Here is a 72,089-nt window from a genome sequence, read left to right on the forward strand (position 1 = left end):
GCCTTCAGAAGATGCCTTTATTAAGCACATTTCCATCCGTCACTTTTCAACCAGATTTTCATGTTTTTTTAATTTTTCACATTGAAGGCATGGTTACGTTTTTAAAAGCATTTTGCCTTAATCAGTAAATCCAAAAGTAAGAACATCCTGTCCCAGAGTAATGCAAGGAAAAGTCTCGCTGTAACTTCTATTCACATCAATTACTAATCCACATTGTAGTGTCCTTAAAGCTTTCCAGAAACTCTGGACTTTCAAAAGTGCTGAAGAGTTAGGATGAGAAATGGTAATAGCGATCATTTATTTTCCATACCAGCTTTATCCTGCCCAGAGTAGTGACTGCAGCTTATCCCTGCTTTCATCAGGCAAGAGGTGGGATAAGCCCTGAGCACATCCCCAATTCATCTAAGTCACAGAAGAGATCATATTTCTACACTGTTGCTTTGAAATCATTGTCTGCACACTAAATTTAAATAGATTTACCATTTCAACACTGTCGGCTCACATGTGTAACATCAAGATTGTGCTCCCTAACCTGCAGGTGGACCTCCACTGATGCAATCAATGCCTTTCTTCAGTCTCGTCTCTCCATGTTTGTGTAAATTCATCATCAATGCCATAATCTTGTGCTTGTGTTTCGTGTAGCATTCGATTCCGCTACAGAGATTGCGAGGAGTGATCTAAATATTTTTGTACATTTGAGATTGAAAACGTAAACAGGCCAGATGTATTTGCAGATTCTTACAGACATGCTGTTGGGTGTCTAGCGGCATGAGCATGTTTGCGTGTGCTGTTAAGTACCAAACTGACAGTAACCAAATCCCTGAATGTGCCTTGGAAACCAGCAGATCAATGACAGCTGCTTGTCAGGAGCAGTGACCCTGGCTCTTTAGCTGTGCATCCACCATGAAGACATAAGGTCAATGACAAGGAGTGGGGCTGGGGGTTTTGTCGATTGCTGCAATGGCCTCAGAAGTGAAGATAAAAGCATCTGTTTTAAGTTAGAGGGGAGAAAGGTCTTCCCAGTATCTTAAAGACCCTCTTATGAAAACACTGATGTAATCCAAAGATCCCAAAGTATTATTGTCTGATTTTAACATTGGAAACATGCTTTGTAGCTTTGTCCCAAAACACAGTGACCCACAAATGTATGCGTAACACAAGAATGTTTTAACATTTTTGCCCAATTATCATTCCATTCTTCAATATGTAGCATTGGGATTTGATGTACCTAAATGAAAGAAAAGTAGAGCATAATAATGAAGTGACAAGGGAGGGATGTTTGGCTAAAATCTGTGTTCAAATGATAATCAGATTGGTGAGGCACAGATTGAGGTCATGGCTTGAGGAAGTTTTTCTTCAGCAGGCAGTTGTTGGGAAGATGGATGGATGGAGCTAAATACAGAGGAATCCTGGAACAGAACATGTTTTGCCTCGCTCACGTGACACAATTTTAAAAATGTTGGCCAATTTTCAAAACCTCAGAGACCACAAACATAAAGAAACTTTAGGTATAGCAGGTTAGGTCCTACAACGTGTGGCGTCGAGCCACACGGCAGCAGCAACACTCCACACACAAACCGATTTCTCTCCCCAATATTCAGATCTCACAAAACCTGAGAGACCAAACGTGAGTTCAGAGCAAACAAACATGGCCGACTGGGAAGAAGCAATGGTGTTTGTGGAAAAAAACAAAACAAAAATGTTTCCACTGTCCACTGTACTTTTTGGTCCCTCTAGGCAGTTGTTTTGTCTTCGGCACATTTTGGATGATCTCTTTGTGTTTTCGTCACCTCACTTTCTGAATGGCGACACATCACAGTCAACAGGTTGTGTTCTTGTTTGTCCTAAGGGGACACTACACACGCTACAACATTCAACATGCTGAATGTTGCCAATTTTAGATCAAAGCGATCCCAACAACCTTCCGAATAGACCAGATCAGTCTTGAACACACCACACACTGCAGGAATCGCTTAAGATAAGAACCATCCCGATAACGAGGGTGTCCTTATAATTGTCAGAAGGGGGATATCGGGATGAAAATTAGCATAAAAATCTTGCAGTGCGAAGCAGACATTAGAGGCTGCAAAAGACTTGAGATTGATGTGAAGGTTCTCGCTATTCACTCCAACTGAGGTTGAGGTGTTTTGCAAAGACGAACGCACTTTCAGCCTTTAGATTCTCAAAGCCTATGGAGAAATCCCCCAAAGGATATTTAGTGCTGACTAAGAATAGACCGAAATGTCCATGGTTTTGAACACTTGCAAAGCTCTATAGTCACAGCAGTGCTGTAAATGAAACTTTATGAAAGCAATCACAGAAATGATTCTATTTGGCTATCCAGTTGATGTCTGAGCAGAGGTCAAATCATCCTCTTGATTGGTGTTGACTGCTTTTTGTTTCTGTGTAGACTCTGTGTTTAATGGACTTTGCATATTTGCAGACATATAGTAATGTCTGAATGCCCTCTCTGTCTCTCCAGCATTTAAAACATGTAAATGATTCTCTTGAGCAAAATATCTGGAGTCATGTTGGGAATTCTTCCGGCAGGAAGTCTTGCAGTATGTGCACCAAGGGCACCGTAGTGATCACATATGTGCTGTCTGAGCTTCAAAGTGCTGTCAACACCCCGGCTGGTAAGATACACCGAATATGGTGAAGGTCACTGTAATATGTCTTTGAGAGTGGAGGGTTGATGGTGGAGGCCATGGAGCTGATTGGTTAGCTTTCGACAAACTTGGTTACTCTGGTTTAATGGAAACCAGCCCCTCCGACCCTGCAGGGTCCTCACAAAGCATTCTTCGGTAATGAAATTATGGTGACTCTCGGTACGTTCGCCTTGTGAAATGTTGAGATCATACATTTTCACGGTTTCGAAAAGAGTGAAATAGCAAAATGCAACTCTGACCAAGCATGGCTGTTATTGTCTTGTTCTGCAATGGCTCATGTCAGAAGGCATTCTGAGGAACAAGGCTGTGAAAACACTATGTGTGGTACCTCCATCCCATATGGGCGATCTGTTTTAGGAAGCCCGCTCCTAACGAGGCACCGTTAGGAGCGGTTTATGTTAAATAAATATCGCATTCTGCTTTCCAAAAGACAGCAGATATATTTAGACATTTCAAAAGTCAATACAATTTTTGAATGCAGAGATCCTATTTCTAATTTGTACTCCCAAATCCCTTTTCTCTGAATTCTACCTTCCCTTCTTTCTCTTCCTGCATCCATGTGTTTTGTTAAATGATCCCTGCGTCGTTATGAGTTATAGAAAACAGTCGCAGCGGCTTCCCAGTAATGTGACTGTTTATCCCTTCCGTTCACCACAGCAGGTCCATGTTATAGGGATGAAAGACAATCAGGACAATGGACTTGGCTGCACTCTGGCAGGTCCATTTTGCTTGAATAAGCATAGAGAGGAACATCACTATTCCAAAACCCAATGGGATCTATGGTTTTGTTGTAAGTAGGAGACATGGAACATTTTAGTCTTTTTACATATATAAAATGTTTTATTTATTTGGATGGATAAATGACGATAGATTGCTCAGTGCAGCCAGTCACAGTTAAGCATTGTAGTAAAATTAAAATATATGTTAGTTGGAAGACAAACAGGCTAAAAGTATCTGTATAATTTGTGTTTTATGCACACTTCAAAACGTATTTTCCTTTACCGTTTTAGATTTTTTCAGGCTACAACATCAAAACTTCAATGTATTGCATTGCAATTTCTTTGCTATTCCACAGCAAGTAGTGTAAAATCATGTAAGGAGACTGGTAAGTATATATCTTTTATTTTATTTTTTCCAAAAAAGAAATCTGAAAAGACCCTTTTCAGACCCTTTAATCTTATATCACCAAATAGATATAATAAAATGGATTTTGAAACTGCCTTCAGACATGCTCATCGCCTGGAACAAGTGGAGCATTGCTTGGAAAAAGTAGCCAAGAAGTTCATTGCAACTCTGGAGGAGCAACAAATTGACGGATAAAACTGCCAGATGAGCTGTAGCTCTATGAGATCATTCAGTCCAACTTGGAGAGTTTGTCAAAGATCTCTGAGAGCTCCTGGGTTTGATCAGGAGGTTTTAAAATAACGTTTGATATTGTGGGCCTTACGATTGTGTAGGATAATACATGCATACAGTAGGTGATGATGTTGCTGGAATTACAGCTGTTTTGTTTATTTTACTGATTATTTTCATCTCAACTCTTAACATTTTGAAACTTTCTTTTCTTAACTTCAGGAGCCACTGGATATTTAAATTTAGCTGCAGTCTGGTGGGACGGATCCAATGGCGTAATTTCTGTTTCAGTTGTGCACTGTCCCCTTTTCAATAAAGTCAAAGCCAAATTATGTTTTCTGAGTGAGGTAAAGCTTTGCTGTGGAGACCGGTAAGGTGGTCAGGGTTGATGAGGCGATGGACGGAGTTAAACAAAAGCTAATGATGAAGAAAATCTGTGCCAAAGAATTCAGGTGGAGGTAAAAGTTCATCTTCCAGCAGAGCAGTGACCTTGAAATGCACCAAGGTTACCAAAGTGAAGGTACCTAAACAGATACATAGCCAACTAGACACACAGTGTTTTGGATCAAATGTGTTAGAATGGCTCAGTCAAAGTCCTAACTAAACAAAGTTAAGAATTGTTGATGTTCACAGATGCTCTCCATCTTATCTGTCTGAGCCACAACTATTTAGGGAAGACAAATTTCAATCCCTTGATCTGGAAAGACATAATCAAAGCGATTTTGATAAGACAAAACATGATTCTATAAATTATTGACTCAGGGGGCCTGAATACAAACACATGCTACACTTTTCAGATTGTTTTTTTTTGTGAAAACATTTTCCTCTGCTTCAAAATTATGCACTACTTTGTGTTTATCTTTCACATAAAACCATAAAAATTACACCGATGTTGACATCTGCTATAAAGTGACAACATATGACAAAGTTCAGGTGGTTTAAAGGCTGTCCGTTTTACAAGAGTAGAAGTAAATTTAGAATTTCTTTGAAGCTGAGTCTGTTGAAAAATCTGTTTTGCAGCTTTTGTAGCACAGATCATCAAGCTTTAAAATGTAAAGGTTTTATATACATTGCATTGTTATGGGCCAGTGCATCTAAAATGGCATTGTTTGTTGACGCGCCCGTTGCGTTTCAAGGATCTGACGGAGTTCTGTCCAACCACAAAACAGAAACTGTGGTAGAGGAGTCCTTGTGTACAACAAGAGCCTTTGTAGTCGAACAAAATGTCTTAGTGGCAGCTGCTCTGCACTATCAGTGGCTCTTTTCTTTGACTTTTAAAAATGTTTAGAATAAAGCTTAAATAATAAACCGATGGGGTTCATACAGTAGTAATAACAAAATCAGCTCGTCACATTCATCGACTTGGAATTATGGCCCGCATGATAATCATAACACTGCGTCTGCCAAAAATCTCTCCAAATTCAGCCGTTTAAGTAAGCAACGGTCTGTTTTGTTTGAGTATTCACTAACTGCAAGGAAACCCTAGAATCATGTGGAGCTATCCCATCCTTCATGCCGGTGGCTCGGTCGAGGGCACACTTTCTAACAGCAGCACAATGCAGACACCTCCAGGGGGGTCTGGTTTTGTAAATCCATACAAGTTATGTTTTTGTAAGCCTTTTACAAGGCCATACCCACTAACCAAAGTTTTAATATGTTTCAGGCAAAGCTATAGGGATACAGAGTGCTTGCAAAATTGCATTACATTCAGAGAGAGAGCGAGAGACAGGAAAAAAACATGAACAGTGTTGAAATTGTAGAAGTAAAAGGTTTTATTTTTTTTAGTGGTTTATGTGTTTGCTGCTGCGTCCAGATCCCCCACATCCACTCTTTTTATATTGCAGTGATACGCAGCGGAGGCAGATCATCTGTCCCTCTGTTTATGCTGGTAAGGCAACTCCAAACTTCCACAGAAAAATCATTAGGTGATGAGTGTAGCAGCCAATATTACCTCTCATGCGTTGTGTTTTCTAGATTTCGAAGCCCTTCATTGCAAAATGTTCTCGGAAATGTAAAATAAACACAGCTGCTGAGGGATGAATCGCCAATCCCAAAGACGCTCTCACAAAGAGTGCCTGTAGTTTTCAAACTGTTCTGATATTTCTGGGACATCATAAACCAGATTTCTCTGGAGTGATGCTTGTGACGGTTTCTCCAGAAAACGTAACCTCTGCCGGGTCCATTTCCTGATCCTTCTTCGACCAGGTGAGTTCAACAGACTCTGAGAAACCTGATGCTTTCCAGCCTCTCTACTGCATGACTGCTGATGCTGAGGGGTTTGTGCTCAGGTCGTGACCTTTCCCCCCCTCCCCCCCAAGTTGAACACCGGTTTGTTGTCTCAGCAGCAGGCCTCTAGCTGCTTCACTTCCTCCTTGTACACACCAAATACCCTCACAAAACACCAAAGTTTCCCTTCTTCACATCCCATCACATCAAAGACGTATCATGGCCCGTACTAGCCTAGCTTGGCCCAAATTGGTTCTTGAATTTCACCAAGGCGATAGAATTGGGTTACAAGTCAACAGTGATGAGCTGTTAAGGTAAATTATGTATTGAAGCTCATCCATCTCCTTTATCTTACTAATTTGAGTAAACAAGCGAGGCAAAAACAGGTAAAGCATATCATCTCCTGTCAAAGTTTATTCAGTTTCCTTTGGGAGTAACAATAACCTGCAATCTGTGCTGTTTTTGTAATTGTATACCTGAAAGACCCCACATGAAAACAAAGCTGTGAGAAAGCCTGCAAGCCGGTGGCAATGGGATCAGACAAAATTTGTTAAAGTGTAGCCTATGCAGGTACTTTGTGTTATTTCTGATTACTTATTCAGACTTTTTTTTTATTAAAAGAGAACAAGAGAATACATTTTGTTATTGCTTTGGGTTAAGGAACACTTCCTCTGCATGTCAAAGGTAGAAACATCTCTGCTGTAGAACGAGCGACAGCTGTCAGCTGTGAAGCAAATTCATTTATCTTTTACAATGCTTCTCAAGTCCTCATAAAGAAAAAGCGAGTCCGAAGTAATACAGTGGACCCAAGGGCCAACCGTCACACCAGCTAGCATCCACAGTCTTTCTTATCTCCACCCTCGATGTTCTGAAAAACCGATAAATACTGAACTGAAAATGACTCGGGGTCCACTGGACTTCTTCATTGAGCGAGCAGACGACTCTGCGTCCATCACTGTGTGTTGGGTTGACAAAGAAATCATCATCAGATAGACTTTCTGATGACCTCAGTCATTCTATTAAATTGAATATACAGTACAGTGCCTTGCTAAAGCCTGTGTATGTAATTTTCTTGTTTTGTTCATTTGGAACTGCAAACATCAGTGTATTTTTTTTTTTTAGCTTTATGTGACAGACCAGTAGAAATCAAGAACTTGATGGAAAATATGTTTGAAAAATAATCTTACATGTCTTTCCAAATATCCTCATTTGGATTTTGGACTTTATTCCAACAGGTGAATATACTATGGACAGCCTTCCATTGCTTTTGATATGAATATCTGCTTCGCTAATGAGAAGTTGAAGAACATTAAGAGATACTTTTACAATGAGAACTTTTTCCAAGAACCAGGACAGTTTTATTGAAGAAGTTAGTACTTCTCTGTGTTTTCATAGCTTAAACCGGGTTGAAAAACAAATTACCTGGAAGAGTGCTCAGCATTTCAAAATAGTTAATTTTGTTTCAGTGCAATAATTCAGTCCTCCTTGTTTAAACTCATCTACTGTCACAGTTTAAATTATTGATGTCATCTTTCCCGAAAGAGTGTGTGCATTTAAGGTTTAAGTCCTGAGGCACAAATTAAAACAACCACAACTTTACGGACAAGATTTAATTTTAAAAATTGAAACGATTGAAATATGTATCTGCGACAGACTGGCGACCTGTCCAGGGTGTACCCCGCCTCTCGCCTGCAACGTAGCTGGAGATAGGCACCAGCAACCCTCCCGACCCCATTAGGGACAAAGGGAGAACAGAAAATGGATGGATGGATGGATGAAATATGTATTTAGTGTGTTCTCATTACACCCTTAGAAAAGGTAATTCAGACTTTTTGCATGTGACTTTTTAAATAAAGGTGACATAGAGGAGCCTCTGTGTCACCGATTTTTTGCAGATCAAACTTTGTTCAACACTGCTGCAGTAGCCCAGGAAAAAAAAAAAATCTTGGGTCTGATAGTTGAAATGCACCTTCAGTGAAAAAGGGCCATAGAACTGAAAACACATTTTCTGGAAAATTGCTGCTAGAAACATGTTAGTCAATTTAAAGCCATCCCAAGTTCAATCTGATTTATTCATAATAAAAAAAAAAGTTCAAAATCTGTATTATTTTTTTGGGGGGGATTTGTCACATTCACATAAAGACAATTTAATCTGTGTCTTAAGCCGATCAGTGAGATCAGTCCTGCTCAGGGTTTTCTTAGGATGGGTCTGATTTATGCTAAATTAAGGCTTTCCATCAATCACCACATAAATTATAACTGCATACCTGAGTCATGAGCTAATTCAGTTATCAGGATATTTATAAAAGTTAATTTGACTTAATATGAGTCGATTTTACTGCTGGATATCTACACATGCGTCTCCACTATAAAAGGAAACCATCAGCAGATGATGAATCATGTCAGTGAATTACCTAATGTGTCTTTGATATCTTGTCCAATCGCAGATGGTCTATAAAATTAGCCTCCAGCACTCCCATTTATTCCGACAGATCCTACCCTTACGCAAACACACACCACCATATGTAACACAGCACATACATTTATTTAATGAGTGTGTACACCGAGTCCAGCAAGAAATCATGTGGAGAAAAAGAAAACTGTCAGCTTGCCCCCACATGCACAGAGGAACTGACCTTGATATATCAGTGTTGTAATTAAAGCTACATTTCATGGCTTTCCCCATAATATTTACACTCCAGTTGTTGGAGTTCAAGAGATTTCCCCCCCCAGTGTGTGTGATGCAGCAGGGGAGGTGGTGGTGGTGGTGGTGGGGGGAATTCAAATAAACACCCACTCAGAGGTAACAGGTCTAAGATGTGGCAGGCAGACAGCCATCCATCTTGCAGCCAAAGTCTCTGTCACCTGCGCCGTGAGCGAGCGGGAGGAGCAAGCCGGGCCTGGCGTGACAGCGGCGGAGCACGAAGCAGGAAAAAAACGACCGGGGCCCATACATCCCTCGAAAAGATCAAACATGGAAATAATTAGGCCAGCTGTAAATAAAGCCGGGATGAAACAATAAACAACGGAGCAGCACTGGGACAGATGCAGCAGCCGAACATTGGGCCTCGCTGTTTGATGTCTGATTTGAACAACCTGCTGTCAACAGTACATGCAGGACAAGAGGCCGTGCTCGCAGGAGGCAGGAGGCAGGAGGCAGGCAGGCAGGCAGGAGTTGTGCTGCGGCTACTTAAGTTTAAAGTGAAAGCTTTAAAAACAGCCCGCGGGGGACGGGGAGGATGTGGGAAACTGGATAAGCTGGCTAAAAGAAACATGCTGGAGATAAATAGATTTTATTGTGTCATAGGTTCATTTTTTTCTTGTTTTTCAGACACATGTTAGTATGTCCTCACCATCACAGAGGAGTATAACTGGAAACAGGAAAAAGAGGCCATTCTTATTTGCTAATAGTGGATGCAGGCATAAAGCAAATAAAAAAGGGAAACAAAGATGCTGGAAAAAAGTTTCAGATTTTTTTTATGTGATTGTTATAATCCAGTTATGTCTCAGATAATTTTCTTGGTGTCGTCATTTAGTATAAATCCAGTTTAGTTTGCGGAGGGACCAAAGTGTGTCTCTATCTTCAACAGACACCATCTTTGGATTGGGAGAGACACAAAGTCAGATGAATTTTTGGACAGGAAATTGGAGGCGGTGCCTCGCCATTGATCTTCCTGAATGAAACACTAGAAAAGACACACGTAACAAAGCATTTATTGACGGAGAAACTTACTAATAAAAAATTGAGGCAGTCTGACAGTGACTGTAATAGCAGTCATTAAAACGGCAATGACGTTCCTGCTTCTTCCTGAATCTCATTTTACTTTTATATATTAACTTTTTGATGATGATCCAATTTATTAAGTTGCATCTGTACAAACCGCAGCCAAAATATGGAACTGGTTCTCTTTGTTATGATGTTCAGTGTTTTCTTCCAATTTTCAGGATAATTTTAAGCTAGCCTTACCTCATTACTGTCAGTGATTGTGAAATTGTTTTTGCTGACCTGGACCCAGCCGTGTTCAAGTAGCTGCCTGGGTTTCTGTTCCCAATATATTGGCCAGGAGATCCTCCCTGCCTGCAGGCATCAGCGTCTACAGTGACTCTTTGATGATTCTTGGATATTATGGCATTTAATTTCTCTTTAGGATTATTAAACTATTTTTAAATTGAATTGAACCTCGGACCTTGTTGCCGCAGGGCAACGGTGGTACCAACTTCGCCACCTTGCAGCCATGTTCATACAAAACATGTTCATATAAAATTCATACTTTATTTTGTATCTAATCACATCCTTTTCTGGGGATAATCAAGTGGTTTGCATCAGGAAAGGCATCTGCCAAGTCTGTGTACACGCAGGTGTGGAGTAGGGGAGGCTGCTGCGCTGTGTCGACCCCATGAAGGGAGGTGTCGAAAGTACAGCAACATTCATGTCTTAACCAGACATGAATTTCTATGTGATATTTGCAAAAAGTCAGTGGATTACATTAAGATTAGCTAACAGGTGCTCTACCACCTGCATCTGAAATATTTCTTTGTTGTTTTTTTTCTCCCCTAATGTATATTATTTTTATTTTCGGTGTGAGTAAATAAATGATTTCAAAATGCCAATTTTTCCTTCAATGACTCTTGATGATGTGTCAGTAACCATGGGAGCCCAGATGCTCAAACCTACAGACAACAGCTCTCATTTTTTTATAGAACGGTGTAAAAGAAGATTGGCTCGACAGCATTGCTACAAAAGTCACCGAAATACTTTTTATGGTGTTTCCGAAGGTGATGATTAGCAAATGATTGAAACATGCTCTCCATCTGCTCTCATCTGCACTGACCATGGATTGCCGTCATGATAGCAACCACATGTTTCAAAACCTTATACTGTAAATACAGACACACACACGCAGAACACATGCAGAGATGATTTAATGTTGAAAGCGTCTTTCATTTTTTTTTCTGCAACATTTTTTTGTACATTGTTCTAATATGTGTCATCTCTCAAACTTCAGATGAATACTAGTAAAATAAAAATGAGAGCACTTTAATTTTAGAAAAATGGCATGCACGCCTATTATCATTTAGGATCGGAATGATTTAAGCGGAGAAAAATACATTTTTGAAATGAGAATCTGAAATATTCCCTTCAGAATTAAAATCTTATTCATTTTCTGTACCGTTTGTGTCCCTCGGGAGAGCAGGATGGACTTCAAATCAAACACAGGCTTCCTGGACAGGAACAGTCTTTGCTCTGGAAAACAGAGCCTTCAATAAAAACGGCACAATATTGGATATCATCTACCATTTATCAATGCAATTTTACACCGACACAGTTGTTACTGGCTACTACAGTTGCAGACTTCTGAATGGAGAGACTGAGTAGGTCCCAGCAGAAATGGATCATGGCAGAAAATGGAAGAGATGCAAAAGGGATGATGCTCTTTCGAATAAAATTAGCTTTAGAGAAAATAAAACCTTATAAGGATGGTCAGTGTCTGGAATTGAACTTTATCTGCGTGTAACATTTTAGTGGAAACTTGGTGAGTTTATCTAACTCCATCAATGTGACTAATGGCCAACAAGAAGGGTAAGAAAAAGGTGCTAAAAACTGACTTAAAAAAAAATTGCTGGAAACTGAAAAGGACAAATTTAAGCAAAACTCTGTTTTGAGATGAAAAGTTTGGAGTTTTCCTGGTTAATAAAGTGGGAAACTAAATGACTGAAGTTTTGCACTTTCTTAGTAATGCAAACGGGGAGCAGGAACTAAATGCTATTTTCTATTTCAATGTTTGTGTGTCTTGTTCTGTGCTTTTACTCTCAAACCCATGTTACACAATTCTCTTTTTAAGGAACTGAAAAGTTGTGTTTTATATGTAGTTTCAAGCAATTTTTAGGTGAAATTTGGTAATGCATCAGTTTCTGGCCCTCAAATTTACTGATCTGTGTATGCAACAATATTTCTTTGGCTTTAATTGGTAATATAGCCCCACATTTTGTAATGCAAGAGACTAGAAATTGAACGTAAACCCCAAACAGGACATGTAGGGATGGGTGGGAGGGTGGAGTATTGACATTCCTTCATCAGTGACTGATGAGTTCATTTGTGATGAGGTGGAGAAAAAGAAACAAACTGAGACGCCAATCAAGGATTTAGCAACCTGCTACATGTACGTCTGTGCTTCAGGAAGTATCAATAATTCCCATCAATCATCCCCTTCCTGTCTCGGTCAGCAGATGGCATGTAGGAGAGCTGTGAGATTTATTAATTACTCACACACACACACACACACACACATGCTCGCTCACTCACTACATCATTACTGTCAACAGCTGCTAGGCAGGCCTTGCTCGTACCGAAATAACATCATTATCACAAGTATTCCTTAACAGTGTGGGCCTATTCAGTCCCACTGGCCCTTTGCTCTACATGGATCCAAAAGGAGCTCCACATGGAGCTCTCTCAGCCAATGAGGGGCCACCGAGGGGCCCCCGGCTCATCACACTACTGAAGTGACCTCTGAACCAGCTTGATGTGTCAGAAAGGAGTCCGGGTGAAGGCCTGACGGGGGAAAGTCAGGAAGAAAAGAAGAGTGGGTATGTTTAAAAGTTTTAGAAAATAACGTCTTGAATTCTGCCCCACACCTGTGGTCCATCTGAAGACGTAGAAAGTGGAAAGAAATCCCAAATCTTGGGAAAAAAACTGTTTTGTCGTGTTTATTTATGCAGGAAGACACCAACAACTGCAGCGACACTGTGTTTTTAACAGCTGCATGAATAAAGGGCCTTTGTGTTCCTGTAAGCATGAAGGTGATTCGGCTCATTTGGAGGTGAATCTGTGACCTGATCGTTCATCACCGACGCCAAAGTCTAGAAGTCAGTTAGCGGTGAGATCTGCTCTCAGCTCACAAATCATAACATATGACAGGGCTTTCAAACACACACCCGCCTACACTCAGTTTATGCCTGCCTCTTAGTTTCTTGGTGTATGGCTCTAATGGACCTCATTGTGCAATGAATTTAATAACCTTTAGGAATTGTTTTTCAAACTTTTTATCAATTTCAAGATAAAATTCCACAAATGGGCCTTAAAGTCTGGTCATCCACATGGAAGCAAGTGCAGTTTAAGCAAAGAATTGTAAAATTGTTGGTTTTATTGTTAATCATAACAGTTCAGAAAGAATTATGTCAAAGCTAAATTACAGTAAAAACTATTATGTTATCCACAGTTTTTAAAAACATTTTTAAACTGCCTTTTTTTAATTATTATTCTCAAACATAAGGCATTCTTTGCCATGTTTGCAGTGATACTCAGCTTTGTAGCCACATTTGCACAATTTGCGCAAAGGCTTATTGACATCCACTGACTTTTCATGTCTGTCTGCATCATAGGGGAACAACAACTTTGCATTTTGGATTTGGATTTTTTGACTAAAGAAGGATTGAATTTTCTTTAGACAGACCATCTTATGAGTTTTAAAATAGCAGCAGCTATTCTGGTTCCTGACCAAGAGAATTTCATCTAGAGTAGCTGTTTTGATTGTTGAACATGATTGTTTAGGTGAGCTACTGCAAGGCAAAGATGATCCTGAGGATTTTCATCATTGCAGAGGGAATTTGTGTGCCATTTTGAAAAAAAACTAAATAAAAAAAAAACCTCACAAAGCTTGGGCTTGTTTTGATTGTAATGCAACTAAGTAAAAAAAAATAAAATAACTTAAATAAGTAATGAAAAAATGTAATTTATAAAAAATATTTCAATTATTTTTGACAGCTTTGACAAGTGCAGTAAAATTAGATTGTAATAATAGTTTTGGCATTTCTTTAACACATTTGAATAAAAACATGATACTATCCAAAACTGATGAACTGGCACAATAATCATGACTTGAAACATTTTAACTTTCTAAAAAAGAAAATATCAAAAGTTGATGTTTTACCAAAAAACATGTAAAAATTATTTATAGGTGAGCCATATAAATGGCTTATATTCAGAAAAAAAAATGTTTATATGAAAGAAGACTTACAAACCATAAGAATACTCAGCTTACCTTCCAATATTTCGCTCACACATCACCTCCTCTCCACATGCACACACTCCCGAAAAGTGTGTGCAATGCTGTACTGGAGCCACATTTAGGTCAGCAGAGGAGCTGCAGAATCTGGCAGGTCAGAAAGATTAGCCCCTCTCCTTAATGGTGAGGTGTGAGGCTGGTAAAGGTGAAGACAATTTGAGGAAAACACTAAAAGTCAGAGTCGACAGTTTGTGATGAACCAGTTTATGGGTGAACTGCACTAATGAAGCAAAAAAAATACCCTGAGCTTGAAATAGGTAATGGGAAGATTGGATGCAAAGTAAAGAAAATTAAATAAAAATGAAACTCTAGTGTCTGTGGTCGGTAAATGCTCAGGCTATGTTTTTTTTCCCCCTCCTGCTTGATGTAGACCACAGTCTACATCAGCTGGTACTGGAGCAGAGTCAGGGAAGGTCAAGAGTCCTGGCCTGATAGGCCTGACCTGGCCGCCACTTGTTACCGGAGAGAGATAAACAGTTATTTGTGAGCTCATGTTTTTGTGAAGAAGGTGATATACAGACAACACAGATGGCCAAAGTTAAAGCGGCACGCTTTTACGTAGGTAAAAATATTGAAAATGTTCACGAAAGGGTTTAATAATGAGGCAAAAGAAAGAAGAAATAACTAAAAATATTTGAGTTAAATCAGCTTGGTCAGACAATATGCTGACAAATGATCTCCACATGTTATTGTGCAGCATGTTTCCCACTGACAAACGGAGTTTTGGATTAAAGCAATCAGTTCTGCTTCGTCGTGACATGCAAGGCCAGAGTTGGCGTTATTAGCGTATGCAAATGCAACTATTCATTGTTTTCTTCTATCCCATCAGACCATCTCATTTCTTTCAGAGGAGAATTTGCAGAGATGCAACAAATAAAAACTGCGCAGAAGGAACAACGGGATGTTCCCTGTTTTACAGATCCAAGGTAGAATCGAGTAGATTGGACCTCCATCGGTCACACTGGTGGTGCAGATGTTACGACGTTGAGAAATATTTCAATACGTGAAAGAATTATACCTCAACATACTGATGTTTTGCTGCATAAAAAAGGTTCATTTATTGGAGGAATAGGTGAGGGGTTGCTGCAGAGCCCCTTATGTTGACTGTAGGATATAAAAACGTCCAAAAAAATGTTAAAGCTGCACCTAGCAGCATTATTACACAAACAGAAATGTTAACAAAATGTTGTTAGTTGGTGCACATTTACAGGGGAAGATCAAATTAAAAGCAGTGCAGCTGCAATCAATTTCTAAGTGTTGTTTAGGTTTGCTTAGTGCTGGCACAGCAGTTAAATGTAAGCCATCACTTTAAAAGTGACACATTTTTCTATGAAACAACTAAATGATGCACGTTTCAGATGCCAAGTTATGTTAATTTAGTGTAAATCATTTTATGTCGTCATCTCTTATACCTTTCTTTATTCTGAATCTGTTGTAAATCACATGCAAGTGCTGTCAATTAAAAGCAGATGTTCTCATAAGTTCAATATGAAGACTGGTACCCAAAAGAAAGTTAAGGACCAACAAATCTGTTCATGACAAAACGTTTGCTCTCACTTCAGAAACCAGATCCTGAAATTTTGTCTTTGAAATGTTTCTTTCATAGTCCTAATTTTCACCAGCCGAGGTGCTGTGATCACTTAAGCTTAAAATTGAGTGATTATTGTATGTTTTTCTTCATGGATACTCAGTGTGTAAATGCGAATTAGATGGTACAGTCCAAGTCCAGCCCTCAAGCGCCATTATCCAGCAACATTTAGGTGCCTATCTGCTCCAACACACCTGAGCCGTTCAATTGATTCAGGTGGGTTGGAGAAGTAGAGGACTGGATTTCTCTGCTAGTTGGAAACTGAAACGTGAGGGCAAATGCAAAATACATTCTTGTGAAGGTAATTCTAATTGTCCTTTTCTTGTCATCTTAAACCAGATTCTCCATCCTCCTCAGTCCTCTGACATCAAGAGCATATTTCTTTTTCCACAGAACTGAATATGTCCCCCTTTTTGCTTGCTTGCAAACTGGAATTAAAATCCAAACAGATCTAAAGTTTCTCAAAAACCCAGACCAGCCAGTCTAAGTATACTGTCTATACTGTAAGGATGCTGTGAAAGGTTGAATGTTAGCAATGCTAAAGTTTGTGTCTGATTTGTGGCTGGAAACTAAAAGTCTGTTTCATTTTTCCTCTGTTGTCATCGGGTTCTTTGGTTCTTACTGGGACTCTTGGAAATTTCCTGTGGAGGGATGGAGATCGGGAATGAGGGGCAAGTTTGAGAAGTTTCTGATGAAGCAAAGATCAACCTCCTTATACAACTCAAATTTTCTTACTTTTCTCTCAGAACCGGAAGTCTATTTCACAGGTCTGTCTCTGCCTAGCATTTTTAGATTAAGTGCAAAACGATTTTCAAAACTAGCTTCTTTGTTGAACAAGTTAAATTATATGTTTTGGTGAAAGTGAAACCTGACCTCGTTTTGATTTGCTGTGAGACACACTAAGGGTCAAAAGTCATAGGTTTAGTCAAAGAAGTCACCACAACACAAAAACTACAGATCAGGAGTTTCATCAGACATATTTTGATGTTTGTATCTCTTTAATTGTAATCCTTAGCTTGCATTCCCATCTCTCTTTCTTCAAATGTCGCCCTTCTGTTATCTCTACCTACCTGACTTGTCTGCTTTCAGCTTAAGACGATGTTATGTTGCTGCACTGTTTGTTTTGCTTTGTCTCTTCTCCTCCTCCTCCTCCTCTTCCTCTTCTCCTCCTGAGACCATGTTTCTGGGTGTTGGGAATCCAAAGGAGCCATAAAAAGGGAAACACAAACCTCTCAGCCATAACAGCAATGCATCCCCTGTGAAATCCTAGACGGCCATTAAGCTAATGGGGCACTCTGGCGGGTGTTAGCAAGCGCGCAAGCTCTGAGGCCAGAACCAGCTACGATGCAGTGAGCTGGGCTTCACAAAGGACTAAATAGACTTAATTGGGCAATGCTCACATAAATAGAGTTAAACACAACTGGTATTAAGTTAAAAAAAATATCGCTCTGTACTTAGTTTTACATACAACATATACTTAAATAACTAGATTTATTTTTCGTTTATTTAGCATGTCTACCTAGAAGCCTTGATGTAAGTAAAGGTTAATAAAGTTAATCATGCAATTAGGAAACCATTGCCTGAAATGCCATGACTATGAAATAATTCTTGGATAGTAATAAAAAGTACTTGTTCTGCTGGCAGATTATTTCACTTCTAAAAACATTTTTCATCTGTTCTAGAACTAGTATCAATATAAAGGAGTTGTTGACTTGAATCAAGCTCCAAATCTTGCTCAAAAGTTACTTTTGACTTACTTCAAAAAACAAAACAAAACAAAAATACAAACCTAACAAATTTGCATGAGAGAAGAAGCATTTGGTAAGATTTTGTGCTTTTGCAGCGTAATAGCCCTGGATCACTGTTAATGTGCTCGTCTTCACATATCAATAATTAATTTCTTCACAGAAACACAAAGAGGCAGCCCAAATGCCAACCAGTTGGCACACATACCACAGTTTTAGAACCGTGCGCTTAGACGAGACACAGTCGGCAGACTTGGCGCGTAGAAAACTGCTGATCCCTCCTGCACAGACTTGGACATCATACTGCTTGTTGGAGTCCGTCTAGGTTGCCAAGTGCAAAGCACACAGATCCATCGCTCCCTCCTCGTGAGAACGGACTGCTGAACTTAAGCTTTTACAGTCAAAAACCATTTACTTTGTTTACTCATGGTTAGCAGGGCCGCCACGTACACACAGACCTCAGGTGGTAAGAGATCGCTCCCTTCTCCCCCCACATCCCCTCACTCTGTCTCAGTTTGTTTTCAGGGGGAAGATGCTGACCTAAATTACAGGGGAAGTGGTTTTTTATTGGCCTTTCTGGCTCTGCACTCAGAACAATGTAAAGTTTTTCACAGGGGAGCTCACAGTAGACTTCCCCCTGCAGCTTAGCTTATCTAATTATCACTTTTCCAGAAGTAACATTAATAGTGGTGTAATTTGGCAACGTGAAAGGGAATTGTTAGTAGTTGGGGTTACACACACACACGAAAAAGGAAGCGGGGAAAGCAGAAACAGAAAACCTTTGGAGGGAGAATGTTTGCAGATGACAAAAAAAAAGAGAAAAGACAAATCTAGTTAGTAAGGAATGTCACTCTTGCCCCTCACTTCTGCTCTCCATAACTCCGATCGACAAAGCGCCACGCTGAGCGACAGAAGCACCAAAGTCCCCACCGAAGAAAAGGGGAAATCAGTTTCATTTCACCTCTCTGTGTGTTCCCATTCTCCTCCTCCTCCGATGTAAGCCCACTGTTCCACTTTCTCCCCAACAATGGGAAAGTGGATGATTGTGGACCCTGCCCGTTCTCAGGCTCAGGGGTGTAAATTCCAGCAAAGCCCCAGGGCTCCGGAAAGAAGGGGGAACCGAACTTTGTCTGCACCCTCCTCATTGGAACCTTCATTGGAGGGGTTTGGAGATAATGAAGCCTGGACAGCAGGGATTCACTGAGGTGGAGAGACAATAATTGTGTGGGGGTGCGTGTGTGTGTGTGTGTCTTCAGGGGATTTCTTCACAGACGTGGCAGAGGGCATTCCAGGGCCTGTTCTCCTCGTCACCTCTAGTGACCAAACGTCTAATTACACAGCAGGTTACATCAACACACATTCACACAGAAACATGCACCCACTTTTAGTCTTATTTTCGCTTTATTGGTTTCCCATTAAGAAGTGAAAATGGGATCAAAAGGTCAGCTTGAGGATGACTTTGCTTCAAATAACTGTACCTTAACAACTATAAGACGGAGAGAACTAAACACTAAATCACCTTATTGTCTCTTTTTAATGTACTAGCCATCCCTGTATGCTGCAATGAAACGTTGCACTATAATGAATTATTTTTGCTTTGTCAGAATCAGTCAAACTGAAAAACTGAAAGAATGTTATTATTTCACTTGCATGTTTTCCTTTCTTTTTTTCTACTTACTTAAATATTTTGGGGTAAATCATATCTTAGAAAGAAAGCATGTTGACACCAGTCACTCTAGCCTGGATGCACTCCATAAAAGCAAATTAACAGCCAGCATTGTGCTCACACTCTTGTCTCAAGGGTGGGCTTTTCTTCACTGAGTGGTGGCAGAGCAGAACCAGCAGTTTTTATAGTGGTAATTACTACTAAGCTGTTTACTGGCCCAGTCAACCGTTTCATGACACTCATAGATACAAGCATGCAAACCCAAACCCTAATGCAGCAGGCGCGATCACACACACTAACTGATTCTTCCCTATCAAACGTGCACGCTTGTGTTAGTCACGGCATTGCTCGTCGTTGTGACTCTGCTGGTTAAAACCACACAGCAGCAAAAACAGCACAAATGATCTGTTTCATGCTTTTTCACCTGCCTGGAGGCTTTTTTGGTTGTTTTTTTTTTACAACCAGGTAAAAGCCAACATATCTTGCCATTACAGTAGCTATTTGTAAAGTATCTCAACGGAAAACCTAATAGAAATACTAGATCGCATTTTTACGAGTCAGATCACCATATCATTTACGAACATGAGCAAACTTTGCCTAGACTGAATGAAAATGACCTGCAGGATCATCTCAACATTCAAAATAGGGGAGAAATGTGTGAATGCTTCATTATTCTTTAATATTATATTAGACATTATAAAATACATGCGACATATGCCATTTTAAAATAAGCGATAGGATTGCATTATATCCAAATGCAATATTCTTATATACTAAAACACTGGAAAAGGTGTTTTGTTTAATGTTTGGTATTTAATGATTAATGATAAAATGCTTTCTCTGGTCTTTGGTAGCATTTCAAATTCACTTCAGTATGTATTTTGTCTTGATGATCTATGCATAGATCAAACAATATCAAAAGAGAGTATGTGTGTAATGTATTATTCCACAATTAAGAAAGGCTCAAAATAACTTGTATTGAGTTGGTATCCTTTGTATCTGAATATTTAAGGATACTACAAGTATTTAGTTTTTTTACACAATAACTTCGGATATGAAAAAAAACTGCCAATGACAAATAAAAATAGAAATACATGTATTTTACAATAAACAGCATGTTGTGTTAACATTTTTCTCTGTTGTTTCTCTTTAATTAGAGACAGAGAAAATTTTTAAACAATTTTTCCTGAGATGCCTGCTCTGAATAATACAGTATTTTATTGTGACTTATAGCATCCAGTGGGAAAAAAAATCAAAGTTGGCTAAACTAATGAATTTTGGTTGTTCAACTCTTGTGACACAATTCTGGCCAAAATCTTGAGAGAATGAAAAAAGTTACAGCTATTCAGATTCCACCCTTCTGGATCAAAATGAGGTTCCAAGTCAAGTTGCAAAATGCGCAAGGAAGAGACAGCAACAGCATACCAAACAGAGTGATGAATTTATTGGAAACCAAATTTAAACAGGCTCTTCATGAGCTGATCCAAAGTTCAAGATAATTAGCCAAAGGAAAAACAAAAGAAACCAGGACTCAGGCGTAAATTGTCCCACCATTTCAACAACAATCAGCTTAGCCATGCTTGATGCCAGGTTTTCCAGTAACCTTGAGGGAAAGTTGCTCCTTGTGGTGAGGAAACCAGTGTTAATTTTGGAAGAAATCAGAACGGTGTCGTAAACTTCTGTGTTTTCTTGTTGAAAAACTTCATCAATTCAGTATGGCCTCCCGTTAGTAAAGAGATGTCTACCGTAACATGTCACGATCAGCCTCAGTAAAACTCCTCCTCCTTTCAGTTGACCATGTTTGGTTCTTCCTGAAAAAGCTCAACTGTTCAGGTTTGTCCTGTTGAAGGATGCGGCCTTTGAAGAAGTTTTATGTTCTTTAAGTTCTTCTCTAGCATATGCCGTCTTATGGCTATTGGATTTCAGTAGGTGTCAGTAAGGAACGTGATTTGTGTCGAGGATCTGCTTGTGTTTTCATAGACGGCCCATTGGACGCTTTGGTAATATTGCAGGTAATATTGAGCTATTTGGTTTTTACTGTGTCCAACCCCAACAGCAATGGATCATAGTAATAGTCATAGTAAAGAATCCTGCAAAGTTCAAAGACGGAAAGCCTTTTTTGAATTACCATCAGTGCATCATGACTCCATGAAAGTCTGACAGAAAACGGCACAAAATCTAGATTTATGAGACTATTTAAGGCTATTAGTCTGAAACGTTTGTTCAGCTGATAACTTGATTTTTAACAGCTGAATCGATCACAAATATTCCCTCTGCTTCTTTACTTTGATGAGTAAAATCAACCCAAATGAGCATCTCTGGTTCATCTCTTCTATTTTTTTTCTCCTAAACAAAATCAATATGACTATAAAACTTTGTTCTCCACTGGAAAAACAACGCTCTTGTTTTTCTGCTCTTAAAGTGTCAGTTCTGCAGAGCGACGAGGAACAGAGCCCCCGTTTGACGTCATGGAGGCCAAGAGGGAGAATTCCCCTGCCTTCCCACTCAGGTGTTTGTTTTCTCTTCAAACGCTGACGGAGGAAACAGGTACCAGGTGTCATCTGAACGTTTTCCCGTGGAGTCCGTAGACCGGACTGGCTCGGCGTTCGCTCCTCCTCCCTCGGCGCTGACAAACGTACACTTTTTAATTTGGGTCTGTCACACGGACCAGATGAAACAGAGACGCAGACATACAGTTTGGGTAGACAAAACAGACTCAGAGTGCGCGTCGTTTCTGCAGCAGATGAAGACGAGATGAAAATCCGTTTGGCTGATGTGCGTTTTCTGACCACGAAGAGGCAAAAAGGATTATACAGAGGTTCTCACACCAGAGTAGGAGACATAAAGATCTGATCTACTGAATGAATAAGTTCAATCTGCCTTTTTATTAGCTAAGTTAAGAGAAAGCAGTGGTTGTGAGGTTGAGGTGAACTTTTCAACACTTCTTATTCCAGAAGCTGCTGGTTTTAGAGTCTCTGCAATTTGGCCTGAGAAGGAAAAAAAGAAACAAAAAGGGGGGGAGAGACGATCGGACAGGACATTATCTAAGTGCAGGTAATAAATGTAGCATAAAGAGATGGAGAGAGTAGGAATTTTAAGGGGAGGCAGCAGCTTGCAGAAACTCTTTGAAAGGTGAAGCCACAAGCCCCTCTCTCTGTGACCATGCAAGCCACTGATGACAAGACCAAGATGGCATCTGCTGATAGAGGCTGCTCTTCAGCACCTTTATTTCATGGGCCAAAGATGGGAAGGAGGGCCTTCACGTGTGTCTGTGGGTCGGTGTGCGTGAGTGTGTGAGTTGTGTAGCTGGGGTAGTTGGGGTAGTTGCACATTATGCGAATGTGTGCAAGTAGTTTTATGTGACAGTGTGTCTGGTTACTTCTTCGTTCTTTGACAGCACACTTTCCCCAAACATGTCCGGAAAATGATCAAAGTCGCAATTTTTTAAAATGTTAGTATTAAGAATTAGCAATTATTAGAAGACTAATTGCGGTGCTGCAGCAATCAGAATTATGTGGACCTATTCCAATGTCATTTTAGCTGATTCTGGTTTCTCTTTAGGAGCTGAAATTCAATGTTTAGTGCTGTCAGAGGTAATTAGCTGTTTATTGAAACAATAAAATCACTGAAGAACAGGTCTTACTCATTTAAAACAAAGGCAAAATAATAATAGAAAGATTTTAACTGCCCTTATGATCTATTAGACGATAATGCTGCATTTCCTTCCTTCTTCTATATTTCCTTGAAAATGTAAAGCTTTTCAGAGATTCTGAAAATAATGCCAACATTTCCAAATCTAGCACGTTACATGACATAAAGAGGTAAAAAGTCTCTCTTCAGCCTTCCTGTTATCTGCAGAAAGCCTCACTCTCTCGCAGCTCGAATCGTGAACCATGTTTCAAAATGTCTTGTGAAGTACGGTCTCTAAGTCTCTCCTCCTGCTGACCCCAGTTAAACATTTCACCGATACTGAAAATAGTCTCTTTGACATTGAGTTTAATTTCTTCAGTAACAGGTTCTACTTCTAGAAAGTGCTGTCAACGTTTTTCTGATCGGAAAAATATTGGATTTTTAAGTTTTCCACCAGCCAGTAACCGGACATAGATAATCAGCCTTTAAGTAATCTGACCTAATCCCAATGCACATCTCTCCAATACTGTCACTTTCCGTATCTTTTCAGGTTTGGTTCCAGAGAAATAGGTTAATAACAATATTTTGTTTTCCAACATAATTTCTTATATTCCCTGTTTTTGTTAGTCTTCAGTCAATCATTGTTTAATTTTGCAATATTTGTACACTCTTTTTGCGGTTATTAGTCTTACATAATGCCTCTCTTGCTCTTGAGTTAATTCGGCTGGCAGACATTTCCGTATCTAATTGTGTGAAGCCTTATTTTTACCCAATTGCCTCATCTTTCCTGAATTTAACAATCTGGCTCATTGTGATCTTTCCTTGAGCTGATCTTATCACTCGCTGTGCTTTAATGGACTTGTGTCGTCTAAAAGCCTGCGTGCTTGCACAGTTGCCATCAATCTGCCAACAAACTTCAACTAGTCACCTCCGGACCAGACACATTTCACACAGCCTGCCTCAGTCTTTTGAAAAAAACTCATCAATTTGAGCATATTCAGTAATTTTAGATCAAATGGCCATCAGTGGCTCAAAGCTGCTAATTTATATATGCATATTTTATTTTATGGGCATTTAATATTAGTTGGATGCTAATGGCTGATTAGTTTGTAAGAATTTTTTTTTTTTAAGTGACAAAGCCAATCACTTTAAGTGGATCGACTCCAACTTCCATAGTTTGTCTTTTTCATTGACATAATAAAAAATGACACTGTTGTATCAGACTGAACGCAAAGAATAAACAGTAAGTAATTGATTGTTCTCAGTGAAAACACTACCACTTGATAACTTCTCGTTTTGCTAAGCTAAAAGGGTATTTCACAACTTTAATGAGTCTGTACTGAATTTGATCTCATCCAGTTCGAGAACTCAAACACTTGGACTGATCGAGCCTGAACTAGATGATTTCACACTCAATTTATTCTTTAAAACAAATTAAATACAATATGAATCAGAGCTAAATTATTGTTCATGGATGGTGTATGCTTTAGGATGCCGTTCATGATTTTTGAAATGTGGGAACATACTTTTCTAAAACCGATTCTAAAATGTCTGGTTGTCTGGTGAAACCGGCATCTGGTTTCATCCCATCTTGTGATCCGACTGTATCTTTACACCCCACACCTCATGTCTTCAATGGTCAGAAAACAAGTTGAATTCCTGTACGATGTGTGTTACCATGAAAGCTTGCTAGATTAATTCAGAAAACAGCCCCATTAATGTCTCCTCATATCGCTGCAAACAGTAATCTTTTCTTGAGCGTGTAATGGCAAAAGCACTCCCTTGGAAACAGGGGATGTGAATAACTCTTTTTCTCTGAAAATACAAGTTTTCCACCATAAACACTGTCATTGCGGACAAAAAAAACCCACAAAAAAAAAACCTCCGTGTTCTGTTTTACTGAAACGTTCTCATATTGTTTCAACTCATATTTTGCCAGCACATTCTGCAAAGTCCTAGTTGTCATGCCGTGCTGCACCGAGGCTGCTGTCAACACGTGGTTGACCAAACATGACTAATGCTTCTTAAAAAGACAAACATTAGTTCTGTTTGTCTTTCTGACCCAAACACATCTCTCACAGTCCTACTGCAAGTGTAATTATTGCCAGTGTGTTTTTCCAAGTGCAGGTAACAACTGGGCCAGAGCTGGGTCACAGTAGTGACTGCTGTTTCAGGGCGTAGACCCAGAAGTTGTGTAACAATTATTACGGTTTGAAGCAGAAGAGTAAGTCAGATTGTGTTAATTGTTTAGCACCCAGCGATAGTCCAGTCATCAGATAATCTCAAATCCATACTTACACAATCTTCCAGTTGAGCAGATTTGGTTCACAGAGACAAGAGGTCCAGCAGGGAAACCCAGACATCACATCCAAATCACAGTGTGTGGTCTTTCTCCCTGGAGTTAGCATGTTCTCCCAGTGCATTTGTGGGTCTCTCCAGGTACTCTGACTTCCTCCCAAAGCTAAGAGACATAACTGTTAGGTTAAATGGTTACTTTGAAATTGCCCTTAGGTGTGACTGTCAGCAATCATGATAGTTTGTTCTGTGTCTCGGTGTTGCTCCGTGATGGACTGTCCAGGGTTTACCCCGCCTCTCGCCCAATGACCTCCGGAGTCTGCAAGGCCAAGCGGGTACTGACAATGGTTGGAGGTGGACGATGGAAAGCACTTTTTACTCTTTAAAATCCAATATAAATGCTATTTCTGGTGCAGAATAAAAGCAGCAACCTCCCCCCCCACACACACACACACTAATTACACTGTTTTCCCTCTCTCCCGTCTGCTTAGCCTCTCGCTTTCGCTTTCTCCTTTTTCAGTGTCCCTCAAAAATAATTTTTTAAACAAGTGGTTCTCTTGCACAGCCAACATCAACATCTTCCAAAGCTCGAAGATAAACATGGACCTTGGTCTATGACAGAGCTGATTTTATCCCCAGAGAGCATCAGCCAATTCCCGTTGCTCCACTCAAACACAGACCTGCTGTTTGTGTTTGAGAAAACCAAAGCACTGCCGTCAGATCAATGTTCCTATTTCCTGTTAGCGATACGACTGGGCAGCAGACTTTAAATATCGCCTCCAATGTTTTGCCTCAAGCAGTCTATAATCGGAGTAATCTTCAAGTCTGGTTTCTTGGCATGATGTGTTTTTCTGCAGCCAATAGGTATAAAGAAAGGAAGTGTTTCCTGGAAAAAGACGGCGCTATCATGAAAAGAAAAGGATTTGAGTTTGGTAAACATCAGCGCTATCACAGAGTGTCCTTCAGCGGCCTTGACTTTTTCAAAGTGGAGAAAATCTTTATGTTGGAAAGGAGCGTAACAAAGCGCACGCAAAGCAGGTGTTCCGTGTCATCCTCAGCGCGGAAAACAGCTACAGTCATAGAGATATATGGATCATAAAAGAAAAGCATGGTTTGAAAAGAAAAATGTGGGGGTGGGAGTCTTATTGTGATATAATGTCCAGGGGAAGGCTTGCCAACTGGAACAGCATCACAGCTAGAACAATCCCATCTGTGTCCTGGATATTAAGTGATAACCTTCCTGCTTTCTGCAGGCTTTCTGACCTCATTAAGTTTTTCCAAGTCCATGTTTCAAGAATATTTCATACAAGAGTCTGGACTCACCAAACCATTAAACCTTTTAATAGCCGATTGATTGAGCACCTACTAAGCAGACACCAGTGCTTGTTTCAAGGAACATTGTGCGTTTGACTATGTACGACTGTGCGTCTCAGAAAGGTTGATCTAAGCATTTTCTTCCCCCTGTGTTTGTGTCAAGGTGCCTCTGTGTTTTCCATACACTTTACCGGTCTGCAGCAGACTTGTCACTGCTCAGTGCCAGTGCGCAGATGTTAGCCACTGTCTTTTCAGCAAGAATTCATCTGGAATCTGTAAAGATAAACAGAGAGGACAGCTCATAGAGAACAACTAGTCTGTGATGTCAGACAGCAGAAAAGCGATACGTCTGTGCTGTGTTTTTCAGAGTTCCTGCGATCAAATGACATTTTTCTGTCCTATTCCAGGTATTAGGGCTGGATACAAGTTTAATCTCTAAAAGAACAAACAAAAGAAGTGGAATTATCTGAGAAAACGGTTTAGAGCCAGAAATAATTACCTTTGGATGGGTCACTTTAATCAAACGCTTTCTACGTTTGCCTAGAAAGTCCGGTTTGTTTGGGGAGATGTGAATGTGCAATCAAACTCTAATGTGGACCAGAAAATTGGACTCTGGTCAGGCTAAAGATCTAGATTTCAGTTCAGTTGAAGTGAACTCTGGTGCGGTTCGAATGCATACCTGGACACAAGCCAGAGACCGCTCCAAAAGCAAGCGGGAAGTGGACGACAGAACAGGGCATTCTGGGTAAATTGAATCAAAACAAATCCACAATGTGGCGCTAGAGAGAGAAATGGCATGGCAGATTGCTGCTGGTACAAAATCTAGTTCTGCCAGGGGGTTCTTCCTGTGAAAAGGAGCTTTTCATTTCGCTCTTGCTCGGATCGTTTGGAACGTACGACTGACTGTTTTTGTGATGTGGCTTTAGGTGACATGTTGTGAGTCAAAATGAACTGAATTGGATGAGAAACGAAGGATGCGTTGATCAAGACTCTTCACAAACATTTCTGGCTAAAAAGGCAAAAGACTAGTTTGGATATCTCTTACCCATGAGGCAGACAGAAGTAAGAAGAGCTAAAAGATTTAAAAGTTGACTAAAAGTTCATTTGCATCACAAACCCAATCTGAAGCTGACGAGTCACAACCACAGCAGCCTACTATACTGCCTCTTTGATCAAATCAAAAATAAAGCAAGAACGTTTAAGTGTGAATGAAGGATTATGTCGTTTGACAATTTCTGCTTTCTCTTACCTATGAGCTTAGCTGAGAATGATTAACAAGAAGCAGCAGATCCCAACAGTGGTGGTTCTGTGAGGTGAATCGTTCCGTAGACTGACATAAAAACCACATGGGCTGTCAGTAATACTTTAAGGATGGCCTTGGTCTTTTTGGAACAATCACTCTTGCCACTTTATCTGCAGTCTATCACTACTGCTTAATCTTTGCTGCGCACATTGCCACAGGAAAGTCCTCAGTATTAAAAAAGAAAAAAGAAAGAAAAAAGGAAAAACTATTACATCCTTCAGGAATCCCAAACAAAAAGATCAAAACTTCCTCCACCTGGCAGTTGGAATTGCTGATGGTCCTAATGACTCTCAGGGACAGCTTGTGTTTCCTAATGAAACCCGGCTGAATCACTCGGCTGACAGTCATGCACGGCAGCATGATGGCAGATTCCTTTCCAAAAGTCACATCTGCCACAAAATGAAAAACAACCTTTTGGCATTCGGCATGCCAAAAGGTTCGGTTCCCACACTAAATTTAAAGGTTTGTGTACAACGAGCTATTTTTATGTGCAGACGTTGGAATTGATATTACTGTAAAAACCTTTTCTGAAAATGCTCAAGACCAGGAATGTGGAAGAGACTGAACTGGTAAAATGTAACCCCATGCTCTCAACTTGGACAAAAAGCCAACTTTATTTATTTTGGATTTTCTGTAAGCCTCAATGTGTCAAAATTATACCTACAGGCTCAGGAAAATAGGTATTTCCCCACTTATATTTAGCTGAATGTTCTGTAGCTCAAAAACATGCTTTTTGTAACCATCACTAAGCTTCTGATTCTGCCTGGCTATTCCTCTTGGCAGAATTCATGGAGTTTAAGTATTTATACTTGTTAGTTTCAAGAAACGACTGTTGGGTTTTATAGGTTTAACTGATTAATCAGTTGCAAAAAGTACATTTAATGTGCAATAAAAGGGCTTGGGTGTTCAATAATGTACAAAAGTAGTACAGATAGAGGGTTGAAACTGGGACATCATTGCAGTGCATATGAAAATCAGTCTTACAATGATTAAAAGCAGGCTAATTTTAAGAGCTTGGGAATGCTTCACCCAACACTCAAATGAAAACCTTATTGAAGTTGTTGTATAATCATCCCACCCTGAAAGAAAAAAAAAAACAAACAGTGAAAATGCTTTGCTAAAGGCCCGAAGTTATCGTAACAGTCTTCCTGATTGTGAAGACGTCAATTTCTGAGCGGTACAGCAGAACATTTATGCGACCATAAGCGTCAGGTAAAAAGCAGTTGTTAGCCCAAAGAATCATCTAACCGTGGATTTGGTTAAAGCAAACAAATGTCCCACAGCAGACGTCAACAGTAATGTTTTTGATGACATGCCACATAGTACATTGCAAAGAAAAATACATTTGTGCAAAGACTGAAATGAAAAGAGAATGATTGAAAGAGAGACAATTTTGATAGTTGGAGGAAAAAAACAAAGATTGTCGCATTACAATATGATTTGGCATATCCTGGCCTGGTATTCATATTGTATTTCAAAAGGGCAGAGTTGTTTTGAAGCAAAGTCAATGGAAAGGCTTGAGCTAAATTTTGAATTTGGAATAGAGCAGCCCTTCGACTTTGATTCAGCCCATGCCCTGGCTCTTTTATCTGTACTTTCCACTTGATTGGGACTGAGAAAAGGAATGCAAAATGCTTCCGTTTGCCAACATACACACATCAGGAAAAAGAAATATAAACTGAAAATCTGACCAGATGCCACAAAAAGAGCAAGAACTGCTATGGGAAGTATGTAACCATTTAAATCATCAGTAAGCTGGAAATATGCACACAATAAGCATGTCAAGTGTACGACATGGGGGAGAGGAGGAGAGTTAAATGAAAAAGAACAGACTCTCCAAGGACAACTACATTCTAGTCATTAGATACACAGGAATGAAATCTAGTATTTCAGTATAAGGTACACACTTTCCCTCTTTATCTAAGCGAATGAAGTCTTCAGACAATTGAAAACAGCATTGAAGGATCTTTCTTCAGATCCATTTTGTGTAGCCAAGCAGCAAAAACACAACTTTTTATTGCAATAGAAGATTGTTTCATAGCACCAAGCAGCAAGAAAACATAATTGTATGGAACAGAAAATAAGTAAATTTTTTTATTTACATCAATGAAAAAGATGTGTATGATACAGAATATATTGATAAATCTGTTTGCTGAAAGGAGTAATTGATATAACAGCACCTGATACCACATTTCTTGACCACCGTCAGTCTCCAATCAATCTGATGCTTTGTTTAAACTTAAGTAGCATTCTGACAAAGCAGCTGGTGAATTTAGCGAACTCCTCACTTTGTTGTATGGATGCAAATATGTGAAATAAAAGACTTCCTGCGCCTAAGAGGCAGAAGATGTACCTCTAATCAGTTTAACATATGTAGCAAATTTACAGAGAATCTCCCAAATATAATTCCCCAGGTAATGTGTTTTTATATAAACTTTAAAAGCTGTTGAATAAGTCAAATAGAAAGCGGAAATTTTAATTAAATGTTTGCTAAAGTTTGAGTTAATGTTTTGTTAACAGGAAGTTGCTCTCATTGTTCAGATGTTCATTGTCTGCTCTAAGATTAACATTAGGAACTAAGGCTTGGTATTCATAGGCATGGCACTAAAAGGATAATAGTCACACAACCCCTATAGTGACTACCAGGCCAGAGTTAAGTATGTTATCTCCATTCTTCCTTCTCAACCCCCTTCTCCCCTTAACTTTCTCATTGCTCCTCACAGTGTGAAGTGCATTGTTTGCCCGAGCACACGCAGTGCCAGGAACCTGCCACCTCCCCTGTAAAATCCCCATGTCCAATTTCAATTATCCAGCTCCAACCACCATTCCCCTTATCTAATTAAATCTGCACTGTGGGTCCTAGGCAGTACAAACTGCATTGTGGGGTCCTTAAACAAGCAAAACAAACAGAGGACCGAGCATGTGGAGATCTGAAACAGACCCTCCATGTGGCTCTTAGATGTATAGAGAGACCTTACAATGTTGAGAGGTAGAGGGGGGAGGGAGGGTACGGTAAGAGCTGTAAAGATCAGAAATTTGGATGTGTAATGGATATACAGTAGATTGACTTTAAAAATTAAATACAGGTTTGGAGCAATAATTGGGAGGAGATGTTAAGTGATGTACCTTTGTAGGTTTTATCAAAGTTAATGATGTCTTGTAGACTGGCATCGTCTCCGGGATGAACTCCACCTCTCACAGACCGCTTGGCCATTACTTTTGTACCAAATGTCCAATCTACAGATTTTGGACGTTTGGTTGTGTTACTTGTTGCATTCGTAAAATTCCTACCAACGTTCCTTACTGTCTTCTGGTAAAGTAGTCATTGTACATCTGGAGTTTTGTCCCTGCTGCTCTGACCCCATGACTGTCTTTACTGTTTCCTGCTGTGTCTCATTAGTCAGTTAGCGTGTAGATATGCTCCTACTTTCTCCCTTCGTGTTTGTCCATCTGCTCATCCCTCCTGCTGTGTCCTGCCCTGGGTACATCTGCTTCTGAATCATACTTCTGAATTTCTGTTGTGGTTCTGATGAATCTTTTGTACTACTCCTAGCTTAGCATCGTCCTCCTGTCTCTGGCGTTATGTGTTCTTCAACGACTCGCTTGTGACAAATGTATGGTAAATATGAAATATTTAACATGCATACTAAATACATAAAAGAGTCGATTAAAGAATTGGAAAGCTTTAAATATCTGAGTGCAGTTTTGTTTGTAAATTTATCAGGAGTCTACACAGTCCTGCTCTATTAAAATGCCACAAAATGCATTTACAACAGTACCTTTGTCTCACAAAGTCCCCAAATCAGGGGAAACTCTTATGTTGAGCTCAGATATTAAAGTACCATAAGCATGACACCATGACATTCTTTAATGTCTTTTTTATAAGAAAGGAAGAACTTAGCCCTTTATTTTCCCCTCTTAGCAAAAACGGTTGGTTACATTCTTTTGAATACTGCCGCAACTCAGCTCTTCAAGTCATGATAAAAAAAAAGGAGACAGATTTTAAAGCTGCTTTGTATGTTTTTATTAGATTGTCTTTAGATTTCACTAAAAAGAGAACAATGGCAAGTGTGTTCAAACCCAAAACAAGCCAAAACATAACGAAGGCACTACCAAACTGAGGAGCAGCCAGGTTTAAGTGAACCGGGAAAATTGACCCAGGTGCTCGGAGTCAGCAGCTAACTCCAGCCCACACCCACTGCAAAGACAGGAGTCATCATAGGCAATGACGAAGACAAGAGTGACTAAAGTGAGTCTTACGTCTGTCCTGCTACATCGGCTGTAAAACTAACAGCATTTAATAAAAAGTATAGTATACCAAGAGGTGTGATGATCTAGGCTTTATTTTTTGCAGGATCTGCACAACTTGTCAAAATTGACAGAACAAATTCTGTTCTTTAGCACAAAACCATTTGTTGTTCCGCAAAGAACAGCGCATCACAACTCCCTCATAGCAAATTTAAAAAAAAAAAAATTTAAAACTCGCTGCCATTCATCAAAATCCATTGTTAATGTTGCCACCAAAAGTAGGGCAACCAGTTATTAAATTGAAGTGGAGTTAAATTTTTTCTTCATGCCATATTGGTTTTGATTGTTTTTTTTTTCCCTCCAAGTACATAAAGTCATTATTTCCAAACCACTGTTTGTGTTTTCCCAGGTTATCTTTACATGACAGTAACATTTATTAGACAATTTGAAAGACTGAGGTGTGACAAAAAGCAAGACATGAGGAAAATACTTTTTCATAGAAATAAAGGGAAGAGTTGCAAAAAGTAACAATATATATCCTTTAAGATTTATTTTTAGCCTTTAACATCAGTTTAATTTAAATTGGAAAACTTTAAATAGCTTAAATACTCTTAAATAAATATCAGGTGTGAATAGACACAGTATCGTCACATTGAATATTACTTCTTTGCACCTTTAAATTATTTTTATGTAATGACAGAGGATGGTTTTTGATGTTTAACAGTTGTTCCTGATCACCATTAGACTTCCATACATCAACCAGTCCATCAGAATATTCAGTGTTCAGTTTGTTTGCTGCAAGATAGCTAAAGAAATAATGCTATTAGCAGAGAAACTGCAAATACTAATCTGAAGAGGAGGAATAAAATGGATATGAACAGGAGTAATAATTAAATTATCTGAAGTGAAAACGGATGTTGCATTTTAGTCAGATTCCTTTAGTGTCTTGCACAGCCAGTTCTCAGCCTCGTCGCAGCTGATACTTCCTTAATCCACCTGTTTTATTTCATGCCTTAAGGTGCTCAAGTCTCACTCTGTTTAGTCTGTGTCGCAGTCCGTTCTTTTTCCAAATAATAATTAAAAAACACAGATAATAAATGAAACCTCACAGCTAAATAAAAACAAACATGAATTCCTCTAAAATCGACCTTTCCAAGCTCCCTCAAACAGCAAATGTAATCCTTGACTTAGTTTAAAAAGGCCTCAGCATTGGTTTGCGTTGTTTTACAATTACTGCCCTCTACTGGTGAAGCACAGAATATTTATCCTTCAATGAACTTGAGTCTTATTGAAGACTTTATCTCAGTCACTGATAAAAATGGCTGGCTAACCAATAACTAACTTATCTTATTCATGTGGGATTCCACTGTCAAATCCCACATGAACCTTTTTTAGGAAACGCAAAGCAATCAATCTAAGCATACACAAAAACATTTAAACAGAAAGGGGGGTTTCTGCATCAATTCCCCGCTGCCCAATTAGAGCTGACAGTAGCGCTATCAAAGGCTGACTCCCCAGGTCACATGACCTCTGTTGTCAGATACAGTTTCTTCTGGAGGCTAACATGAACCTGAAAGCACTCAGAGGGGTGCATGTGTGTGTTTGCACATGAACGGCGTGCACCAGAGAGAATCATTTGTTTTCTTCATGACGTGAGAGTGTATGCTGGTGTATTTTTTTTTTACCCCTACTTGACATAACTCCAGATCCCTAAAGTTAGACAAGTATTGAATTCAACATAAAAAAAATTAAATTACTTCAGATTTGAGACTGTTACTCATTTGTATTTGTTGGATTAATGTGACTCGCCCAAGATTGCATGCTGTAAGATTGTTATTGTTCTTTGTCATTTCTTGATGATTGCTGAATTGTTGATTCGCTGCATTCTTGTTTTCTAACATTCAGCTATTATTAATTGATCATTGATCATAATTCAAACATTATGTTGCCACATGTGTGAAATGATAGCATTCAAGCATTCAGAGGTTGTTTTTACTTTCGGATTCGACATCCTTCTGTCTGAGTTGAGGAAACTATTTGTCTTAGTACTTCCTCACTTGATTTAAGTTTATTTTTGTAACTATCTCTTTAGTACATCGAAAGTGTGTTTACTGAATCTATTTTAAAATGTGCAATAAATGACACATCTGAGGTCTTGTGTGTATTTTTTTAAGTTTTTTTAAAACTCCAATGGTTTGCACAAAATGTGGAGATGATTATGCCTACAGCTTCCCTGACCTGCAACTGTGTCCAAGTTGCATTAGTGACAAGCTATTCATATTTCATTAGCATGCTGGTCAGTTATTCAATACACAATACCTGGTCAAGACAGAGGTGAACTTCCTCTGTTTGAAAGCTTCTTTAGAGAGCATGCAGAAGATAATGGGCCTCAGTATTCTGTGTGGCTGAATGCCAAATACTTTGTTTTCCACAACTGGAGGAGCAGAGGGAGAAAAGTCAAGGTAGTTACTCAAACGTGTGTCAGGATATAATGCATTACCCTCAGTTAAGTGGCATAAATTGTTTATTAGCAGGTATTAAGTAATAGTAAAAGCCACATAAGGGAAGATGGGGTTTCCTGGAGACTCATGAATAAGGTAACATCTCTCAGGAGTAACAAGACCATGTACATTCATTTATATGCAAGCATGCATATGCTTTTAATGTCCCAAGAATTGTGGGAATAGCTTGGAATCCCTTGTCAGTGGGTAATGTTTTGAAACCGCATTGCTGCATTTTGCGACCTCTGTTTACACACAAGTTAATGTTTTATGCAGCACATGTATTTAAATTCAGAAACGTGATTTAGTTTAGTTTTTACATGTTTTTAAAAACTTACAGCATGATGGACCAAACCAGTAGTCACATCTGCAGGAGAAAAAAAAAGAAGCCAAAACCAAAGAGGTTGATGTGAATGCATCAGAAGTCTCTGAACCGTGGGGTGAAGTCATCCAAGCCACATTTGCAACAGATAAAAGAAGTTGAGGGAAAAAAACCCTGTGATAGTTATGAGCAGGTGTACAGGCTTAAGGGTAACACTAGTGCTATCATGCATAAGCACCAGTTTGTACAGCTTTGAAACAGCTCAGACTCCATTTAAGTCTGTTGTTGTGAATGAGTGGGGCCAGAACAACACGTATGTGTTTTTTTTAGTCAGAAACCCTCAGTGAAACATTTACTGAAATCCAGAAACACCAAAACTGCCCAACAACTCTCCAGTTGCTGCCTAATAGACAACCAAAAAGACAGTTAGAGTTTACTAATGAGAGTATTGATTGCAATAACCTGATTAATTGGCAGTGACATCTGTTAGCAATGCTGCATGATTATGATCATGATGTTGCGGGACTTGGAATCTGACTGACTAAACAGATCAATTCTTTTTTTGACTTGGTGGAACATCTGAAATAACGAGCGAGGTAGAATGACACAGGCTCCATGTGAATTTTATATTAGATGATTGTAGGACAATCATTTTTCTGAGGAAAAAATAAGTGATGAGAAAGAAATGTTACACAAAAATCTTTTGGTGTTTTTTACATGCACATTAAATAAAACACAAATGCTTTTTTGCCTTTTGGGTTCAGAGTTGTGACTTCGGTGTCTTTGTGTTTGCATGAGGTTATCCTGTAACTAGACTGCCTTTTCTATTTAGTGCACAAAACACAAGCATTAAGGTTTTGCTTGCTTCTTTACCAAAGATGTCCAAATGACAGACCGCTTACATGGTGACTATTTAGGTCCCTGAGTGAATTGGGAGGCGCATATTTTTAATAAAAGAGCAATGTCTTCTGGGTCCAAAAACTCAAATCATCATTGGAATCATTCATGACAGCATATTTTCATGATGACTTTTTTTAATGAAGGTGTGTACACTTTTAGAAGCGATTTCACATTTTCATGTTTGAGTTTCCAGTCCTCAGTATTTCAAGTACTGTTGGCTGCGATACATTCTTAACCTTATCGCTACAAGAATAAGTTTTAATGGTACACCTGAAGTGACTAACAGAACCCAACATATACAGACACACACACACACCGCTGGATCGCCCCACTTTTGCCCTCCGGCTGGGTTTAGACCAGGAAATTGTCGTTTTCAGGGAATCATCCATCTTACTACAGCTCATCACAAAAGGGCCAAAGTGGGGGTCTACACGGGAGCAACACAAGCCTCAAACGAAAATATAGCTGCACTCAGATACATGTTTACAACAGAACATGAACCTTTGGCCAAAAAGAGAACGCCTGCTAGCCAGAGAAATATTAGGGGAAATATTTACAGTTTTTCTCAGCTGATCTAGCGGGTAATGCATTACTGGAGCCAGCTTCTCTGCTTATTTGAGGGATTTTAGTGGTTCAACTCTTCACACTATTCACACTGAGGCTTTGCAGAGCCCGCAGTAACTGATGGGAACCGTTGCTGCAATAGAATAACTCTGAATGTTAGGAGGAAACTCGGCATATTCTGACATGCTTAGCCAGAGCTTTACAACCATTGTTTTTGTGATCCAACGTAGCTATTAACGCTACGTGTGTGGTGGCGCACTTAAAATTTTTATTCAAACTAAATGAAATGAAAGAACAAAATGTTCAGATTAAAGCATGTGCATGAGTTACATACATGATGATAACTTTTCTTTAATTTCCCAGTGTTTCTTTTTTCCAGATTCTGCATTTGTAGGACTTGAGTGTAAAAAATCCCTGAGATTTCAGATGCTGACAGCTTGGACAGGATCACATGCACATTCGAGTTACTGCATTCCTTACTGCAACACACTATAGTATATCTCTGAACTTCATCCAATGTTTTTTTTTTCCTTCCAAATTCTGCAAACAATTTCAATGTAAAGAAGAAAAAAGAAACAGAGAAAACAAACAGGTTTCTCTTACAGGCCTACATCACAGTCATTTGGGTGCAATTTGAAACTATTAATACTTCATTTTTATAAATTGTGGGGGTCACCCAGGGGTGTAAGAATATTTCCAAAGCAGCTGGCTGCAAAACAGAGTTTAGTCTGGCAATAGAGAGCCAAAGCTGGAGGTCTGGTTAGAGTTACAGTCGAATCAAAGGTGATTTTCCCCCCGCCCCCTTTCGGTACTTGTGTACATCGTAGTAAAATGATGAGGACTGACGGTTCTGATTAGAGTCACATGAATTTTTGGTAAGATCCCTCTAAAATACAATCTTGCTTGTTACAGATGAAAAAGAATCAACAACTGCTTATGAATTCTGTAGATATGTTAGCTTATACACTGCTCAAAAAAATAAAGGGAACACTTAAACAACACAATATAACTCCAAGTAAATCAAACTTCTGTGAAATCAAACTGTCCACTTAGGAAGCAACACTGATTGACAATCAATTTCACCTGCTGTTGTGCAAATGGAATAGACAACAGGTGGATATTATTGGCTATTAGCAAGACACACTCAATAAAGGAGTGGTTCTGCAGTTGGGACCACAGACCACTTCTCAGTACCTATGCTGTCTGGCTGATGTTTTGGTCAGTTTTGAATGTTGGTGGTGCTTTCACACTCGTGGTAGCATGAGACGGACTCCACAAACCACACAAGTGGCTCAGGTAGGGCAGCTCATCCAGGATGGCACATCAATGCGAGCTGTGGCAAGAAGGTTTGCTGTGTCTGTCAGCGTAGTGTCCAGTGGCTGGAGGCGCTACCAGGAGACAGGCCAGTACACCAGGAGACGTGGAGGAGGCCGTAGGAGGGCAACAACCCAGCAGCAGGACCGCTACCTCCGCCTTTGTGCAAGAAGGAACAGGAGGAGCACGGCCAGAGCCCTGCAAAATGACCTCCAGCAGGCCACAAATGTGCATGTGTCTGCACAAACGGTTAGAAACCAACTCCATGAGGATGGTATGAGGGCCCGACGTCCACAGATGGGGGTTGTGCTCACAGCCCAACACCTTGCAGGACGCTTGGCATTTGCCAGAGAACACCAGGATTGGCAAATTCGCCACTGGCGCCTTGTGCTCTTCACAGATGAAAGCAGGTTCACACTGAGCACATGTGACAGACGTGACAGAGTATGGAGACGCCGTGGAGAGCGGTCTGCTGCCTGCTACATCCTTCAGCATGACCGGTTTGGCAGTGGGTCAGTAATGGTGTGGGGTGGCATTTCTTTGGAGGGCCGCACAGCCCTCCATGTGCTCACTAGAGGTAGCCTGACTGCCATTAGGTACCGAGATGAGATCCTCAGACCCCTTGTGAGACCATATGCTGGTGCGGTTGGCCCTGGGTTCCTCCTAATGCAGGACAATGCTAGACCTCATGTGGCTGGAGTGTGTCAGAAGTTCCTGCAAGATGAAGGCATTGAAGCTATGGACTGGCCAGCCCGTTCCCCAGACCTGAATCTGATTGAGCACATCTGGGACATCATGTCTCGCTCCATCCACCAACGTCACGTTGCACCACAGACTGTCCAGGAGTTGGCGGATGCTTTAGTCCAGGTCTGGGAGGAGATCCCTCAAGAGACCATCCGCCACCTCATCAGGAGCATGCCCAGGCGTTGTAGGGAGGTCATACAGGCACGTGGAGGCCACACACAATACTGAGCCTCATTTTGACTTGTTTTAAGGACATTACATTAAAGTTGGATCAGCGTGTAGTGTTATTTCACTTTAATTTTGTGTGTGGCTCCAAATCCAGGCCTCCATTGGTTAATAAATTTGATTTCCATTGATGATTTTTGTGTGATTTTGTTGTCCGCACATTCAACTTTGTACAGAACAAAGTATTCAATGAGAATATTTCTTTCATTCAGATCTAGGATGTGTTATTTGAGTGTTCCCTTTATTTTTTTGAGCAGTGTATATTAATGAACTAACATCGTCTGAATCAGACAATGAGAAAACACTTTTCTGTTGGGTTATAGAGGTTGTACGAGCCACTAAATAGAAATAAACAACATGATCTCAAACTATCATCCACCGACGCAGCAACAACCTCCTGTTTTTCTTATTGCTCATGCTTTATCCTTTCCTTTAGTTGTTTTTTAATGAGTTTTTTTGGTTTGTTTTGCATTCTGCATTTGGACATTGGGGACAGGTTTGATGTGTTCGTGTTCACAAGTAACCATGGATAAACTGGAAACAGAAATTGTGAAATTAGGTTTACCTTCTCCTGACTTTGTGCAAGAGAAGGTCACATGACTGCCCATCCCAGTCAGGTGACTTGCTCCCCATGTAAGCAGCTAACAGGATTCTCCTACTCAGAAAAAGGTGTACCAACCTCTCAGTGGTATACGAACAATGCAAAACAAACTCAAACTAGGACAATTGACATTTTTCCCCTTCTAATTCCCCCTACCCATGCTGCACATATAAAAAACTGATTATAAGAGAGGAGGTTTCTCTAAACTGGAAGAAGTGACTGATCATAAAATGTGCTTAACATGAGAAACCCAAAGATGTCACCTGAAGATTGTCCATTTACCCTATGAGCTGTCAGCATGACCTCTTTAATTTAGTGCCGAGATGCAGGAGATTACCAGTCTGTAGGCCAGTGTCAGTCTCGACCAAAGTACACGGAGGAAGGCAGGCAAACAGGCAGTTTCACGGCTTCCTCACCGAATGTGGCCAAGTGTTTTCATGTTCAATCAACCATCAAACGTGGCTAAGGCCATGCCACTGCATAGGGAAAACAACAGAATGAGCCCAAAGCCGCTGCAACCACCCTCAAAGCTTGGCACGTATAAACACAGGACAAGCTTTGGTGGTAGAAAAAGCTCGACAGGAGACCTCACCAGCATCTGCGCTTATCTGGAGCCATTCAGTGGACACATGAGCCGGGCTTTTGTTTATCCTAATTTTACAGCTTTTATTTCATCGATTCTGCAGCTGCTCGGAGAATTCTGGGAACAAAATTGGATTTCTCCTGTTTGTTTGTGTTGTGCTGGTTTAGGGTTTTCTGGAGCAGAGTCCTGTGATCAACAGGGAAGCGGTGGGATATAATATGGACCATCTGCCGTTCCTTACAATGCAGGCGACAAACAGAATTAGGGCTGGACATTCAGTTATAAATGTGTATTATTTGCTGTCCAAATGTGCTTAACCTGGTGCAAGGTCACAGGAATGCTAGTGCTTATCTACAGTTGTGAGAAGGCAAGAAGTGGTGTACAAACTGGATATATTCCCTGTCCATCATGGAGAAACAATGATCTGATGGTTCATAACCATTTAGCATCATTGTTAAGCATGTGAAAAAACGTTAGGTGTTGACCTAGCTTGTGTTCTTTGTCATAAGGCAACAGTGCAGTACATGATGTTCCTGAATTTACAGCTCCATTACACACAAAAGTAAACACAACCTCACAAAGGTCGGGACATATCCAAAGACGTACAGTTTAGGTGTGTCGTGGCCCGCAGTTCTAACAAGTCTTTCTAGTCACATTTTTATGTGCCATGGCAGAATGACCGCTAACCACCAGAGCCAACAATTTCCGGTAAGATCGAAGGGTCTACTGGCAGACCAGTGGACATGCATCTGGGTACAAGGAGAACAAAACCCACATCCACCACATTAAACATAAACATAATGTATGTCATGACTTGAGTCACAGTGGGCACTCCCATCATACAAACTGGGTATACAAAGCAAGACAACACATTCACCATCAGTCACCTCACTAAAGGCCTCTGGTCGTACCAAACCTTTATTTGTCATACACCATAATGAGCCAGTAACTCCAGTGGCGTGAGGAAAGTAGATGTCAGTGTCACCCTCACAAAGAGAACATATTTCAAAGCACCTGTTTATTGCTATTATTAGCAAGCTCCACGACAAAAAAAAAAACACACAAAAAAAGAGAGACTGTGGTTTGCGTGCATCTGGTGCCGCTTAATATAGCAACAAGCTACTGAAAGGCAAATTACCATAAAACCACACATGTACGGGCTTAAAGTCTACCTCTCTTTGTACCATTAAAAACTAATTAAAGACTTCAAAGAGCCTCCATTACAGAAGTGGTCTTCTGCTTTTGGAGAAAATAGAAAGGTCTCTATGAACACTAGTGGTGTGCACTGTTGCGGTGTCAGTTCTGCCGGAGGGCATTAATGTGGTCAGGATGACTTCTTATGATCGTAATCTGCTGCATATGCCGACACAGCTGTGACTTTAAAGTAGTTTTTTTTTTGAAGAAACATTATGACAGAGATGCTCTTCTAGAAACGCTTTACAACTCAATCTAAGCTGTTCAGAGATCTGACAGTGTGACGTCACAGTGAGATTTTTATTTTTATTTTTTCTGAAGTCAACATAACCGAGTTTGTAACTACTATTTGGGACTGGAAAAACATGTTTTCCAATTCTTTTGCTAATAAAAGTTTTTTGAAGTTTTAAAGTTGACCAAGGTCATTTTGGAAATGTTTCTAGCAGATTTGCACATTTAGAGGCTGGAGTCTCTCTTTCCAAATTCAAGCTCAGTTGACTGAATTAAAATTACGTGTGAACGGCATATTGTCTAGTCGTGTCACAGATTCTCAGTTGTAATTTAGTCTAATAATTTGTATATAATTTGGTCTAAAGCAGGAGTTCCCAAACTATTCCCAAACATTAGCTTGTAGGCAGGGGACCCCCCTAACAAACCAACAGACAATATTGCAAAATAATACTTTTAGAATGCTTTGTTTTTTCTCTTTTTTTCACTATTCAATAATTATTGTACTTCTTTAACATAAATGCTGCCTCATATCTTCTGAATTTATTAGGCCATCACTTCTTAGGGTTGTTTATTTGCAGCAGTGTTGTCTACAACAGAGCTGCTGGACGGTTTCTTCAGTCTTTGTTTTGTCAGAAACTTGACCATTTTGTGCGTGTTATGCTGATAAATGGCAGCCATTCAGAAAAATGAGCAAAGTAAATAACATTTAAATTATCTTTTTTTTCCAAACATGATAGAAGCATAAAATCACATACGAACAGTGTCCAAAAGACACATATTTTTGTACCGCAATAATCTTAACATAACTCAAAAACGAGTAGGAAGAAGTAAGAAACTTATGAACTCTTACCCATAAACTCATACAATACTTTCAGATGGACTCTCATTATAAAATCAAATAAAAATAGTAAAAAAATAAACATAGGTTAATTAACTTTCCATTTTATCTGAGTGTACATATATAAGATTATATTTTGTAATAATAATTTAAAAAACAGATTACGTTTTATCATAGCAAATGATTCAAAGAATATATAATTAAAATTTTTTTTGCATTTTTTTCCCTCATCTTCCTTCCAACTTTCTGTGTTTCTTGCTCTTCGTTATGATGTTGACTCAGTAATGTTCCCTAACCAACCATTGAGTTAAGTACCGAGCCAGAATTATACCCATGTGGACTCTGTACACTTATTAGTTCATCGAAGAAGGAAATGTGTTGAACTAGATTTTCTTAGGGGGTATCAGGCAGAAGGGGAAGAATACAAACATACGCAACACTATGGGACCATACAACACATTTCCCAGTTCCATTTTCAAATAGCGTTGACAATTTTATATCTCATCATTAGAGTGTACCAGAACAAAATGTGAAAACATTGCAAATGTATCATTACTTTTTGCAGAGCACTGTGGCTTATTCGCTTATCCGTTTAACCTTTTCTTCCTAGTCTGAAATAAAAGTGAAATAAACACAGGAATAAAAAAAAAAAAACTCCACAGAATTAATCATGGTTGTTACAAATTCTGAGTCACACGACTGCAGATGTCGAAGGAATTTCAGATGGACATGCACCTGAAAATAAACTGAAACAGGCAACGCCGCGGCAGCATTCCTCCCTGCCGCTGCTAAGTGGAAGAGAGAGGGGTGGCGGAGTTCAGCGCGTTAGGCATCACCACCGATGCATGAGGCATGCGAAACATCTGCAAGGCATTTGTCAAATTAAAACTAAATTAATAAATAATAATGGATGCCTGGTGCTCAGCCAGGATGTTGAGTCCAGTTAAATGGCACACGGTTTTATGGTTTGTATTAATTTACCCTGACTTTGGTCGTTTGGCAGCGGGCTGAAATGAAAGAGACTGAGCCCTGGGCAAGACACATCATATTTACTATTGAAAAAATACTGTACGTTGGAGCTGGTGTGTTTTTATTCCACCTCAGTTTTTCCATTGGAAACCACAGAGTTTGAAGTGCAAATGCGTCCGTGCTTGTCAAAAGGTTAATTTCAGCGTGACTATAATGTTCCAGCTGCGCATACCGACAGCGGATGATAAGCAGCCTGATAAGGCATTAATGCTCTTATGGAAAAATAGCTAAAGCATGAAAAGCCAAACTTGCAACAGTTGCTTAGATCCACTGATACTAAAAGTCAGTCATGCCAGTGGTGTGAAATTAATTTGAATTCAATCTATTCACATTTTTAAGGCAGTTTTTTTTTTCTTTTACATGTCTGCATCCAAGTATCTCCAAAAACCTTTACTGATTGAAAATATATACACTGTGGACTTTTAGTTAAATGCATCTAATTAGTTTGTCTACTTTGGTTGTACAGAGTTTCATCTTCTCTGCACTTTCATGTGGATGCTGCTTTTAAGCAGTCAAAGTAAAGGAACGCGCTTTTTAAAGACATTTATGCACCACAGATGGCATCTCATGCCGTATTCCAGCTAAAAGGTAATAGAAGAAGTTGTAAACGCTTTCTCCGTTTGGGAGTTTCTCAGAAAGAAGCAGCTTGCTCACAGCTGCTGTTGGAGTTTTATCAGCGATGTAAATCAAATTGTGATTCAAAAGCTCTAACAGTAAGTTCCGATGCAGAAAAATAAAAGTAATTATCCTCTCCCCGACCCCCCAAAAAAAGATCAAAACACTTGGTGAGTCTTCTATGTCCTTAATGTTTAATTTACTCACAGCGAATGTGCTTGGGCAGACCACAGGGGCTAATTTCAACCCATTTTGTAGATAACCACAATACAAAAAGAGTATTTTTGGTAATTAGCAAGTGATTTGCTGGCCCCAACATATTTCTGGACTTCCTGCTTCGCAGTGAAGGTGGCTTGAGGCACTGTATGGGGATCAAAGTTTCTTCATACACCATTAACCAGGAAGTGCTGCAATAACAGAAAGCTGTTGCCAGTTTTGACACCCCTCACGAACTTTCCAGCATTTTTTTTACTCACCCAGAATTCAGATAAACATAGTTTTTTTTTTTTATAACTACCACTTATAATAAAAAAAATCATTCTTTTATTGTTGTTATTGTGTGAGTGTGTCGGATTATTTGTTTTTGCATATTTTCCAGAGCAATCAAAAGTTCTTGCGTATTCTAAGTCGAGGTGATGTTTTAATTATTTTTGTTGTGATTTTGGGCAACATGCTTTAACTACTCACTTGCAGTGGCATTACAGCGATTACTGAGTTTGAGGTTATTCATTCACTTTGTTTACACTAAGATTTATGATGAAACGAGAACCAATTTCTATTTTTCTTTAAGGTCTGACTTATAGATGTTTAATCCATGCTTAAAAACCCAAATACATAAAGAAAAGAGTGGAAGTGTGTACACAACATTTATTTTTTGTCTGCTCAATTTGAATATGCTGATTTCAAGTAGTAGAATTTATTGAATTATTCTTAACATAATTAATATTAAGTTAATATAATCTGTTGGTGTTTATTTTGCTTCTTCGCAATTTTATCTCATCTAGTGTTTTTTTTTTGTTCCAGATAGTTTCAGGTATTAAAAGGAGCTATTTTCTACTTTAAACATCGCTGGTTTGGATGGAAGTCCGAGTGTCATTTTACCATCCATCCTTTCAGGCTTGAGAACTGGGGTTAAATGTAATCCAAACTCTGCATAAGAACCAGAAAAGCTGCAGTGATGGCATAGTTACTTTGAAAAAGTAACTTTAACCAGATTACTGATTGCTCCTTGAAAAAGTAACTTAGATTACTGATTACTTGATTTGGAAAGTAACATTACATTACACTACATTAAAAGCAACTTCTTTAGTTACTTTCAGCAGCTGCTAACAACACTTCGCCACCTGTGAAAATTACATTGAGCTTTGCCAAAACTTAATTGCAAGTTGTTTTATAAAGGTAACATCAACAATGTGTCTCCACTTATATGGTTGAACTGAAGGGGAGATTGTTTAATGGTTGCAACAGTACAAAAAAAAAACTTTAGTAATTTGTGCGTGTTTTTTTATGTTCCAGTATTGTCTGGAAAACTATAAATAGGATTTTATACCCCTCTGCTGATCCTTTGTCTCTGCTGATACTGTCGAATAGAAACGGCAATCACTCCCCAAGATGCATAGAGGAAATAAAATTAAATTACAACAGAAAATAGTAACGCACAGTAGCGCAAAGTGATATTGATAAGTAGCTGTAGTCTGACTACTGGATTGGAAATAGCAACGCGTTAGATTACTCGTTACTGAAAAAAGTGGTCCGACGTCAGTAACGCGTTAATAAGTAACGAGTTACTGACATCACTGGTGACAACCCTATTGCTTGCAAACACATGCTTACTTTGAAGAGTCACTTTTACTTTGTGGAAGAAGTCAGACTTGTGTCTTACAAAAACATCCACCAAGTAAGATCTTTACACATTCAGATCTTTACTGAATGTGTGAAAGAGAAGATTTTTTCACTGCTGACATCTTATATCATTATGTTGATAATGAGGTTAGGTCATATCCCTAAGAAAATGTAATAAAGGGCAACATCCAAGGGCAAGAATCACCTAAAGGTGATAAATAACACTTGTGCTGAATAACACTTGTCTAACTCTGCAAGGAATCGGTGAATCTTTAAATGAGTAAAATCGAAAAGCACCTGCTTGTAAGATCATGTACCTGATGCTATTAGCATTAATTCATATGTTTTATCCATTTGTTTTAGTAACTTAATGTTCAAAATCAAGAAAAAGCCATTTTTCTGGACTTTTGTACAGTTAAATAACAGATCGATTGCTTTCATAATTCGGTGTTTTGTTTGTATATTTAGGTATTGGAATAAAAATCATCAAAGATAAATAAAAACATGTTTTTCTTAAATGTCATATTTATGGTAAATAAAGGGGGAAAGTCATTAAATTTTAGACTAAAGACAAAAAAAAAATAAGTACAGAACAAGACGTATGATTCCTCCATTAATTATGCAATTATATACAGGTGCTGAATTTAAAAAATGTAGACAACTGCTAAAATTGTACTGTGTTTGTTGCTCAAGTGTTAAAAACATTGCTCAGTAATTTTATCCTTTGGGTCAAAGTTGCATAACAGATCACATATGGAAACAGAGCTCCAGGCTGTAGCCATACTAACCTAACCCAGTCAGTTATTTGCTCATTGTGCACATATTTCTATTAAATGTGAAGCTGAATAATATTAATTATGTTATTCTGCAGGGATTTTTTTCATTTTTAAATTGATGGTAATTATTCCTCTGTCCAATTTTGTAAATAATAATAATAATAAAATTGAATTTAATAAAAAAGCTGAACAAAAGTAAAACAAAAAAAGGCTTTTAAAAGACATCCTATTTTTTTTTCATGACTGTAAGAGCTGTGACCTCTTCTAGTGCCAACAGGCAGCAATGTTATGAACAACTCCTTATAGTTGTGATGTCAGATCATGTTTACATTCACACTGTGCTGGTCAGAAAAGTGAGGGAAGGTCATTTGTTCAGACATCAGGAGCCACTGAGGAACTGTAACCTACACCTGAAATGTCCAACATCATGTTTTTAAAAGGACTTTAACGACCACAGCACCTTTCAACTCCCAAGTATTATATACTTCAGCCATGGCTCGTTTCAAGTTAAATTATAAACCAGTCTGCCTCTATAGTAATCAGCAAACGTAAAACATTTTCTGTTACGCGTTCAGTTAATCATAAGCGTGCTCGTTTGGGAAGGGCGTTGAATTGAAAAGTTTTTGTTAAGAGTAGTAACTTTGAAACTGAGAGCTTCAGCAAACATACTCAGAGAATATCAGTTCCCTAAACCCTGTTTGCAGAGAGAGGACGACAGACCCAGCCAGGCAGTTTGTTTGCATTCCCACATACTGTTTATATAAACAGTATACCATGCAGTGCAATCATGCTCTGTTGGACTGTAAGTGTTTCTGTAAGGAGGGGTGCGCATGTGTGTGTGCAGACGTATGCTGTGTGTGTGCGCGCGCAAATCATGAATCATCTCTTCTCAGATCTGGTATTTGACAGCAAAGTGAAACCATTAGCCCTAACAAGATGTGGACCGAGTCGTTTCATTCACAAAATCTGATACAATTTGAGGTTCCTAACAACAAACTTCTGCTGCGCCGGGATGGAAAACATCAGCCAGAAGTCCCAACATAACATACTTTACTCATTTAGTCTGGCTTTTCTTTGGATGTTCATGTTTTGGAGTCATTGATTTCAACTGCAACAAAAAAAAAACAAGCAAAAGTTGTTTTTCTTGACATCAATTTTGACAGATAGTTGGTAGCCTTAAATAATGGTTGAGCATGGTTGGTATTAATCAGTGTTCTGGTTTAATGTGCCTGGTTAACTTAATCCTCATCTTCTTTTAAAGCATTAACTTAAAATTAGCTTTACTTAAAAGCATTTATGATTAATGTGAATAAGTATTGACATACTTCTAACACATTAACATTTGAGGGCTATTTGTCGTTTTACTGTTACTTTAACAGATTACGTTAATCGCTATATTACGTCACAACGTATTGCAAAATATTCTATTTTGTGAAATTACTTAACAGCAAGTGATGGCACTTATCTCTTTTCCCATTACAGAACTGATATGTAATCGATGGTCATGTTATTTGTCAGCAGCTTAAACGTGCAATTTAGGTACATGGGAACCTAAATTTCTGATAAAAACTTAAAATCCCTCATATTCACTACTACATCTTTATGATGCCTATATGGGTTGAAATTCTCTCATAATCAGTAAAAATGTTTGACACGGTTGTGATGAAACATCTCACATTATGAGTCTTTTGTTGAAAAAGCCATATTGCTAATTAGGTATTTGTCAGAATAAGTAACGTATAGTTTTGTTTCTTGATCAGGGTGTATGATCAAATACGAGACTTTTTTTTTTGTAATATGAGAGTTTCATAAAGTTACCATCATTAGTTTTTGAGAAAACAAAAGCAGAAAAACTGCATTTTTCGACAAACTGAAAGTACGCCAAGGTTTGGAGCATCATGGATTCCTGTTGTGGTGGCAAATACAGTGATAGAGCTTGATTTCTGATTGGCTGGATGACATTATGTGGTTCTTAAAATGTTTGAAGTGCTGCAAGGAAATTAGTAAAGAGGATTATGTGTAAGCGCTCTGAGAGAAACTGTTGGCGACATGGAAGAATACTGTGTCAGACGGTGAATGTTTACCACGCCAACGCACACACGGAGAAAGACGAGAAAGGAAATTAAGACATTGTAGAAGTGGTCCCAAATCTTTGGACAAATATGTGGAAAACTCCGAATGTCCACCGTAAAATATTGTGCACAAATCTCTGATGCTGTGAAGTTGCTCCTCTTCCAAAGCCCTGGGATCCTTGTTAGCGAGCACGGCATCGTGAACTCTTTAAAATACCACAACATTTTAAATACGAATCTGACAACTCAAAATGCATCATCACTATGTCTTATAATGATGCAAAACACATGGCCAGCTCACCACAGAAATAGCTCAGGAACACAAAAATCAACCTTCTTTCATGGCCCTGTCAGTTCCCAGGCCTCAGTCTTTTAGAAAAGCAGTGGGCTGAGCAGAGGAGAATTAGAGAACGCTGGAGAAACCCGGGAGTCTGGACTATGAGGAGAGAGAGGTCAAAGAGCCCTCCCTCTGTAAGGTTGAACCTTGTGAAACGTTTCTGGAGATGCATTTTACTGCTTTGGCTTTTCTTTCTTTTTGGCCTAGTCAGACTTAAAACAAGCAGTTTTACAATTTCCAATCTCTGTGGTAAAGTAAGCTTCATGCAGCTTTTGTGTTGAATGGACTCGCGAATGGAATCCATGTTCTCATCTATCTCTCACACACACCAGTGAGAGAAAAGTGTATTTTCTCACTCGCTTTCTAACCGTTACTCTAAGCAGAGAAGTTGTTTTCTCTCCAAACCAAACTGAAAACTGCAGAAAGCAATAGCAACCTCCCTTTTTCCTCAGGTGAACTACGTCCACGCACGAACGAATCACCCTTTACTACCAGCACATACAACAACACAGCTGCAATAGCAAAGAGCAGCCAGTCCATTCCTGTGGTGTCAAAGTCCAGGAGTGTCAAGAGAGCTGACCTCCAGCACACAGAGGATAAAACTGATTTACTGCCGCTCTGCTGGCTGCGCCGCACTTTATAAAACCATCCTGAGCAAAATTATGACCCCAGGTAACACATGCAGACACACACATAGACACATTAGCACATTTAAGCACTCAGACAGAGACTCCGGGCCGTACGTGTGGTGCGTAAGCGCTCGCACTGAAAGATGGGTGGAAATTCACACACACACGAGTACGGCTCACTCTGAGACGTGGAGAAAGTAACAACCTTTTAAGGGGAAAGAAGAATACGGACACTCATAAAATGATAAGATCATCGCAAACATCTTAGCACCGCTCAGAAACCATTACACATTGTTCTTACTGTTGACGGTGGTGGCGAGTGGGAAATAATGCAGAGTGGCTGAAGTAGATGAGCAGAGGGGTTGGTAATTTAATTAAAATATATATATATAATCAGAAAAACGAAAACTTACGAAACAATAAGGAGGACACCGCGCATAGAGGGAGAATCCAGGAGGGAGAAAGATGAGGGGAGGTGTAGAGTGGATGGTGGGGCAGTAGAGGCTGATTAGCTAACGGCTTGCAGGTGTGAGGGGAGAGAGAGAGAGTAGCACCAGGGGGTGAGGGAGAGTAAAACAAACAAGGGAACTACAAATCAAATCTAAGAACAAAATCAACAACACAAGAAATAATTACAGAAAATAATCGTGAGGTGTTTGTTGGTGGACCCAAAATGCAGAGTGGAGCTGGGAGCACAGGTCATGTTGAATGTTGTAATAAAAAAAAACATGATGAAATAAACTAACAAAAGTAAACCACAGGGAACAAAGGGAGCCAGAGGCTAAATAAAAACAGGAATCCAGGGGGGAAAATGACAGCAGGGAGTTAACAGGATCACACAGGAGGAACCAGCAAAGAGGAGCAGAAAGTGTTTAAATACAGGGAGAGCAAACGTGGAACAATGGATCAGGCCTGATTGGCTAACAAGTTGCAGGTGTGAGGGGAGAGAGAGAGAGAGAGAGAGAAAGTGGCACAAGGAGGAGAGGAAGAATAGACAGGGGACCAGGAAATAAATATAACACTAAAGAATAAGTAGACAAAAAGGAACACAACTAAACTAAAGCGCAAGGAATAACTAGATACAAGAAATAAACAAACTAGAATCACTAACTAATGACTGGAATAAGTCATTAGTTATAAGCCTAAGAAGCTAGGCTGATGTAATCAAAGAAAGAGACTAGGCAACACAGAATAATACCGACACACCAAGACACAAAAAGCAAAATGTCAATTTTGCTTTTTAGATATAAAAAAAGTGCTCTGCCTCAAGTGTTCTTGAGGCAGAGAAAAAATGAGTAACGATCCCAGATCTGGAGTGTTTTACATCATTGGGGATTAATTTTGCTGCAACAATTTGCAGAATTGTTTTTAATTCAATCACAATGGAGGGTATTTGAGGACAAACACCTTGCTTAAAGTCACGCCACAGTATTGGTATCAGATTTACTTCTCTGGTGTAAATGTGCCACTCCAAAACCGTCAATTTTATTAACCATTTTGACGTGAGGCTTTTGTTGTGTTTCGGAACATTTTTATGTGTGCTTAAGCATTAAAGGAAACACACTTGAACAACAGCATAGTATCAATATGGTAAAAATCTGGTCTGAGAATTTTTTATTTCTTTCTTTTTTGTCAGCTGTGGTTTTGTTTTGAAGCTGTCCCATTGTTACTTTCATTTCCTGGCCTCTGTCTTGTTGTTGAATCATGAACACTGACCACTGAGGTCTGTAGTAATTCAGATATTGCTCTGGTTTCTTTTGTGACCTCCTGGATGAGTCGTCGTCAGTGCATCCCTGCAGTTACATTTTGTTGGTTGGGCAAGCTTGTGAATGCTCAACACTGTTCCATGTTTTTGACTTTTGTGGAAAATGTTTCTGACTGTGGTTCACTGCAGTACCAGAGCCTTAAGGAATGTATTTGTAACCCTTTCCACACCGCTAATTGTCCACAGCGTTGCATCTCAACTGCCCTTGAGTTTCACGTCCATAATTTCATGCTTGTGTCATATTTTTATATTGTTGAGTATCTAAATGCAGACACTATGAGCTAAGTTAACCTTTAATGCAGTTCAAGTTGGCAGAAATTATGAGCTATAGATAAGTTTAAACTGAGGGGGCAAATAAATGTACTCTACTTCCTATATGCTTTCTGAAGCAGATGCTAGCTTTAGCATTGCTTGCTGCTAATGTTTAACCAGTCTTAGCTTGTCCATTAGGCTTATACCATATTTTTTGTTATGTACAAAATATCAAAATGCTCCCACACGTAAGTTAGCCAGCTCATTCCTTCTTTTTTATTACTTGAAACTTTGCGAACACAAAGCATTCCTATCATAGTTGAAAATAAATAGTCTCAAACGCAGCTATAACAGCGTTTCAAACTTGAAGCAAGATTCTTCACATCACCAGAGCAAGTCATTCTGTCAGTAACTGGACAGCAAAATGCTGTTCAGAAATTTAAGATGAACTAAAAAAGACTAACAGTAGTAATTCATAACTTACTCATAAACCAAACTGGCCATCACCAACATGTCATTGTAACCTGTAGGCCCTGCTTAGCTCCTATCCTGAAAACCTGTCTTCTAAAGATACTGTAAGGAGGCATGGCGTAAATCTGCCATCTTTTTACTCGTTCTCCCTTTTTCTGAAAGAGGAAAAGCAGAACCTCAAACTCATGAGTTTAAATCACCCACCGCTGCCACACACTCCCATTGGCCTTCTCATCCGTCCAACTCCGCAGCTGTGTGGATCGCTGACACAACGCAGACCTGCTTTGCTTTATCTCGTCATGACACAGAGCTACTGAAGGAACAACGCAGAGCTCAGGGATTCAGTCTAAGTGGGTGTTTCAGAGCGAGTTGATCTCTCATTAGCTGCGAGATTGTGTTTGCTGAACAGCTAATAATTTGATGAAAAAACAACTAAGAGCTGACAATGAACAGATGTTTATTTTAGGCACTCCTTTTAACTACAGAGCAGTAGAAATCCTATTATCTGTGTATGCAAAACCTCAAGAAAATCCTCTATTTAAAGAACTAAAGTTGCAAAAATATTATTAAACCAATTTGGTATCTTGGATTACGCATATCATCTGTTCTATGAGAACCTATAATCTTTCAGCATTTTGAACTGCAAGTTCAGTGGCAAAGTTACAGAGTTGAGACTAAGCAGATGTTCTGTGTCTTATCTTGCCGAGCTGGACAGCAGCTACAGTCAACTCTCCATTTTTAGGAACATGTGTGCCTGTCTGATGCCCCGTTTTTCAGCCAGTCACGACACCGACAGTTGCTAACAGCTGATTACCACCAGCTGTCCTGCAATACACTCGATGAATGGGGCCCATTATTAACTTTATCTGCCCCAGAGAAATCAGCTGGTTAACTGGCTCTGATTGGCGATCGTCCAGTCAGGACTGGACCTTTTCTGCCTAGTGAAGACGTCATACATGAGGGCTGCCATTGAGAAGTCTGCAGTGTGGAAGTTGTTACTTAGAGAAAAAAAACATTCAGTAAATTTCGGTATCAGTGATGCTTTTAATTAAGGCACAAGGGAAGCAATAAAGGCAGAGCAGCGTCTAGAAAAGAAAATATAATTTCTGCAGAGGAATGTCGGCTTCCCATTCACACCAAAACAACAGAGAATTAGATGTCAGCATAGAAGAACCTGAAATTATTACAGCAAGGGTTTCTGTTTTAACCATTTTGAAGCATCCAGTTCAATGTCCCATAAAATAACAAGGAATATGAATGTGATAATCACTGTTATTGTGATACAAGGACCAAGTTTGGCATGAAGGGTCAGTCAAGCCCCTTTTGAGAAACAAAACAAAAGACAAAACATCACACATTCAAAATTCAACATGGCTGCCACTTTAGGGAAATGTTAAATAATTAACTTCTAAGTTGTCTCTTAACTTTGTTAAAGCCTAGAGTCACATCATTTGTTGTATTTTTGCTGACTTTTATTATTCCAGTAAGTAATTTAATGTGTTAAATCTGCCATAGCAACTTCAAGATTTTTATAAAGAAAGTCTCGGGTGACAGTTTACTTTTGTTTGTCCACTTAAGGATTTGCTTATTTGTCACACCTAAACGTTTCAGATCACTGAAAACATTTCAATATCAAAGATGAGCTGAGAAAATACAAAATGCAGTTTTTAAATTAACATAATCATCTATTCAGGGAAAAGAGCTTTCAAACCAAACTCGTCATCTATTTGTGAAAATATTGTTGCCCCTCTTGTAAACTCATATGATAAACCCACACTGATTTCATGATTCATATCCAGGGTTTATTATTACATAACCAGCAGAATAAAGGAAACATTCAAAAAGAGCCTGTCTGACAGCATGAAGTAGGCTAATGGCTCTTGAGAAATGTGCTTTCTGATGTTTTTCTCCCGTTTAAGAGGACCAAGCAGCTGTTACAGGCAGTACTCCATTGTGGTCATAGCATTTATTCTGCAGCTTGGGAACTTTTATGCACTTCCATAAAAATATGGCTATAAATCATAGAGATGGCCTGTGTGCGATCCACATTTTCAAACAGCAGTACATGGTTATAGGTTTAAACAATGATCACAATCAGTAAGTAACGTGGTAAACAACGTTTTCAGTCACTGTCACTGTTTTGTACAGGAAATGTAAGGTTACCTTACCAGTAACTTTAACCAGGCACATCACGCTCATATATTCTTCTCATGCCCAGGCACAGCTGACCTCTGGAAAAACTTGATCGATTTTAATCTACTCGGCGTTCGGTACTCATCTGGAATTGTTACCTTGTTACTTAGTGTACCCTCCAGGGGACTGTACGAAAGTGACGTATACTTAATCAGAATTATCCTTGTTGTTGCAAAAAAAGTCGTCGCAAGATGTTGGCTCAGAAGAGACACACCCTCAACGGCTCTCTTGATACAAAATGTCGAACACATAAGAGCAATGAAATTTACGACCTACACCTTCTGCCTACAACAGCACAAAGGGGGAAACAAGCTGGAAAAGATGGGACTCTTTTACACAATCTTTGGTAGATTGATATGTGGACATTTTACTTGTATGTATTTTTTTTTTCTTTTGCATGCCTAAAAAACTTTAATACATAAGAAGTAATAAAAATAGAGGGCCAAAGAAGGGAGTCCAACCAGCTTTGATGCAGGGAAATTAAACACTTTCTTCACTAAAATAATTGGTGAAGAGGCAAGGCTTCTTCATCCCCTCTCCTTCCCCCCCCCACACACACACACAACAAAAATCGCATGTGCCAATTTCCACCCCCGCTGTGATGCCTACATCATTACCTATATCACATCCATTTCCTCTACTAGAAAATGCCTAATTACAAATTGTTGGCCGCCTTTTGGAAATGACATCACTAGGATAAGGGTCAACTAACCACAGGAAATACAAACACAAATGAATGTTTACAGCTGACAATGCTAAATGCGCTCATCATGCTGATTATGCTACCTGTGCTGTCATATGAGATGCTTAAATGTTAACTCTGTGATTACTTTTATTGAAAAGTAATAGTAAAATCCTGCTCAACTGCAGAGCTGTGTAAAAACTTCGTCTCTTGACACAAACAATGAACAGCAGTCATGACAGAAAGGGTTCTGAAGACTCCTGCATGGTTACAGCAAATGAACAAGTTGTAGCATAAAAGCAAATCAGAGCTTTTGTCCTCTCAAATATTAAACTTGAAGTTGGACGCAGCTATTTTTCTTTTTTGTAAAATGTTTCCACAAACGGTGCACATTACATTTTCAGGTGCATAAGACAAAAAAAGAAAGAATACTGGCTCTACAAAAGCAGTGACTTAATAAGCTCCAAAATCTGATTATTGTAGCTTTATTTTCACTGGATCGATGCTTTTGTCATCCTAAGGTCATAAAAAAGGTCAACTCTGCTTAAACGCTAAAGCTGAATATTTAAAGTTAGCTTTATTGTTTGATCCGACTCATCTAAGCCTGTGTCTGCTTTTGCCGACAGAATAGCATAGAGACGGTACTAGCATCACACCGTCTGTGGGGGGGGGGGGAAATAGTCGACACAAGCATTGTTCAAATTGTATCCCGACAGCCCGGACCTGCAATTCACACGGGATTAGCTGTGCCAATAAATAGCACTTTCTTTCTAATTGAATAAACATCAAGTGTATCAGCGTTTATCTCTGTCATTCTCTCTGCCCTCCGCACCCCGCCAAGTGATCCTGGGATTAAAGCTGTGTTGGTTCAGGCCGAGTCATCGGAGACAGACTGGAGCTTGCATCGAGACAGCAGGAAGAGTGTGAGGCGGGGAGGCTGGGGCGGCGGGAGCAGGACTGTACGAGTGCAAGCAGAACATTTGGAGGGAAAAGAAGAGGGTGGAGAGATTATAACGAGGGGTTGATGAGGAAACTGAGATTCCTTTAAGGCGCGGCGGGACCATCGGACCACAGATTTTACCTTGAAACATATGATTTTCCAAATCGTATTAGGAGTTATCATGTGGAGCAAAAACTATTTTATGAATTGCAAAATTGGATGCAACGTTCCTGTTTGTTTTGTGTGTGTGTTTTTTTTTTCTTTTTTTGGTCTGACTTGCATGATTCGGAACATGAAACAAACTGAACCGTGCAAAATAATTCTCCCTCCTGTATTTGAGACCCGGTTCTGTATGACACCGACACCAAGGGGAAAGCAAAGGAGGCCAATCAAGTGTTTCTGTACAGGGCCTCTTCTATCCACAGGTGGAGCTCCTATGTTATTTCAGCCAGAGGTCATTGTCACCCCCTCTAAAGGAAGGAGGGAAGGACGACGGGTTGGGTGAAGCGGGTGGAGGACAGGAGCCTTCATTGCCTGCTTGGCTTGACAAAGAGCTGTTTCTGCCCAGCTGAACAGTGGGCCTGTGTGTGAGAGGAGAGACTGGGGGGACAGGAGTGTGGATGATTTCTTACATCATGAAAGTACAAACCCCCCACCACACACACACCATCTCTCAGCTGTGTTCTGACCTTGTGCTGACCTGAGCCAGTATCTGGTTCACCTGTCCACAGGGGTCTCCTCCCTCTGGTTTCTACTCATCACTCTCTGTCCAGCTGCTGGGCCTCACTGGACCAGAGCGTGAGCTATTTTCAATTTCACATGAGAATGCAAAGAGATGAGAAATTATTGATGTGTTGTTTAAGAAATTCACAATAAACTGGATTGAAATTAAATTAATAAAACAAATGATTTGTGAGCAATACTAACAAAAATGAGCCCAATATATTCAAATAAATCTTAAAAAAAAAAAATCCATCCAAATGTTTATTCTTGACATCTCAATGCATTTACTGAGCAATCCATGCAACAGACAAACTCAATTCACTGTGCAATTGTGAAATGGAAAGAAGAGAATACATCATTTGAAAAGTTTTTGCAGATCCAGTGTTCAGATTTTTATTTGTAAATAAAATAAAAAATAAATGAAACCTTGATTTCTTTATTTTATTTCTCAATAATGCATTAACCTGTGCTGTTTTTTTTTTTCTTTTTAAAAGGCAACACCAAGTAAATATGGCAGATGCATATTAAAGCACTGGACCCAACAGATATCCAGTGAAAGGGAACACAAAGTAAATAAAAGTACGGACTGTACACAAACAAGGACCAGTAATACAGAAGTTGTCCGATAGTCCTGTCGTCGTCAAAAAGCCGGAGTGATGATCAGAGGAAGAGCGTTGCTTTTTACCCCTGCCTTGACATCCATCCATCCACCTTTGTAACAGGAGTGCATCAGAGCCGCAAACAACAAAGACAGCTGGACCGGTGTGAGCCGAGAACTCGCCACAACAAAAGGTCACGGGGAATATCTCTTCACGTGTGTTACCTGACAGCGATATCCGTGACTTGGTCTACTTAGCCTCTGTCGTAACATCAAAGCACACAGGTGAGAGCGGCATTGTGGGCGCCGAGCTCTCGAGTTACTCTTTCAGCTGCGGGAGGGCATATCAAAGAGGGGCCACTTGAAAAGTGCAAAACACAGGCTCACAAAGAACATGACACAAACGCAAGGACATGTAGCAAATGCACACGCATCCTGGTAAATATTGACATTACGAGGTGTGAGCAGAAATGTGTGTGCATGTAAAAAAAAAAAAAGAGTCTTTTCTTTACTTTGAATTGAGCCCCACCAAAAAAAAAAAAACAAACATTAAGAGTTTTAAAAAATGTTTTTTTGATTTATGCAAAGAGCTGAAGAAAAACAACGATTTGCCATGAAATTCTGTGTGAAGATTTTCTGGGTGCAGTTGCTTTTTGTATATTGGCCATATGGGCAGTTGCCCAGAGCGATATTGAAAAGGGGAGGTGCACAAGGACCTTACGAAAAATAACTTGTCAGTTGTAGCATATAGGCAAGTTTTGTAGCCTGTGTTGAGTGACATGAAATAAAAAATAATTTCCACATGTGGGGGAAAAATTGAAAAACTACTTTCTTAAAGCTAAAAGTCCCCCCAAAAAAGTAAGTTTAAAGGGGCAGACAATTGTGCTAAATTCTATCTGATGGTGAGTTAAGCAGGTGAAATTCTACCAAAGCACTCACTTTAGTTCACTTTGAATAACAAATGAAGATCAAAGACCATTACGATAGTTCGTCTGTAAAGAGGTCAATATGTTGTTTTTTTTTTTAAAGTATCTGACCAGATCCAAAATGGCAGACAGCGAAGGCCAGTTCACTCCAATAAAGTCATCGCTGCGCTGCCAGAACTGAACCAGCCGCACACTTCAGTTTTAACGTTTTTATCGTCATATGTCATCTTGTAGGAGCCATTTATCTACTTTCAGTTAAATCTTGGAATTTATATTATTTAGTTCATTTTTATTTGCTTATTTTCTAGTTGATTTATAATTAGAATGTTTGTTTAATTTGTTATTTTCAAATAGGTTCTTTGGTTAGTAATTCACTTAATTAGTTGATTAATTTCAGTTTGGGGCGTGGGTGTGTCACAGTATAAATAGGTAGTGTTACGTCCACCAGGCTCGTTTGGTGGGGTAACATTAAAGGAGACCACACAAGAGTTTTCTGATTAAATGAAAATTGAATTTATTAAATTATACTAAACAAATAAAGCCTGAAAAGGGAATTACCTGAAATGAGAAACCAAAATAAATTAATGCAAAACCCATAACCAACCAGAAATAAGCAAATGCAAAACAAACCTAACAAAACTCAGCCATAAGATACAAACCAAACGGGGTTCTGAGGAGGGAGAGGGAAAAAGCCTGCCGTCTGTTGCAGCGTGGCAGCTTTTAAAGCAGCAGAGCACCAATCAGGGAAAAACATAACACCTGCAGAAGGCCTGCCTCCAGAACCCTACAAGGAAAAAAGGGCAGAGACCCACTGCAGCCGTAACAGTAGGTTTTAGTTAGGTCATTATGCACGTGGGTGGTCATATGGTTTTTTACCAGTGCCAGTATCAGTCAGTCCCAGTTACGTCAGTTGTCAGTCAGTCAATCAGTGAGAGAACAGGTGCAGGAGTCAGAACAGGAGAACTAGTAGGATCCTGTGAAGCCTGCAACTTGTTTTTATCTGGAAATTGGAATAAACTAACGAAAGAGCTGCATTTTGACTGTTTTGATCCCTTTTTTGAACTGCGTAAGCCAGAAACCCACGGTGCATCAGGTGACTATTTGAGTTTAATTCACTTTGATCACTTTTGACTCTTGAGTTTTTTGATTTTGGAATTTTGAGTTTGAGACAAATAGTCACTACACATCTCATTTCTGCTTGTTTTTAATCATGACTTCATAATAAAACTGACTCATTTTAAACTGAAAAAAAAAATGCACCCAGGTGAGAGCACAATTATGCAACATCAGCAATCTGCAATACCAAAAATAAAGGTAAGGTGTCTGCTGACAATAAAACCACTCAAGGCAAGATGAAAGACTGTTACCTCAATCAGCCACACAACAGCGTATCCTCAGATGCTGCAGCAAAGAACCACTGAAATGCATCCCAAAAAAGCAATTAGAAAGCACGTCGTTAGATAGTAGCAACAATATAAAAAGCGACCTAACATTGCACAGAACCAACCACAGATGACAACAAAAATCCATTTATCCTACCATCAGCACAAATGTGCAGGATCCAAATCTTGGCGCAGCACGGCGCCAGCGCTCATCCAACAAATCCAACTGCACACCACAATGGATCCGACTCTCTAAACTTGGCGGGCACACCTGGTGCCTAAATACGCACTAATGGGCCCGACGATGCTGCAAACGGAAGTGAAGGTGGGAAAACGGTGCATGATGCATTCAAGGGCCAGAAACGGGTGGGAATTTACAGCCACTTTATATAAACACCGTTATAGACCACCCGGTTACAAAGACCATTACGATAGTTCGTCTGTAAAGAGGTCAATATGTTTTTTTGTTGTTGTTGTTGTTTTTTATTGTAACCCTTTACCCTAGAGACTAAAAATGAAACCAAACCAAGACAACAGACAGTTTTCCAAGATTAGTCAGTATTAACTCCAACTTGGTTTTCCTCAGGTTTGTATACAAAGCAAAAACTTTAGTTGAACTTTCAGTCATTTGAAATAAGAGGTGAACATTTGCTATTCCACTGAACAAGTGCAGCCAAATGAGAATGAAGAGTTCACCTTGTAAAGTTCATTTACCCGACATTGCATTAGTGGTTTGTCCTTTATAAGTATTAAGTATTTCTGCTCAGCATGTTGTGAAACCGCTATTTTAACTGAGGTCATGTTTTCCACTTGGTTGGAGATCCGAGTTGGTCGTGACAGATTTGGCACATTAGGCGACTTTTGAAGTCAGGTTCTCATCTGATCCAATGTCTGCTTTGGTTTTTGAGACACTATCTGTGATATGGTCATTTCCAAAATATGCTTCTGGGATGACATGAACCATTTCCAAGTTGCAGATTCATCCCTTTCCGAGAAAATTTGTAGAAGCGTATAAAAAGGAACCAGTAAGGAACCACAAGGGTGTTAGAAAATGGATGGATGGAAATCAAATAAATTCAGGTTTATTTATTGGGCATTTTTATCCTTTTTGTGAGTAGTCAGTTAGTAAACCAGCTAATATTGATTCAGCAAGAATGCTTTTTATTTCACAGGTTCTGAATGAAAAGCTAATTTGAAATAGCCTCTTTAAAGGCTAAAAACAATTCTAAAATAAAAAAAGTATATTTATTAGTCCACTGTGCATTTTGTTGACAATAACTCCAAAAGACTACTGTAAGAGAAACAATATGTGAAAACTATTTATTTTGTGATCCATTTTCCACATTTCCTATTTAGTTCAGTGTTGCTGTAACAAATGTTTATTCACATATACTCCTTCATTTCTCTTTGTTAATATTAATAAAGTGTTTTGTTTTTGTGTCTATGTGGTACTTCAACGATATATGTAGGATGGCAAAAAGTTTAAAATGTGTCCACCAATATGTAGGACTGCGAAAAACGTACAGTTCTTCTTTAGCGTTACAGTAATTGACATATTCTGATATGAACTAAAGATTACGATTGGAAACATGAAAAGTAGAAACAAAACCAAAAGACATCTGTAATGGCAGTGGTGCTTTTTTATTCCCCCCATAACTGTAATCAATTCAAATGTGCGTCGCAAATATGCTCAGGACGTGTTATCTCTTTAACACTATTTCTTTTGTCTTTCTTGCTTTCTTAATGTTATTCCCAGACACGTGTGCCTTCTGCTGAGCATACGGCCTCAACATTTGTTTGGTGACACCTTAACACTGGAAAAATGTGCCTCAGTTTATGGAACATGGCAGCTGGCAGTGATGCCGATTTCGCATGGGCTTTTACCGTTGGAGCCGATCTAACAAAGGTGTGTTTGGTTCTGCTTGAAGCCTCATGAAAGCAGTGAGCATCTAAGCTCCCTGTCTGGATCCAAGATTTAATTCATTCCTTATAATGTAAGATTTCCCCCTCCACCAGCAGCACCTTTGGCAGTCTTGGCAGCAAATGAGACGTCACTTTCTAGCCTCCAAAATGGCACGCCTGGTTTTTATTACAGGTTGGATTTTTTTTTTTTCCCCTCCGTTTTTCATTCTTTTGTTTTTCCTCTCTCTTTCTGTCTCTCCCGTTCTCTGAAGTTCATTTTGGAAATAAGTTCGATATGATAAATGAGTGTTGGAAATGTGCTCTCTGTTATACTGCGGGTAAGCATGCCGTTTCATGAGGAACGGGCCAGAGAACAGGCTGATCCTGGTAAGGAGGGAAAGGGGTTCCAACTGTTTTGTCAGGGAAAAATAAACGCTCCCCTGTAGAGATTTTCAATTACTAATGTAACTGAAAAATGCTCAGTTTATTTGACGGAATAAAAAACAGCTCTAAAAACGAAGGACACAGTCAGAACAATTTCTCACACAACTCCCTGCTAAAAAAAAATAAATAAATTTTAAAGCTGCACTGAAAGTATGAAATGGAGGTTCATGGTGTTAAGAAAACATAGGCTGGTTTTTAAGTGAATTGTGCAACTATGTAACCACACAACCAAAAATTAACAATGCAGTGGCATACAGCTTAAATTTTTTTCACATTTTGTCTTTTTTTTGTTTGGCATTTTAGGTTAAGAATCCAACACAAAATGTTGCATGATTGTGAGGCGCAAGAACAAAATATAGTCCTCAAAATCACTGCAAATAAAAAGCCTGACAAGTGTGGCGCACACGTCTTCATTCCTCTTATTCTGTCTTTGTGTACTTCAATATCTGAAAGATGGATGTGGTTTGTCAAGGTCGCAGAGGTTTGTTAGAGAAATTTAATGAACAAACAACAACAACAAAAAGGCCGAGGAACAACAGCGGAGAGGCCAGGGTTAAATTTGTGGAGAGGCTACAAGCAGGGCTGGGTTTTAAAACAATATCCTAAGCTTTAAACATCCAATAGAGAGCTGTTCAATCCATCATACAAGAATGAAAAAAGTATGGCCAGTATGCAAACCCAACATGAAATGGCCGCCTGAACCAATTCATCCTCGTAGTGAAACATGGTTTTGACAGATTATTGTTAGATGCAGCTAAGAAAGAGTCAGAGCAGTAGTTAAGTCAATCAGATGAAAGCACACATTAACATATGTTAATATGGCCCAGTCAAAGTCCACGCCTAAATTGCTCTAGGAATTTGCGGCAATGCTTGAAAATTGATGTTCACTCTTGTTCTCAATCAAAACCTACCGAGCTTCAGCAAAGAAGAATGGAAAAAAACTTGTGGAGGTGTCCCTCTACGAGACACTTTTCAGATTCTTTTTTTTTTTTTAAATAACTTTTTTTTATTGTTATTTCAGAGTTATGCACTGCCTCGTGATAGCCTGTCAGATTTAAATCCCATTAAACACAGTGCGGCATTTAGGTGTGATACTGCAAAGTGAGGAAAAGTCAAAGAGAGAATATGGATGCAGCTAGACCTGATCTCGCCGTATAAGACGACCTTTAAATGATCGTATGTTTCCCTAAAATGTTTGCGACGACCCCAAACATGAAGCTCGGGGGGGGTTGTAACAGACGCTGCCTATTCCTAATATGGTTTGGACCTTGCCGGGAAATGCCACCAGTAGAAATACCCACTAACACCTGCTAGTCACGCTCCGCATTGCTGCTGGTTGGCATGCGTCCAAACATCCTCCAAATGTATCTGGAAAATTCTGATGAGGTGCTAAGTATATAATAAAAGTTTGAAATAACACTTTTAAAGTCTGGACATGGTTTTCTTTATCCTCCTTGGCGATCTCTTTAATATTTGCAGAGGCTATTACCAGCAGATTCATTTCACATGTTAAGTCTGAGCTTTTCACTGAGGACTTGCTAAAGTACACGACCAGCATTGTTTAATAAAAAAAATATTTAAAAAAATCCTAAGAAATCCATTTGTTTTCCATTGTTTTTACAGCTCCAAAATACAATGAATGTGCTTGCGGTACAGTATGAGGAAAGATTTCATTCATTAGCCAAGACTTTATTTTTTCACTGTGTTGATTCAATTCACTGAACGCTCACTTAAAAACCTCAAAAATGAGCGGTTAGGACTTTACTGAGTGTGAGGCAGGAGCTCGTTTTTCTTTTGCCAATCAGGGGAAAAAAAGGAGCAATCATGCAAATATAGGATATATAGACCAGATGTCCTCAAATGACTGACTGGCATCAGAACAATCGTTGTTTGGGGAGAAAAAAAAAAAAAAAGCAGAGAGAAAAAAAAACACACAGATTACTCTCTTCAGATCCTAAAAACAACTGATTTAGCTGTAAACATATTAATTAGAGTGAAATTTCATAGCTACACCACATAGCTGGTATATTTCATATTTTATTAATAAAACACTTCTGAAACATTGCATAAAAGAATGGGTTAGGGTTACCTTACCCTAATTCCACTGTAACATGTCACAAGTGTTGCGTGACGACCAATATTGTCATGGCGTGGAAATGAGCCACACGCTTACAGTAACTGAGAGACAACCCCATACTGCGTAGAAAATGTTGGGCCCATCCGGTGCCCTTTGCTCAAATCTAACTTCTTTTCTTTGTGGACAGGATTTGGATCTTCTAACCTTTGAGCTTCTGCGCGACTGATTGCAATGCGACCGGGATGAGGCCCAGCTCCTGTAAGTCTGGGGCTACAGCTCTCAATTGGAAAAAGCAGGACGGCTCCAGGCCGGCGGTCAGTCTCTGGCTCAAGCTGAAGAGTTCAAGTGTCTTGGGGTGTTTTGTTGACGAGTGATACTGGAATTTATTGAGCGACTGGCAGACGGAACGGAGCCTCGTCGACTGTAATGCAGGCGCAGAAAGCTCTCGATTTACTCGTCCGTTCTCGTTCCAGCTCTTGCTTGTGATCATGAGATTTCAATCACGACTGGAAAAATGAGTTCCCAGATCCAAGCGGGCTGGAGGTAGCTGTCTCTCGTGGGTCGCTGTGTTTAGTGTGAGTGAAAAGGTGAGCTCTGTTCTCTAGGGGAATGGGTGACCCTCCACATTAAGAGGTGTCAGCCAAATCGACTCAGGTGTCTGATCAGGAAGTTTTCTGGGTGGGATTTTTTTGGACACGGTCCGCTGACAGAATACACCGAGGTTGACCTCAGAAACACAGCAGTAACAGCTCAGGTAGGTGTAGTAATAATGTGAAGCATCACTACTCTTACTAACTGAATACTCGACCCAATGTGACTCGTTTCACTGAAGAAAGGGCAATGATGTTTTAACCAGAAATGCACCACACAGACACAGTTTATGTTAAAGTTAGACTTTTTGTTGCTCTAATATTCTTTCTTGTGAATCTGCTCAGTATATTGACATTTGAAGATAAACCCTTGAGTGCGCACTTCTGATGGCACCTGGATATTGTGCTTGCAGTACATTTAGCAGCACATACCTTAAGTACTTCACTTAGAAGATTAGAAATTGAAATACAAATGTCCTTTGTTGTTGTTCAGCAGGGAATCGGAGACATGCATAATTAGATAATGGTAAGAGAGTTTTAAAAAAGTCAAAAATGTCTTATTATATGTGCAGCCTTGTCACTTTCTCTGTATTTTGACCAAAAAGAAAATAAGCTCTTCCCATATCGGCAAAAAAAAAAAAAAAAAGCGATGTGAAACATGATTATTGCCTCTTACCAAATACAGCAATAGCAAATAATGTCCTAGTCGTCATAGAGGGAGAAATAGCGTCAACGTTCCCTTTGTTCAAAGTCTGCTCACCACTAACAACTTAAAATGTGCTTAAAGTTGTAAAACACTCACCATCATCCATCTCTGGATCCAGCAGCGGCTGTGTCTAAGCCACTCTCCCTCACTCCCAACGTCAAACAAGACTGGAAAGAAATGTAACTTTTTTCATGTTTTTAGAACAACTGAAGGTTACATAGTTAGGCAGTCAAACAAAGACATTGCAGGTTGTGTTTCTGCACAGGTGAGCAGTGTGTATATCATTTGATTTTAATACAGTAATTTGTTTCTAACATTATTCTTAATATTAATAACATTCGAACGGGTGAAGTAGTTGCAGTTTGTTTGTTTTTAAAGTGAGACAAATTACTTTTTTTTTACCTTAAATTTCTGAAGGGATAATTGATGGCATAGTTATCAACTGTGTAGATCTCTAAACTTTTTTCAAATATTTATTAAATCAAGAAAAATGAATGATGAACTTTAATTGCTTCATACTGAAACAAGGAATTTAGTTTTCATAAGCAAATATATTTGAGTATGAATAATTTCTTTCTACCCTTTCTGAACTGGACCTAGAGCCATGTTCTGGTTCAAGGCTCTCTAGAACCAAGACTCTGACAGGTGGGGGGTCAAATACATCAGTGTGCAGAGTTTGCATTTCATCAAGGCACAAACTGTAAGGAAAATGTGCAAGCGGAAAAAAAAGAAAAGATATTCTGGAAACCCCCATGATACAAACTGCACAGTCCAATCACACACACACAGAGGTGCTTAGCCAGTACCTTGGCCGTGTAGACACCTACACACACTAACAAGCTCCTGCTTGCGCACGCTGAAGCTTACACAAACACACATTTTATTTATTTGGATTCATAAAACCTCAAAATGTTCAACAAAAGCTATGCAAGATTGAAATATAAAAAAAACAACAAACTTTTCATCATGCAATATCTAAACAGCCAGCAAACAAATAAACCCAGCTTTAAACCACCTTCCCGTACACACTACAACTCGTAATACGTTTTCAGGACAAAAAAAAAAAAAACCCGTTGCATGTGTTGCACCACAGAATCAGAAACACCAGAGCGCAGAGGGTGGTGCTGGAAGGTGGGGGTCATTCTTCACCGTCTTGCACATGCTGGATGTCGGAGCAACCTGAAGGATCCCACTCGCACAACGCTCAGGATTTCAGAGGAGATCAACTCTGCACAATAATAAAAAGTACTTTTGAGGCATCTTAGGCTTGGTGTTGAGTTAATCAAATGTACTGCTGCAGAAAGGACTGAAACTGCTTCCAACGCTTTCTTCTTCTTCTTCTTTCAAAGAAAGCCAAAAAATAAATCGATACAGAACTGTAAAGAAGCATTTACCCCTTAACAGATTGCGCTTGTTTATCCTTTTTTTTTTTTTTTGTCACGCTTCGGTTTCTTTTAGATCATCAAACTAAATATTAGAAAAAAGTAAAATCAAAAGGCACTTTTCGAAATGATCATTTGATTTATTCTGAGAAAACAAGTCATCTGTCCTTTTCTGAAAGTGCAACTTCCCCCTAAACTGGCAAGTTGTTGTGGCACTCTTAATCCGCACCATTAAGCTTTTGTGATAAATGGCAATAGTCATTTTTCATCATTGTAGAGACATTTTGAACCACTTCTCTAAAGGACTGCTTTATTTCAACCATAATGGAGGGATTGAAAGCAAGTTTTTTTTTTCTTGCAAATATGAGACGGCCTTTGGTTTTCGTCCGCAGACTGTATTGCCTAAAAACTCTATATTCAATGCTTTTGGCCAAGTCTGGTGCTTATTGCGTGAATCATGAACACTGACCTTAGCTAAAGTAAACGAGGTCGGCAGCGCCGCAGATGTTGTTCTTGGATGTTTTCGTGACCTCCTGGATGAGTCAGCCTTGGGCTCCTTGAGTAATGTTTGTAGGTGCCCCACTCTGTTCATTACTGGTGTTTTTATTGGACTCACAAAGCTTTCGAAAAGAAATCTCAATCCTTTCCAGGTCAAAAGGATTTCTATTTCCTATCAGTCTGGAAAGAAAGTTTCCAGGTTGCACAATGAACGATGTCAGCAACTTTGTTTCTCGTTTGTGTCCGAGTTTCTTTGGATCACGCATGATGTGTCGGTTTTAGTCTACCTCATGATAGACAGCCAAGCTTGGATCTGGCTGATGAAACTCAAGAAATTTGGTTAATCATTACATTACATTTACACATAGGACTAAGTTGGTGTAGATAGTATCTTCTTTTGAAGTAAATAAAATCCTTGCTAAAAAGTGCAATTTGTTTTTATTGATGTTAGCTGTCTTTTTGTGATGCTAAAATGAGTTTTGTAATCTGAAATATTTGTGTGGAAAAAAAGAGAGAAAAGATCTGTATTGTTTTTTTTTTTGCACACCACCTTACGTCTGAAAGAACTGCAGGTCGACACGAGAAATCTGAACAGATAAAAGAATGGATTAAATCACCCTTCTAATAAGACAACTTGGAGAGATTTCGCAGCATTATCGTCTTTCTCGCCGAGCAGAATTATAAAACTGAGTTGTAGCAGCCCTGGGCCGCTCTTCATGCTGTGTGGACGAAAGTCAGTGTTGGTCCTGGCCAGCGCCAAGCCAAAAAGCTGTAAAAACAAGAAGAAGCACTAACTCAAATCTGCAAGGTTTATTTGATTTGAGTTCCACACTGTCAGGTTCTGGCGAAGAAGCTGTGGCTGTGCAGCAGAGCAGAGAAGAAAATTAAATAAACTTTCTTTCAGGCTCCTTTGTATGTTGGCCCGCTGATTTCTCAGTAAAAGATAGCTGATTGGAGAATTAGCATTCAAAATATTATTTGGAGAAAAGGTTCGTTTTGCACGTAATTAATTTAGTCGGCGCGTCTGGCAGTCATTGGCAAAACCATTTAGCCTTTTCGACTGTCGCAATATAAAATACATGCTGCAAATATAAAGTATCATTACGCTCATTTAAAGGTGCACATGTTTTATGGGTAGCCCTTGCAAAGTTTCTGGTGTTTGTTTTGTGCTTGGCGAAGTCAAGTGTCAGAACTTTCCATTCCTTGGCAGCCAATGTTTTTTCCAGTTATGAATGCCAGATTTAGGTGTACTGGTGTTGGTTAGTTTTTGTTTAAGGATGGCCACAGTTACCCGTGATTCTGACTGAAAACGTTTGTGTTGACTTGTGGTCAAGCAAAACACTGAAATAAATACAATTTAAATAGCCTTAAAAAATCATTTTCGTTCACCCTGGCTATTTGTACTTCTCAAGTTCCAGGAGTGAAAATGCATGAAAGCAATAGTAAACTTATTCAGGGCACAAATAGAAGATATATACGTCTTACATATATACATATATGATTGGGTAATACACTAATGCAGCATCTTTAAAGTGGTTATGAATGGATGCGGTGAGTATGGCTCAAAAACTGGGAGCAACTCTAGTTAGTGTAGTCAGTAAGGCAGACTTCGAGTTTCAATATCACATCAACGGGAAGGTGATGTACAAACATGTGTTTTACAGGGCACATGTGTAAAAGTCCAAAATCAATGTTACATTCAAATTCAAAAATTAAAAATTAAAAAAAATACCTTATTGAGGCAAAGGGAATTTAAACAGAATCTCCAAACAGAACAAATCAAAAGTGGTGTTTGCTTATGGAAAGTATACGGTAGCTTAAAATGGTGTTTGAAAGAGTTGCTGCAAGCAATGTTTTTACCATCGTGAAAAACACAACCTACTTCTTAAGTTGTTGAAGATGACAATAAATCAGCTTAAAGCTAGCTACATGATCACTAAAGCGTTCTCCAACATTGTCAGAACACGACTCTTCCAAACTCTGCAGAGTTCTAATAATTTTCCAACTTTATTAGCTGACTCAAGTGGAAACGCAGCCTGACAGGCAGGCAGGCTTGCGGTTTAGCTCAGTCAACTTTAAGTGGCTTCACCTGTGCAGAAAGGACAGGTGTGCGTATGTTAGCAGCTAGAAGTCACCTCAGAAGTCCAGTGAGTGGCGATAGGGGTGCCATAGTCTCTGCAGGTCCCAGGGGAGGAAAACATTAGAGCCCCATGCGTGTACTGTGGCCCTGGCTAACGCACACCCCCATGGATAACACATTCCACTCAGCTAAACAGCCATGAGAGCTGAGGGTTTGTGATCACTAAGAGTATATGTGCAGCCTGGTATGCAAACAGGCACACATCACGCTTTTTTTTTTTTCTTCCTTTTTATACACACACACTTACACATAAAGTACACGTCTCAATCGAAGCCTCCTAAAGAAGCACTGAGGTGCATCGCTGAAATTCAAACCCCGCATAGACAGCAGCTTTTCTCACAGAGAGGCAATGGTCTCTGGAAGCCCTGAAAGAGGGAATTTCTCATGGAAGAGGGTTGATCTGGAGGATGCAGAAACCATGTGAAGCGGGGTCAACCTTTAATAGATAAAAAAAAAAAGGAACTGACGACTAGTATCGCCAATCCCAATAGGTTTAAATCAGCCACTACTGTTGTTGAAGAAATCCCATCTCAAAATCTCTGAACATATATCATGTGGAGCAGACAGTTTTAATATTTCTCCATCTCCACGGTTTTCCTCCGATATTTGCGGATATTTCTTTTGGCAGCTCGGCTTTCCTCTCACTTCGCAGTATTCCTCATTAGAGGGGTGTGAGGGTGTGTGTCTGCGTCTGCTCTGCGGCAGGTTCGCTTTTCGTGGCCAGGTTGTTTCCCCCGCTTCGAGAACACAGTGTTTCTGATATTGGGTCCTGGTGTCCATGGAAAACACAGAACTGGACAAAAAACGCCCCTATAATACATCCTCACAGGTGGCTTGTAATAGGATTGCAGAGAAACATTAGCGCTTTATAGCCCTAACAAGAACAGGAGGGGAAATGTGTCACAGCCACCGGGTTTGCCATCTTGGCAGTGTGTGAGTGTGTGTACCCGCTTGGCAGTTAAGAGTCATTAAAAAAGGGCGAGAGGAAGACATCGAGCTGCTTCGTGACTCTAATGAAGAACAGCACTGACAACCGCGAGGGCCCATTCATACACACCAACAGTGTAAACACCAAACGATACACACATGAGCACATCCAAATACGGTTTATCTTTGGTGTTTTGCTTCCTGCCAGCAACACAGCCTTTCCTGTTGGACTAAGTATGATGACCCCGTGAACACACGCAATCAAAAACTCCACTGTACAGAAACATCGGCGCATGTGTGACGCCTTAGGGTCACACCCTAGAGCGAACAATGAGATGTGCAAACCACAAAAGTGGATTTCTTTTCTTGGTTTATTTAAAGCAAAGCGTGCGCAGTTGCACTGTGGACGCCGTGAGGCATGGTGATTAAAAGACCAAATGTGGTCGCAGAGAGCGGGTTGTGGATAGGTGTTGGATAGATGAGGAAGTTGGGCGACAAGGCGTTCAGTCACCCCCTTTACTTCCTGGGCCAACAAACCCTCACCACTTCCAGGCGAGCATCCTAAAGAGGATGTTGTGTATTCCAAACTGCTCTGCACTTTCTCAACCACAGCTACATCACTTCAAAAGCTTAGCCACTGAACTGTTTATTTATGGGCCGCGTAGCACTGATTGTACGGCAAAACCATTTGTTCGCCGGAATAGCGCTCAGCGCGCGCACTACCTTCTTTGGCTGTTGCTTAATTGCTTTCTTTGCTCAAGGGTGTCATCTAGTGGCCTTAAACACAATGGTTCGACAGAACAGATGCAAACAACTAACAAACAAAACAAAACAAAAACGAGTTAAACAGCAGATTCTCCCCCTGCTCCTCATGTTGTCTTTGTTCCTGGTTTGAGTTTCACACAGCTGCATGCGAAGAGACCCGTGGTGATTTGTAGCGCTATAATGACTCTTCCTCCTCCTCACCTCTCCTCCCAGACTATGAGATAACAGTTCTCATCTTACATTGATCATCGGCAGCAGAGGCTAAGCGGGGATTTGCCCGTGTCAATGGGGTTGCACAGAGTTGATCTAAAGGTTGGAGGAGGCAAGGCGTGAATGGGTGGAGGATTAGCAGGTGTCCAAGCTCCCCTGGCTGCAGGCAGGTGCACAGCACCTGGGCAACATGTGCTCCTGCATGTTTCCAAAGATTGGAGAGCTCTGACTGCCAGCTGTGCTCTCTGAAGTTTTTCCCTCTCACCCTCACACACTTATCACCTCGGCCTCCTGAAGCACATCAATGCTCCCCTTTCTAACGGGCACAGCACACACTTCTGTCAGATTACACGCAAAGCCTTGGCTAATGTTACCGGTCAAAAGGTGACTCATCAAGCGCTGTGAATCACTAGCAAACAGATGTGTTCAGCATGACTCCATTAGGTCTAATAAGAACATTGTGATAGATACACTGCTGTGTTTTGAGTGGCCTTTGAGTGGAACATTAATCAACAGATCCGATGTGTTTTTGTTTGATCATTTTCATGATAAAATGTAATGGTTGTTGCTTGTTTTGATAATTTGAAGCACTTTGAACTGGCTTGTTGCTGAAATGTGCTATACAAATAAACTTAACTTGACTTGAAACACAGTTGGGAAAGAAACTCTGCCAACCTGAATTTCCAATGACGGAAAATTAAAGTTTAATCCTATGAAAGCAACCTGGGACTACGTGTATGGAAGGATCTGAAAGAAAACCTGTTAGAAGCTGCGAAAGATTTGAAACAACAGCAGAGGTTGACCTCCCAGCGAGACAGTGACACTTAGCATACAGCCAGACCTGCGAAGGAACGGTGTGGACATATTCGTGTGTCACAACGGCCCAGTCAAAGTCCAAACTTTAATCTGATTAGGGCGTTTTCCCGTCTTGTATTTTCATTTTTCCAGTTGAATAATACAGAATTTACTTAGAATTTTACGTCACATTAAAGATGGCAAAAATCATTAAAGGATATATTTTGGTCTCAATTTCACTTTATGGTGCACCAGCCGACTCAGCATGTTAAGGGTGACTGTCAGACCGAGGGGAGTTTAA

General features: G+C 39.6%; 1 long non-coding RNA gene across 1 annotated transcript; it reads right to left on the reverse strand.

Moving 5' to 3' along the window:
* Window positions 1-26,461: 26,461 nt before the first annotated feature.
* On the reverse strand, window positions 26,462-59,607 carry LOC114139722 (uncharacterized). Its single transcript, XR_003594495.1, has 3 exons — window positions 59,338-59,607; window positions 56,413-56,526; window positions 26,462-26,825 (listed from the first exon to the last, which is right to left on the reverse strand). It is a non-coding gene; the product is annotated as an uncharacterized LOC114139722 (long non-coding RNA).
* Window positions 59,608-72,089: the final 12,482 nt, after the last annotated feature.

This window comes from Xiphophorus couchianus, chromosome 3 (genome assembly GCF_001444195.1).
Source record: "Xiphophorus couchianus chromosome 3, X_couchianus-1.0, whole genome shotgun sequence".
Taxonomy (NCBI): domain Eukaryota; kingdom Metazoa; phylum Chordata; class Actinopteri; order Cyprinodontiformes; family Poeciliidae; genus Xiphophorus; species Xiphophorus couchianus.